The following is a 65,080-nucleotide window of genomic DNA, read 5'->3' as shown; positions in this document are numbered from 1 at the left end:
CAGACAAGCTTGGTCCTCATCGTCGTCCGTCGGTATGCATTTTTACCATGTAATTAAACTCTTCTTGCTTTCAAGATCTCACATTTCGTCATTTTCATTCCGAAAGCAACAACAGAACAGACTGTTCTCATTTCAGTTGTAAGTTCCGTCGAGTGACTTGTCGAGGCAAACACATGATTTACGGATTTAATTTTCTTCATCATTAATTCCTTTTTTTCGCCGCCAAGAAATTGCAAGCCTGACTGAAAAATAAAAAAAAGTTTTGGCTGCTCCTTCATTTTCCAATAATCCGTTCAATTCTTCCATCACATAAAGAAACCTGCTTCCACGGCAGAATCGTATGATTAGTAAGAAATCTACCTCCTCATCCTCGGTTGGTTTTCTTTCTCGGGCCAGAGGATCATCATACCTTCTTGTCCTTTTTCATATGTAGACCACCACAAGCAGATAAGTGACAATGGTGGATGACAAAACTAATACGAATGCGATTGACAACGACATCATTCGACAACGAGGTGAATGCAAGTAATGGCAAATTTACTCAATGCTAAAGCAAGACTTACGTGCGTGGCATTTGAATTAAGGTTTTTTTCTGACCGAATACTGCTGACATTTCAAGATATTAAGAAGTAATCGAATAAAGATACATTTTGGCCGGTATCAGAAGAAACGAGACCACAGTCTTCATTTCCGAAACGAAAATTGTCTCTTTAGTCGCATCCCCAGTGCACTTCTCTGTGACAAGTTTTCTAAAATTTTCCTCGCTAAGCCAAGCTATTACGTGGTTATGAAGGGGCTCGACTTGATTATTCCATTCCTCATATTGAGGAAAAAAAGACGACCACGTACTGTGAAATTAAACGATTAGAATCCCTAATAACTCCATCTGAAAAATCTTGAGGGAGGCCCTCGGTCTCTTCTCCCCCTTGATGCTAGGAATCCATTTTGACATCATTCATATCTGCATCCCGACAACGTGTTCTGGCACGGTTTCCCTAAGAAAATGAGAGTCGAATTCGACAACGAGTGCCTTTTGGCCAGAGCCATTCCTTTTCCCAAAGAGGACGTGAACTGATAATTGGGCTCAAGATTCCTCTAATACAGCAATGTTTCATTGCCTTGATCATCAAGGAAGGACTGGTCGATCGGAATGTCAGGTGACTCGAGGAGTTCCGTCTCTCTCTCTCTCTGTCTTTTGGTTGTTGACGCAGGCGCCCATTTCGCTTTCGCTCTATTTTCACCCACTTTAGATGAGTAATTCCTGTTTTACACCTCTCTAGATTGGCCTCCCTCCCTGCCGTCTTCTCTTGTGCTGGCTGCTTTTATTAGGATCTCTCTATCTGTATCTGTGTGTGCTTGCCCATTGCGATTAATTAATCCTGGAAAATTATCAATTTGCACGAATGAGCTTTGAAGAGATGCTTTTAACTTATTACTTTTGCTCTTTCACCTCGACCAGAACACGAAATTAGCTCACTCTCCCCCACCCACCAACTAGCCAAGCAGTCATCCAACCAGCCAACCAGCCAACCAACCAAGCACTAAGTCAGTCAGTCAGTTAGGCACTAACTCAAGACCACTCTGTCGATCTCGACACTTTTCAAACTCAACCTGGAATTATCACTCTCCAAACGGGATTGAGGCCTCAAAAAGAAACTATGGAATGATCGGGCCGTTTTGGAAATCATGGGATAAGAAACCGCGCTCTTCGGTTAGTTTGGTTCTTTGGTTCTCGAGCTCGCCGCCAACTTGAAGGTCAGCCCATGCTGCACTGCCTACTCGTAATAATTGTTAAGGAACTTGACAGGGATCTTCCGAGAGCCTTTGTTCTAATTTCCAATCTAAAACTGGCCATAAGAACAACGAAGACGAACAAAGTCGTGTTGGATCTGAAAATTCCTCCTTTGCGGTCGAATGAGCATCGCTATCACACAAGTTAAGAGAAAAAGACCCAAAAAAGTTGACAGGCTCCACTCGCCTCCTTCTCTTTCTCCTCTTACTACTACTACTCGTACATCTTTTGAGTACATGTTGTTCACCGACGGTGGGTTTGCTGGATGAACTACATACATAGCTATGCTTCAAGACTCATTGGGTCAAAACGAGAATCATTGGTTCACCCATCGTGTGTCTGGAAAATGGTGTTCTCTATGTGTGTGTGTGTGTTTGTGTGTGTGTGTGTGTGTGTGTGTGTGTGTGTTTGTGTGTTTCTTTTTTTTGTCTTTCAGGCCTGCCGCTTAAGGCACTCACCATCCCCATTCGACGAATGAATGCCTATGGCTGTGAGCGTTGATGAGAACAAGCCCATCATGATCTTGTTTTCTAAGAGGGTATGATGCTCCGCGTTAAAGCTCTGCTAATGCCTGGAACTTGACACCCAATCAAAGAGGGGAAAAAAATAATTAGACCCTTCCAGAGCCAATCTGGAGCAGTTCTATCTAGCTATCGGGGTCCTTGGTATGCCTGGTGACGTGTACGAAAAAAAATCCAGTAAAAGACACCTACCTGATCATTGGTTGTTCAAGACGCACTTTGTTTGGTATCAATGACGAGAACAAGGAGAACAATGGCAATAGTAGTTGGGAGTGATGATTACAAGTCCCGGGACAGATCAAGAAGAGGAGTGCCAACCGACTGCATCCTAACCCACGTCTTGCACCACATTGAATGAAACATTCTACCGGTCTTTCGGTCCCATCGTCATCCTCATCTGCGAGCTTTCGACAGAGGAACACACGGACGCAGACAGAGAGCTAGAGGAGAGACACAGAGAGACACAGAGAGGGCTAGAGAGGAATTGGAGGAGAGAAACGGACACAACAACTCTGTTCCCTTGATCCTTTCTCTCTCTCTCTCTCTCTCTCTCCTTTCCCACCCTCGTTCATTCTTTCCGTTCTCGTCCTCTTCCTCGATTTTTTCGCAAATTCCCCTCCTTCCTTGACTGGCCCTCGAACTACCCACGAAGAAGCTCTGCTAGTCTCACTACATACATACGCACACACACTTCTACGTACATACAGTAGTGCTCATAGAACTCGGGCTTCGGCGGCCTCCGGAGTGTTTGTTCCCCTCTGACTATATTCCTCTCGTTAGTGCCATTGCCCGTCGTACGTACCTCGGATGTACTTCTTGAGCAACTCATACCCGAAGTGCGTACCTCGGTCGTCCGTGATCCGATCGTCAGATTCCCGTGCCTTTCTTTCCTCTTTCTTCCGTGGAACGAAGCAGACCAAGGAAGAACAAGAAACACACCTTGAAGAAACCGAGCGGAACCGCGCAAAGCCCCGTCCAAAGGAACTAACAACTCGCATACCCTCTCTTTCTCCCATTGTGCATTTAGAATTGTGCTCAAGCATTAACGGCTTCAATGATGGTGGTGGTGGTGGCGGTGGCGAGGGCAGTGGTTCAAGGGGGGGGAACAAGATGAAGTACTCCTAGGAGTCGTCTTAGTGATTATGTTTCAAAGATCCTGGAACTCGATCAGAGCACAATGCACAATCGGAATGAAGTCCGCATCCTCGCCATCCCACTTCTCACTCTCTCGCTCACTCCCTGTCCCTCATCTTCGATTTGAGATGGCTTAAGCAAGGGCTCGAGTTAGTTCGGCTGTAGCGGAGATGCGACTCACGAGTCGTGTAAGAGGCATCGTCGTTGGCCATGTTTCACTTTACTTCATCCGCGTATTCTCTGGTGGGTCTGTGGAAGTGACACGTTCTCTGTCATGACAACTTAAAGGGGTAATTGCTTCCTGAATGGATAAGGAGGTGACTGGGTGGGTGCTCGACGCAACTTATTCCGCTGTCTGCGGGTTACTCAAGAACGAGCCAGATAAGGTCACTCGATCCATTCTTCCTCCCCCCCTTCCTGTCCTCCTGCTATGGGTCTTGTCTTAGCTCCTGGCTTGGTTTGTTGGTTGGTTGGTTGGTTGGTGCCTTCGTCCTCGAGGTTTTCTCGCTCAAGTATTTCTTGCAAAAGCAAAGAGAACTTGAAAGTTGCAAAGCAAGACAACTTAAGTTCTTCCCCCGACGACCAACAGAGAAACGAACATGAGAGTGAGCGAGGAGTTACTCTCACTCACACAAACACACGCACAAACAAGAAGAGAAAGAGAAGACCATGTTTACCCACCATGTCCCACTTTGACCTCTAACACATACCCACTTTAAAACCTCCAGGTTTCATCCCGACAACTTTGCGAGCCTTCCTTTTCCTTCTTCCCTTCTCATTTAAAACAAGCAGCAACTCCGAATGCGACTTCGAACCAATAACGATCTCTATTTTTGAGCTGTCCAGGCATCCGCGCGAAAGCTTTCATGCCTTTCCGTCCACTATTGGGATTGAGCCGGGAAATGCGTTACATTGGCCCAAAAAAGCCTAAATCGAATCAACAATTTTAGATGGATCTTGTGTTGTAGTCCACCTCCACCTCCCTCTCAACCATCATCATGCCTTCAATGGTGGCCACAGCATTAACAACCTTCTTTTTATGTTCCATTTTCCCTCTTCCCCCTCTCCAAGGTTCATACGGCCTTTAGTCGTCACTAGTTACTACTATGTGAGTAGTCAGTAGTATGTATACACGTACAGTTGTAGTCTTCGTCGTCTTCGCAGTCGTGGGTGCTTCTACATCTAAATCAAATCGTTTGGCATGTCGTCGACGTTCCATACTTCTCACCCGTTTTGCTTCAATGGGAATGGAAAGTAATTGTGTACAAAAGGCTTTAGGAGCATCGACGTTGAACTTTGGGGCTCTCATCTAACTAGGACAAAAGCAAGTCGACAACGAGGAGGAACAGTGGAACAACCAACGAGAGAGAGAGAGAGAGAATAAGACCATCGAGTTAAGAGCAAAATCAGGAGCAGAGGAAAGACGAGGCATGCTACCGTAGACAGCTAGGTAGCCAAGCCCCCCCCCTATGCCAAGTAAGAACTTAATCAGTGGTTAAACTTGCCTCCCAAGGCAAATCAGATCGACACTTTCCCATCAAATACGGGAGGCAAGTAATTCCGATTAGGATGATGAAACCAATAACAAGTAAAACATTTCCATTTGTGTTTTAACTAGCCAAGAGTTGGGGTTCAAATGCTCGAACTCGATTGAGACTTTATGCCCACCATGCTTTTCAATGAGCTACACACAAAAAAAGACCTTTACCCTCACATTTACCCCGAAATCTCAAAGGAGGATTCCTTGAATTTCATCGTCAAGGGTGATAAGATTAATCGACATCTAAAATAGTCGTTCAAAGACACTCGCATGTCCTCGAGTTCAACCGGTAATCAAGCTCATAAACCAGGCCCATTTCAAAACCAGTGCTCAAAGCCAGTCAGTGGACTCTCCCTATCATCAACAATTCAATACCCAGGATCGCCCTACACTTAGCAGCCAATGGACAGAACCTGCAATCTTGGTCAATTTTTTTTCTTCAATTTTTTTTTGTTTGAAATCATGGAAATTGTGAGCCTCGATCTCGTGATCAGAGACTCGATGATGGTGTGTGTGGATAAGCGCACAATTACCGGCCCCGAAAGAAGATTGTTATTGTACCATGAGGTTGCAAAAATAAACGAAGCCACCGTCCGTCCGTCCGTCCGTCCGTTTGCTTGGCTGTTCTTCCCGATGTAACAACAATTGATGAGGCCAGACTAGATGAAGTGGATCCCAAGAACGCCGTCTTGTTCAAGCTCAAACAGTACTACAGTATATTGAGCTTCGAGAGTCAATTCACAGTTTGTTTCTCCTCCCAACAATCCAGGGGCTTGTTCAAGGGGGGAGAGAGACGTTGAAACACCCCCCCGACCCCTGCCATGACCCAGGATGGGTACCTTGTTTAGGACTACCCGAGAATGGGAGACTAAGAACAAATTGGCAGCAGTTTGTCGGCAGCTTGTCAACGCCGGTCATGCCCATGGGCTTTTTTCATTCAAAGAGTGGTTGGTGTGAATTGAAATTGACTTGGAACGCGTGATGGGGCGTTCCCTGGCTGAAGCCACGCTGGGTCGCGAGATTATGCCCAAAAGTGGAAGGAATCAGGCCAGATGATTTACAACGGAGTACACAAGATCCGATGGGCTACGTTTGAGAGCCGTAGAAATGGCGGTTACAAAACATTCATCAATAATAAAGTCGTCTCGATCTATAACTGCCCTAAAGAGAGATCATGTTGCAACGGTTCGCAGTTGATTACTCATGAGAGAGTGAATGTGTGTGTGTGTGTGTGTGTGGGTGAGGAAGAGAGAGAGCTTCTCTATCAACGAAGTTGGAACGACAAGCATAGAACATACAAGCGTATTGTTGAGATGCTCGTCCGTCGGGCTTTTCACCCCAAAATCAGTTGGAATACGATGAAAAGCGATGAAGTGGAGCCATTCCGTTCACTCAGATCGTAATGATGACGAAGAGATTGAAATCCCAACCGAAGCTGTTGATAATGATCCTTGAACTCATGGGGGTCAGTGGATCGAGCAAGCCCTCATGCCCACTACATACAAAACATTCAGGACAAATCTAGGCGCACACTCCATCTCCACGGCCATTTCGGGAGCTAATCAAGCGCGGCTCAAAGATGTTTTTTTTTCAAGCGCGGCTCAAAGATGTTTTTTTTCCACATGTGTGAACTTCTCACTTGCCAATTGGCAATAAATACCGATCTGAAAGACCGTGTACTTGAATTAATGGTTTTCCAACAAACTCCCTCGTCAGCATTCAAAAGCTCGTTTGTCGTTCAGAAATTTGATCGCATTGTTCCGACTGTTTTTTGAGAAGTCAATGGAATTGGGCACCTGCGTGACACTAAGAAAAAAGTGTACAGCCCAAGTACTTGTTTTGAGGCCGAGCGTGTTGCTCCCATCTTGGGTTGTCACCAAGTGACATTTATACCTGGATAGAATTGTTTATTTCAATCATGATGAACAGCCACTTGGAATGGAATGAGCTCAATCCGGTTTCAATTAAACCCACACTGAATGGCCAATGCCGTGCAAGGCACATCAGTTCATAAGGTATTGTGGTGTGTATGAATGTAGTAGGCAGCCACTCACTCACGCACTTACTTACTTACTCACTCACTCATTCACTCATTCACTCTCTCTACGTACTAGATGAGTGGTGAGTGTGTGTGTGTTTGTGTATGCGTGTACAATGTACTCGAATATGAAGATCAGCCGCACATGAAATGCAATTAAATTCTGTCCGGTGAGTCACGTACATTTGCACATGAATGGAATAAATATCCCGGCGCAAAGTACCACCAAAATGTAAATTTCGCAATTGAAAACAACAATCCCCGAACCATCATGGGCCGTATGAAGTACGAGTAGACAAACTATACAAAGATAGAACGGCTAATGAAGGCACGGACAAAGCAAATAGACTTGTCTTCAACAACTTTTCGTCGTCTTCGTGTTGATAAGCAATTCAAAGTCAGGCTTGTCTGTCTGCCCCTGCTGTCTACATATCGCTCTATGTAGTAGGTACGTAAACGTACGTATCCACAATCTTCTACACTGGCTATTGGTGACCAACGAGTGCTCAGGTGGAATTCTCGAATCAATTGCTNACAAACTATACAAAGATAGAACGGCTAATGAAGGCACGGACAAAGCAAATAGACTTGTCTTCAACAACTTTTCGTCGTCTTCGTGTTGATAAGCAAGTCAAAGTCAGGCTTGTCTGTCTGCCCCTGCTGTCTACATATCTTTCTATGTAGTAGGTACGTAAACGTACGTATCCACAATCTTCTACACTGGCTATTGGTGACCAACGAGTGTTCAGGTGGAATTCTCGAATCAATTGCTATTTTAGAGTGCCAGTTCAAATCACTTTTGTCAATACGACGAGCTTGGGCCATGCCGATTGGACAAGTGTATGTATGTTCATGAAATGTACATACAGTAAATGGCTATACATGTACATACAGTACGTAGGTGTGCAGTGCTACGGATATGTAGGCAGTTGTATCAGGAAATTCCAACAATGACTGACTTACCTGACTCGGTGGAATGGAATTTCGCACTTGGACCAGCAGCAATAGCTCACTTCAACAATGAATTATACAATCACTCACAACACGGAACAATGTCAATGACGCCGATGATGCTCGAAACTATAGCATAAGCTGACAGTGAACACCATCAACAACAACAACAACAACAACAACAACAATTTCTACTTGGAGATCGGTTATCCCTGACACTGGGATCCCAGACTGTCCCACTCGTCAATTCAAACTCCACAACTCTCCTGGCTGACAATTCCCTATGAGCCTTGAAATGAAATGCAGGTCGATCACTCGATGCTGGACTCTCCCTCACTGACGATGACGAAAGCGAAGACGGTGATGGTAGTAATGGTGGTGGTGTGAAGCCGGGTGAAAGAGCAGGCGACCGGTAGTCAAGACACGAAGGCCCGTTGCCTCGCTCGAACTTGTAAGTGAGTGAGTGAGTGAGTGTGCGTGTGTCTGGAAAAAGCCAAAGATGGTTGCGATAATAGCAGCAAAGACACTGTCGTCGCAATTCATGAGGCACTCCTCTCGAAGTTTGAAGCGTAATCCCGCGCACGGATAGAGTCCTCTTCACCTGGCGAGCACCGGATCGAGAAAAAGAGAGCCTCCCTTCAAAAGCTCAAGACATTGTCATCATATTCATGTACTTAACGCAGTTCAAGAACAAGAAGAATAAAAGAGAAGGAGAATGGGAAAAAAGAGCCTTCTCTCCACTGACAACAAGCAAGCGTCCTCGTGCATGCTCGATTCTCTTACTCACCAACGTTGGAGTGAAGTGGTTTTGGGGGTACGGAGTTAGCAGGAGGAGCGCTGGATGGAGGAGTACACCTTCAAAATGCCCACTTCTCGATTCTGATGAGTGATTTTTTCTTCTTCTTCTCTTCATTCACCTCATCTTGTTCTTTATCGTTGGTGACCAGCCACACGCAGTCAGGGCACGGGTTCCTCACCCGCGGGATTGCTTCATGGTACACCTCGGGATAATATACTGTGCATAAGCGCAGACAGCTGATCGCGCTGTCCTCGATATCGGCAAATTTCCTTCACCAATTTAGTTAGCGTGGGGACCCCCTAGAATTGAATTGAATAGCGTAACTAGATGCAATCTAAAATGACCCGGTTTGGCTGGCCAATTGGCCAAAGAAGGGGCCGATACCAAACATGAAGGAGTTCTTGCGCTAACCTCGTCGATAGCGGAAAAAAAGAGGGATTTATCGAATCAAACGTTTACATATACTACTCGCACATATTCTCAACAAGCATATACTCACGCACTCACGCACTCACGCACTCACGTACTCACACACACACACTCGTCTTTTCCACCACCAAAATTATCCCTCTCATGTCTGGCGAACCTGAGACGACGAGGAGAAGCGGTTTTGAGCGCAATTGCCGTCGTCTTCGTTGGCTTCGTCCCTTCGTTCGGGAGTCTTTTTTCGGACAATTTCATGATCCCTCGCGTCGGAGTGGCAAGCCAGAGATCCGGAGATGACGCGCTGAACGGCGAATCAACGCGGAGAAACCCGCTTGGTCAACACGGATATGAATAGAGTGATGGGTCTCGTCCTAGTTGGCATGATGATGGTGAAGAACAGGATGTCCGAAACTGGATCGCTCCAAGTCCAATTGTCCGGCTTGGCAGACCAGGCCGAAGCACATTGATGTGACACATCTCACCAAATGAAATTGCCTCTTTCCAGGACATTTCCCTGCAAGTTCATATCCTGAGTGGCAAGCACCCGAAACGTGTTCGAAAAGACATTTCGCCTCGATGCCTGAGAGGAGGGCGGTTTCAATAAATGCCTTAAGGCCATTTTTAGAATGGTGGAAATCTACATGAAATCTTCTTGCAGAGGTACTCCTCAATCGTGTTCGTTCTCCTCCTCCTTCTTGACTTCATATCTAGTTGTTATTCGGCCAAGTCCATTCTGATACACACTCGACCACGGAATTTAACGGACTTCTCATTCTGAGATTGTATAGCTTAATGAGGTAGGTCATGATGCCTTGCCCAAGCTAATTTTGTGCATGCATTCATTTATACACCGAGATCGAAATGCGATGAACAACAAGAGGAATTGTTCTTAGACGAATCATTGATAACCATCTGTCCACACGTCGAGCCGCCCATAGATTTGAACCAAGTCAAACATCACTTGGTTTTCTTCGAATTTGTTGGCAACTGCTAAAGATTTCGAGAGTTTTGGTTCTGATGGACAGAACTCACCTTAAGTAACGCCACTGTTAGGGTTGATTTTCTCGAGTTGGCCAATGTTTATGTTCTTGAGTTGGGCAGGTTAATTTTGCCGACTAGAGTCAGAGTGACCATTTGTCGGAAAATTCAAAATATTTCAGGTTTGCCCCATCGAAAATCGCTTGTCTGTTACGTCAAAAATCATCAGTGATGCCCAAACCCCAATTTATTGGGTTCTTGGTAAATAAGTATTCCCTACTCTTGCATGAGGAAAAGAGTTAATTGAAATTTGTTCTATAGTGGCAATGGCAAAGCTGAGCATACTTTTTCACTCCCAACAGATTGATGAAAGCGAAACTAAGTAATAACTAGGGTTCAGAATTTGGTATTGCTAAAGGTGCGGCAAAATCAAACTTTCAGCTACTTGCTTTGGAAAGACTGTTTAAAAGAAATCAAAGAGAAAGGCGCATGGTCTCCGTAAAAAGCATGATTAAACGAAATTGGATTTAAGAAAACATCCGAGTCGAAAAAATCGGCAAATCAAAATTTAGCTAAGACAGAAGTTATTGTTTGGACGTCTCAATCTCCTGTTGTTCCAAGTTATCACGATTGTCCTGGTTAAAATCAAGTGGAATTGACAGAATTACTCATAAACAAAGCATAATTTTAATAATTTTGATATTGCAAAATTGCCTTATTTGTTTCGTGACTCAAAACAATCAAGAACATTTCTTGAAGGATTCATTACAAAATGAAGTCTTAATGAGTGAACTTGGTCTTTGACGTGCATCATTTTCGTGCTCCTTATTTGCCGGGAATGGAGACTCCGAGAATCTTTTTGCAGTGGGCTCTCTCCACCAGATTCTGGAATATTTGCCCGGAGTATCGATGTTGGTCTTGATGTGACCACGTCAGCGATTGCTTCTCACGTAAGGAGAAAAATTCAGAAACATGATGTTCTCTATTTTCATCTCAAAATGATGGACAGCCAGGGGAGCACTCCCCATCCATCCATCCATCCATCCATCCAACCAGCTCACCAACCCACCAGCCAACCAACCAACCAACCAACCATCCAACCAGTCAAGCAGCCAACCAAACAACTGTATTTGTCGGCAACGAGGACTGGAAAAGAGAAAGAGAAAGACAGAACGAAGTGAAGGGCCCCTTGGCACATCAGCAAAGCCACAAGAGGATCAGTTCATGCAAGAGATTCTGGGCATTTCGTTCGAACTGCCTTGGCCTCAAATCCCAACTGGCATTCAGAGACAACTTGGTATTACGTTGTTGGTACTATGCCCCCTCCCAGACGACGAGTAGTCATGGTGCTGGCCATGGTTGTTGTTGTTGTTGTTGTTGTTGTTTTTGTTATACTTGAGTGGTACAATCACTATCGAGCTTGAACTGGACATGATGGAATTGAATTTTAGACATTTTACGTCGTCCATCGAGGCATCAGTGGAGATGTTGAACATCATGCCCATAATCGGATCACAGGTCATGACACACTCGCCAATGTTAGGTCTCAGGAGGCAAAAAGCACCACGCCACGCGTTAATTGGTTGTTCCACATTGAGATGGCGAAGCTCTCGAATGAGGAAGAAGAAGCAGCAGCAGCAGCACGTTTCCGCCAAAATGTGCCTCATAATTGCGAGAGCATCAAGCCAATCATCGATTTACCCACCATAAAACGCAATGAACTCGCCAATTGGGCCAATAGTTGGGGCGCCTTGATTGCCAATTCATAATGGGTTATTGTCTTCTCTCCTCAACGTGTCTTCAGCCAGCTCCACGTGTGTGTGTGTGTGGATGTATGGATGTATACATACGCACATACACATATGTAGGTACATAAGAGCATACGCACCGCTTTTATTGGCAAAGACCCAGTAATAATGGTTCCTGCATGAATTGTCAATTACTTGTTAGAGAGAGAGAGCATGATTGATTTTATGGCCCTTCATTTCTGGAGTTTCCACAAGGATCCCGTGTTTCATGTGTACTACACGTAAGCCAGCAAGTAAGAACCATAATTTTGTCGGTAGAAATCTCCGTAAAGGGGGTTCATCTTCCAATGGCCATGATGGCACAACCGAGATAATTGTCGTTCCTCCCTCTCTAGGCCTCAATTAAAAGTTCGTATGCCATGGTTTTCAAGCATGACCGCTGCTGTCGCAATTTACTTTGAGTACATGCAATATTCACATTAATCCAGTCAATTAAATTTTTCGGGAATCAATTCATGATTCAATTCTCGTTCACGCCAATGTGCCTGTGTAATTAAATCGCAATCACGCCAACGACAGGGGTAATGGTACATTCACCAATCCGAGCTTATTATGCCAACTTCGACATTCGTCGTTCGCCGTATCTCGTCCATCTCCTGCCAGTCTACTCAAGAAAGAGCATTTCGATTGCTGGTCAAGTACAGTTTCTTTTCCAATTTCTTAAAGAGCCAATCACGGGAAAAAAAAACAGGAATTTGAGCTGCATCGGGATGGGCCAGGTACTAGTACATACCAACGTAGTATGTACGTACCTCGTACGTACGTAACTACATACACCCTTGGCCGAGCTAGAGCCTGAGAAGTGGAGAATGAAGACGCGAACATCAGACTTCGCAGTCCAATGTTCCTCTTCGTAGTACCCGTAGTAGTGGTAGTAATCGTATTATGAGTGGAAGTCCTTGACCTACTAGATGACCAAGACAACGTGAACACGACGACAGACGAGTAAGCAAATGTTCTAAGAATGCCTCAAAAGCACGAGAGGGTAATTCCTTCAGCTGGTTTGCCTCTTCAGAAGCTAGACCAATTGTTAACCAATACATTTGGAAGAGCGACCCCGTGACATGTGACTTGGCATTGGTGCCCATTTGCCCAATGCCCTATGTTCGATGGACGAACGAGGGTGGACGAGAGAGGACGAGCGGTTTCCTTCACATTGAGAAGAAAAGTTTCTGTTTTTCTTTATCTTAGTATCGTGGAATTTTTCAGGGCATGCCTTCTCGTGGTCGTATTGGGTGAGTGGGACCCGACTTAATTATCGGGATTCTGGCTGGCATTGAATCTAAAAATAACACAGGTCTTGAAGATGCTTGAATGGCCTGAAAAAACATGTGGGCCAGCCTACCAATAAAAAAAATGACTCGATTTGAATTTGATTCGAGATTGGACGCAAACGAACCTCGATCATAATGCCAATCGATAATTGAGGTTGGTATGCAGCGTCAAATTTGTGGACGGACACGTGCATTTAGTAATTTGATTGAACCATGAGAAATCACAAATAGATAATCTATCATTATGCGTTTTTGAAGGATTACTGGAATTTTATTAACATTAGCTTTGATGCTGATTTCTTTCCTTGACCTTTCCACATCGGTTGAGATGTATCATGGTGTGGCCAGTGCCAAATAAGACCACGGTTGATTCTAGAAATGAAATATGAAAAATAAAAAATACCCACATACAATACAATATATCCCCCAAAAAATTATGCCAATTCAACGAGTTACGCATGTCAGGAGGCTTTTTTTCCAACGGTTTGTTGACCTTTTTCCGAGGACTGCTGGAATTGTGAATAGGATAAAGGACAAATAAGATGAAGACGAGTCAACAGATAACGACAACGACCGCAACAGCAGCAACATTGTCGCACAAGAATGAAACTTTTCAAACTTGCACATTTCCTGTGGAGAAAGAGAAGGAGAAAAAAAGCCAAGTATGGAGCAACAGAGCAAAATTTTGGTTTGTTATCGTTGCAAAAGTTTTTCTTGCTCTGTTTGTTATGCATATTGAAGAAGCCCGAAAAGCGGGAGAACAAACTCACTTCCACGAGTGAGCCAGCTCGTTTGTACTTCGACATCTTTAGCGAGTCTGGCTGGTTTTGGAACAAAAATTTGAATATTTTATGTGACTGGAAAATACGCACGCATTGTTTACCAATTCTATTCTTTTAGCCACAAAATCTGCCCCGGACAATCACCAGAGCGAAAAAGGAGCCCCACGTGGTCCAAAGTTGGACTCGAAGCCCGATTGTTGAACTTCTTTCACATTGATTCTCGATTTTCTATTTTTTTTTCGTTTGGCCGGGTCCAATGTACGTAATCTCGTTTCGGGCGTTGTTGTATGCTTCAATTTGACAAAGCATTGTATATCCACTCAACATCCCTGTCTAGGCTTAGAATGTCATTAGGCATGAACACCAACACCATTCGTCATCTCGTACACTATATTGAACGACGACATTTGAGAGACAAGGCGATCTCATTTCTTCAGTTTGCCTTTACCCTAAGAATCCCCCAGCCGCAATCTACGTATTATGCTGCAGAGACGAAGAAGAACGGGCGACAAATGAACTTTGCGGGCTCTAACATGCCAAGACGACTGACTGGTGCTCTAATTTCGGAACCAAACGGAAAAAAACGTCTTGTTCAAAAGGCATCTCGAATTTCAAAAGCAGATGATGAGACAGACGACGAACAACGGCATCGACGACGACGACATGTTGTCTATTTGTCCATGCCTAATCACGTGTTAATCCTGGTGCCCATAGGGGGGTTGTGCGTGTGTGTGTGCGTGTGTCACTTTGGTCCGTCCATCCTCAAGGAGTAGGAGTGGACAGAAGGAGTTCCTTTACAGTATCAGGCATTATGAAAACTTTGTTGTCTGAGGAGTGTTGAATGGCCATCATCATTTCGCCCCACTCGCTTTGTGGGCCCCATCATCGGTTTGAATTTATCCTTTGCCAATTCAATAGTGACCATCATGAAAGGATCTCACTCTCTTTCTCATATCCATTTCAATGCACATCCTCCAAACAGAAGCTGGCTGGCTGGCTGGCTGGCTGGCTGTCCGTCCGTTCAGTCATCCACCCGTCATATCCACCCGCTTCTGCTTTTGCTTTTGGTGTCCGTTTGCAGTGAGCCCAAGAGAAGCAAGTTTAGCAAACAGAGCTTTTAATCTATCTATCCATCCTGTCTCACTTCGGGAAGATAAATTCGGATCAGAGGGTGGGCTCGACGCTGCTGGATTGGGCGTTGTTGTGATGCCACTGTGCCACAGAGGGAACAATTCAAATCGAGCTCGCAGTTTGGTCCAAAACTTTGGACGACCAGTCTATTTGCTTTGCTTTGTGCCAGTACCATGATTGCTCTCGGGATCGAATTCCTCCTCAAGCTGTCGATGATTGTCCTCATTTCCAAGACCAGCTACATATATTTAGTATGACCCGTATCATAATGGAGCCATGAAGACTCAGTTTTAGTTACAAAAATGGACCGTTCAAGGTGGTTGCAGATTCCAAGTACTGCCTTGGAAAACTGTTAGAATTCATGAAACACCAAGTCCAAGGCCAAGTCGAACGAGTGTGTGGTCCAGCCTCGAATTTGTTTTAAATAGACTTGAAATGGTTTCAAAGAGAAGTGGGATCCATCTCCACACAATGGACCTCGAGATTGACAGAATACTGATGCTGATTTCTCCCGAAATCGTCCCAGCTTCCAACAGCACACATGAGCCAGCTCCGACTCTAATTTGGGGCCGAAATTTGCCATTGAAGTTGAATGAATCTCTTCACTGATTAGTATTGGGGCTGGTTGGTTGGATGCACGGTCCTGCTGTCTTGGAGCGAGAATTGATCGCATTCTTCGCCAGACCTTAATTATCGTTCGTTCATCATAGTAAATGTAATTCTAAATCAAATTTTAAGACCCTCGGTGCATTTATCCACTGCTCCACAGCTTTACGCAGACTCTGCTCCCGACCCCTACGAGACCACGAGACGAGGAGATGTGGATGTCTGTGTGGATGGAGGGAGACGAAATGTGGAATGGATGGATCCAGTGAGTGCCAAACGAGTTTTCTTAAAGAGCATGCGAGCAAGTCCCTCTTCGCGAGTTAATCATTACTCTAAAGAGTTTTTGCACAATTTCAAAAATGGTTTTTCGGGACGGGTAGTAAAATTTTTAGGTCTTTGTTCACCGCTTTGGCAAATCTGACTTTTCTTACTGCCTTCGAATCCTGGCATTTTCTTTCGTCTTCTTCTCCGACGACCAAACACATGATCAGAAGTGTGAGACGACCCCGATCCATTCCGAGAGTGCCAAGGAATCTGGAGAGCACACAAGAAATCATTCAGGACATTCAGGATCATGAGAACTTCATAACTCCCTGTCCTCGTCAAAGCACAATTCATACAATTCATAAAGCCACTCTTCCCACTGTCACTGTTTGTTTCTCTCTCTCTCTCTCTTGTTCTCCCTGTGAGCAAGTCTGAATATTCTTGATATTGCCCTGCACCACAGTGGGGGCTTTTATTGGAAAGAAGGTGTACATATAAGTAAAACATTCCTTTAAAAAGTGCACAACTTTGCCGAGTTTGGCCTGAATGGCGGTGATGGTGGTAGTGGTAGTAGTAGTGGACCCGTTGATGGCAAAGTCTTGTCGTCCCCATGCCTCTCCCGTCCCATGAAGATGAAGGGAAGACGGAGAGCGAAAAAAGAACGACGACCAAGATGATCGAGCTGCGTACTTGACTAAAAGGCGACGACCAACTCCCCTGGCCCCCAGGGATATTAAAACTCAAGTCAAACATGTTCATTGTACTCCTCACCCAGAACACATGCCTCAGACTTGCTTAAGTAGACGAAAAGAGAACGAAAAAAAAGTGCTCAAGAAAATTAGGGATTCGAACACTGAGTGAAAAAGCCGGAATCACGGTCCGTCATGCTGCACGAGGGAGCCATTGGTGTGTGTGGTTTTTTGGTTGGGGGGAGGGGGAAGATTTGTTGAACTGCTTTGGAAGGGGTTGACTGGGCATTTTCTCGTCAGTGTCGGAAAGTGCAAAATTGTAATTATTCTCAGACACTCTCTTTATGGTTCACCTCCACTTTATTCGAAATCAACCCGGGGACCGCCTCCCAAATATGCTTCAAATCTCTCACAAAGAAGTGCACCAGTCCGTCAGGGTCCAAGACCAAGAGTCATATAATATGGTACGGGTTGCTGGAGAAGAAAGAGCCGGGAACCATGATTGGGAATAAACCATCCAAACCCCCATTTCAACCCCATTTCAATCTGAAAGTGCTCTTCTCACCGAAATATACGGTACGTACGTACGCACTATTCCACCACAACTCGACCGCTGGTCGTCGTTTATACCGATGTGAGTGAGTGAGTGAGTGAGTAAGTGCGTGTGTGTGTGTGCATACCTGAAACATGAAAAGAAGCACTTAAAATGACTGGATTACTTGAATAAAAATCTAATGCTGTCTGGGGCTATAAATTCCTTTCCCTTCCTACTCCCTACTCCCCCTAATATCAACCATCCACTGGATCCCCACGTACTCACTTACAGTGCGTACTCATTGTGTACGTAGTACAACTCAGTTGCTCCATGTTCATTTTGATCTCAGAAGACCTTGATGGCCAAGTGAAAAGTCTTGATCCTCCCCCAACGATCTTGCTGCCCAAGTGCAATAAAGTAGATCGAAGTAATTCCAGTTGTCAAAGAGAAGCCCAATCTAGTCCAGCCGATAAGTGCCAACAAGTAAGTGTGGTGGGGGGTTCCATTCTAATATCCATCTTTTCATCCTACGTTAATTGCCTCTCGGTATTGCGAAAGAAAACTATTTGCCCATTGCATAATGATCTTGAATCTTTCGAAAACTTTTGTCCTAAACATTGAACTAAGACTTCACTCGAGATATACGTATATACGTAGCATGGCAACGTGTTATGTTTGTGGTTCCCTCAGGATTATACCGAAATATTGGGATTAAAAAAAAAGCTTTTGGATCCAAAAATGTCGGTTTACAATGGTGCATTCTTGCCAGGGCCTACTTTGGTTGGTGGAAAACCGTCACCAATGAGGACATTTCAAAGTTAGTTGGACTCCTTAACAGAGTGCTATATCAAGGTCCTTCTATGGATAAGACCCGTTGTCAAATTCACTGACTCTTGTGGCAATAATAATCTTTCCCAATGATCCCATGGAAACACTCTTTGTGAAAACTCTTGTTTAGTAGTCCGTGTGTTGGCAAATGTTCAAGCTCATTCGTTCTCGAAATTGGAATCTTTTTTGAATAACGTTCTCCGATGAGCTTATTGTACACATTGCTGCCTACTTAAGTAGGTAGTTACCCCCAAGTATCTTAGTACTCCTCGAACTGTACCGAATGTGAGCCCTTGGCGGCTGTGTGAGCTTTTCGATATGTTTGATTGCAAGTTTCGGCTTGAAAAGCAGCCTTCCAGCCAAATGGCGGCGTCTTTGAAAGAATCAGAAGCTTGGGGATCAAATCTGTATTGGCTCCATGAAAGTCCGTCCAAGCAGCCCAATGCTGGACGATTTAAATTCAAATTGCCTGGCATCACGAATCCGCAATTTCCGAAAAGAATACGATTGTCATGGCATGTACTGTATTCCGTTTGATGGTCATAGCTCTCTCGTAAGGGCGAGAGAAAATAGGTGGCCAATAACGATCGACCCTAGTCCGTATTGGTGCTCAGGTATGTATATATATGTATGTATCTGCTAATTATCGTGGAACTCTCTCAAGTCGAATGAATGCATATACATGCACATCTTGAAAACCAGCAGGAATTTTGATGACGTTCATTCAACACATTCATGGCGTTGGTCTGGCCCGACCCGACCTCATGCTCTTAACGAGTCCAATGATGTTCATTCTTTTTCCGACGAAAACTTAATGAAGCATCATCGTGGTCTTCGTTGCTGTCTCCGTGGTATGATCTGTGCACCGAGCCCTTAGTCGCCTGCTTTGGGTTCCTCCATCAAATGACGAGGACGATGATGATCAGCATCATCCTAGTCTGATCTCCGTTTTCGTTGGTCTTACCGTCCTCGCCCGTGGGCGAGGAGACACAATTGAGCATCTTCTTCAGTTGTTGTCAAGTAGTGTTATGCACATCCAACGAACATGCCCATTTGCCCACGTTGCAGTCAAACATTGCGAGGGTATTAAGGACGGGCGGGATGGCCCCAACACATGCCTACTATTAAGAAGGAGTACCTACATATACCTACCTACAGTACATATATACCCTCAACATGTGTATGTATGCATGCAGGCCCAGGGTCGGGTCGGGAGGAGTGGGGGCAATGGCCCTCGTGTCACCTTATCGCATTCCTATTCCCGAGGCCCCGGGGGCCCTTCAGGCCGACCAGGTTTGACGGGGAGACCATCGCTGGCCTCGAGAGCTCTCGGATCCTTTCAGGTCTCTCCGTAGGTCTCTCTGGCTGATTCCCGTGAGTCAGGCTCTTGTAGAACGTGGTATGCCCCGTGTTCGGTATTTTGGTATTTACTGTACCTACGAGTACGCACGTACGTACATGCATGCTCTATGAATGTTTCGCGCCCTCTCACCGTTAACGAAGGTGAGCGTGGAGAACCATCGAGGCCAGGGTGGACGGACGGATGAGCTGACGGTCGGTCGGACAAGCGAAGACCCAGACCATAAAACCACCACCACCACCACCACCACCGCCGCCGCCTTGTTGCACACATTTACTATTTTTGAGGGAAATGAGCAACGAGAATATTGAGTAGGCGCGATCTTCGAGATGGAATCCAGTCCAAATGGTCATGTACGAATGAGTATGCTTGTTGTCGAATCATGTCCGTGCATGCAGCCATCTAAGCGGTGTACTACTATAATCTTGGGCTCCATCCACAATCCACTTGGACTACTACAATACACGTACATGAACCATTCTCTCTTTTTTTTCTTTCTCTCTCGTTTTCCATGAACTATTTGCGTGTGATGCCATCATTTCGCCCTCAAAACTAGCTTCACTAGCCAGGGTAGCAAGCAAGCAACCAACCAACCAACCAACCAGCCAACGACCTAAGAAGCATCCAACCAACCATCATGCCCACTACCAATTGGGTAGACGACCAGTTGTCTTCAAGACGAGGAAAAAAATGCTGTTTTCTTCCCAATTCGAAAAAATATTGCATGCATTTCATCACCAGTTCCACTTAGGCCGCCTCTCAGGCCTGGAAAAAGGACCGTCTTCATTCGAGAAACAAACCTCTAGCTCTTTCAATGACATTGAACACTTCCAGACTGGCGATTTGTGCTCTTCACAAAAGCTTAAGGGCAATAAGAGCAAAAGCGAAGGACTACGCGTACCAATACTAGTACTAATAGTAGTACTACCACTACTACTACTACTACTACTACTACGTACTTCTAGTTTGCACGTGGGCCTCGACTTAATTTATGTTTTTGCAAAACTCGCTTCTCCGCAAGCGACCTCAGGTGGGAAAATAATTGAAGTCCAAAATATCTGTGGCCCACACTTTTTCCCACTAAATAACTGGCATACACACTTGAAAATGAGACAATGATACTCTCTGTAGCATTTGGCCGGCTGACTGCAGTAAGTATGAACGTACGTATTCAGTGCTCTAGCGTATTCGCCCTCCCACGTGATTGTACTTGAAACCATTTGGATAAACACCCAGACTCACCAAACTGGGCACCTTCTCACCCTCTCAAAAAATATTGTATTCCCTGATTATTCTAACAATTGAAAAGTGTATGTGTAAAATGTTCATACAATAAGGTACAGCAAAGCTGTGGCATGACGGAGAAACTTCTAAATGAGGCTCCAAGTTTCTAATGGAGCATTAGATGTTATCCCAACTGGTTTTCATTGTAAAGGTTACGTGGGAAGTCAACCATCATGATCATCGGTTTTTTTACTTACGTAGTTGTTCCGCGCTCAAGGTGTAATGCATCAAATCCTAGTTTGTTCTCCCAAACCAAATCTGATGCTGGTTGGGCTATTCTTGAATGAAGAGCAAAGCAGATTGATTTCGACATATCGATGTGAACTTTTTCAAGGAATCTGGACGTGTAGGAACTTTTTGTTTTGCAGCAGTAGTGGAATGTGAGTACCTCGTGAGAAAGCGATGGTCGGGGATCGTCTGGCACCCTGGTTCGAGAACAAATCAGATAATTAACGTTACCATAACTTGCATCGCGCTAAAAGCAATCCAAGCGTTTGAATGTTTCCAGTTGCAAAAAAAGATCAAGTCATTACTACCAAACTTAATGGAACCAACATGCTCGTCTCTGCTCTAACAAATTATTTCGCTATACATACGCAGTAATGGTTGGTTTTGACGTTCGAAAACAGATTTCCATTGGGTAGTTCTTGAGTTATTGTGTGTTGGCAATAAAGGCATGGTTTGGCCCCATTCTAAAGCCCACAAGCTCTGAAAATGATGAAGAGATGGAACCAAATCTCACATCAACCAATTCAAAATGCGACCATTAAATCGTAGGATGCATGTGAATTCATGTAATAATGGGTGAAAGTGGGGGAATCAAAACACCAAGAATAGTTCATGAGCTGGCATTAGAAGTCGTAAAAGGTGGAGTACAATCCGTATGTAGTTCACAGTTCACGCCTGAAATGAACAGAATGGGCAGAAAAGAATAGTAAACGATCGAACCCCGGCTCGAGTAGTGTTTCATGATTCTCTCTTGAAACGCATTCAATGGATGAAGGCGTCATTTCACGTTCCACGCGAATCAATAAGAAGGTCTCAAAAATGAATCATGTCATGTTTTCCTTCAATCATGAATCATTCCAAATATGAAGCCATCCCTAGTCATGTACGAGTACAAGAGTACTAAAGCGTGTGAGCTCTGTATGTACGTACGTAATGTGTAGTACCACGTATGTGTTTGTGTGGCGAAGGGCGCATGCTCAATACATAATTACCATTTGGCCGAGAACTTGTTTCTTTTTTTTTCTGTCGAATTTGTTGTTCCAATGAGCGAAATGAATACCTTTTTTGATGGCAGACCTTTGAGAGTATTATCGTCAGTCGGACGTTGGGTCGTTGGAATGGTCGTCGGTTGGCATGCTGATTGGTTGGTTGGGAGAGTGAAGAGGGGGCCGATAGCCGTGATGCTGTTATTTGGGTGTGTACATAGTTGTTGGGGTATGAGTGCCAATTCTCAGTTTGATTGGTATGTGTTGAAGACAGTTTGATAAAGGTAATGGCGGCCATCTTGGAGTGGCATTACGGCATTGTCGTCGTCCTTTATTATGACACATAAATTCTCGTTCGGAATGTAATTGCTTTTCTTCAAGAGCAAAATGAAAGTATCAATGCCATCCTGGAATGTTTGGCCAAAGGTAAATCTTGCGATTTCCCTCAACCTAGCTAGAAAAGATCTCTTCGCCTTCTCCGGGTATTGGGATCACCCAGATGGTGATGCTGATGGTTATGTACCAACTGCTAACTCCCACTCACCCCCAAAAAGAAAGAAGATAGATACAACACAACGAGACTGCCATACTCTGAGAAGGCTTTTCTATGGATCATAAAAATCAATCAACAGCTTAGGGATTCTCCGAGACTGGGAAAAAGGCAAGAAAATCTTGACTTCCTCCTCCTCCTCCTCCTTCTCCTTCTTCTTCTTTTGCTTTTCCTTCTCATCTAACTCCAAGTCTCTGCTTCACTTCCATTCTTCTTCGTCTTGGTCTTCATCTTATTTCTCCTCGTCCAAGTGCTGCCTCTTCCACTACTATCACTGGGATATACTACTGCACGATACTCTCCCGTATTTAGGACAGTTGTTTTGGGGCCCTGAGAACTCAGAAGGGTCCTTCTTTTTCGCTCTCTTTCTCCCTTCAAAAATTGTGTGTAAAGCCAAGCACCCACCACTCACTAGAATTCTATCAGATCAGCTTATGAGGAAAAAGCAATGCTTGGGTGAAAAGAGCAAAAAAAATGGCTCTTAACCTTGTGAGAAGGAGCGATTGATCCAATGCAGAGAACTGAACCATCGGATATTCAAATGGCCCTGGCCTGACTCGTCTTTCAATCATGAGAGAGAGAGAGAGAGAAAGAGAGAGAGAGAGAGAGAGAGAGAGACGGGACTGGCTCTGAAGGCCCTGACGACCCTTCGTCAAAGTACGAGACAGAATTATTCCCTGATTCATTATTGAAGCACTCATCCATCCCATAAAAAGATCGAGAGAGAAAGAGATGAGCGAGAGATCGGCTGGCAATCCAACACATGCAGATCCTCGCCCGCCCACTTCCCGGAGAAAATTAGTGATATTGGAAACGCTCAAACGTCTCAATCATCCAAGAAATGCTGCCTCCATCTAACACCATCCCGACAATCTCAGAATGCTTGGATAACCTCATTGACGACTCCTATCAAACCCGCCGTCGATCTCTGTCTGAGACACAAAAACCCTGTCGGTGAGATAAATAAATAATCTCATAATAGCTGGATGAAAGTCCGAATTAACGACCGTGGAACAAGAGCATTGCAACTGAGTGCCCCTTACTTGGGCACTTTTGTCATCCAGGTTCCACTTTCGATCACAGATGGCAAGTATCCCAAAAACATCAACTCGATCATTAATACACCACAAAGTTTACCTACCTTAAGATTTTTGTCCTCCCAATGTGATCCCTCAATTCCACATTAGCAAGTTGACACCAGTGAAAATGTCGGGAATTCAACATCTTTCAGGCTGTTCTGTGATCTAAAAGGCCGCTCTTCCAGTAGCTTAGGTTAAGGATAGGCGACACATTAGCAACCCAAGTGAAAAAGGAAGAAAGGCTGGCCGAGAAATCCCTTCAGTTTTTTTTTTGGCTTTTTGTCTCACTTTTTCTGCTTCTTTGGCACTGGCTTTCAATCAGAGGACTGACTGGTTGAGATGGAAGGGGAGGAGTTCCAAGCATTGACTCATTTCCAGCATCGATTGTTTCATTGGGTCTGTCATCCCAAATAGGGTATGTCCTCATTTAACAAGTTTTCATATACGAGTAGCAAGGTTTGGAACAAACTTGACGGCCAATGAAGAAAGGTACTAGATGGTTGCTCCTTCAAAGCTTCAAAGGATTGGGGTTATTTGAGAAATTCTCCCGAATTACGACGCCTTGGTCGTTGTGTTGTTTTCCCACCATGGAACGTCTTTTTGTCCCAATTGGATGCTGAATGTGGGTGAAGGAAATCCTACCTTATCTCGGTACATTTAGTCTTGAAGGCTCTGACGAGAATGTTGGCTCGAGTTGAAGGGCAAAGGCCAACCAGGAACGTAAGTGCAGAGTGGGTACAATTTCTTTACTTCAAAGAGAAGAGCAAGAAAAAGATTTTTCCAGTCATAACTTTGCACGAAAGACCCAGATGGAACAACAACAACAACAGCAACAACAACTTGCAAGAGCAAGAACTGAGCCATCATAACCTTTGGCTCTCTTTCTCCCCGAGCAAACATCTGTAGAAATCTAGGTCAGAGATCTTGAGAGGAACCCTAACCGGGCCTTTTTTCCATTGCTTTCCCATTTTATTGGTCGTCAAGAGTGACCACATTAACAATGCCACGTGGTCTTTCTAATCAAGTGGCCCTTACCATAATCTTCGATTGGAACTTGTCATGGGACAACGCACGATTTCCAGGTCTGCTCATCTATGCCTGAGTATGTAGTATTGCGAAAATGGTCTTGTTTGCTCGTTGGCAGTGCTTTCAAGTTTTTGAACAAGAACAACACAGAGCCCTTAGTGAAATGGTTTCCACGGTGGTTTTACAACGTATGTACTGTTGTGTGCCACGAACGAATGGGTGGGTGAATGAGTGAGTGAGTGAGTGGCTGCTGGCTTCCCTGAGTCGCTCTCGTTTTGAGAGTAATACTTTCATGTTCTCCAGGGAAACTTTTGCAGCATGCATGGTGTACGCAATTTATACCTTACTGGATGGAGTATTCGTCTTGGGTTTTGAGTGAGGAATAACTCCTTCTTCTTCTTCTTCTTTTTCTCCAAACGTTGGATATGAACGAGGGGGAAAAAGTTGGGCGCGCAAATCGCATCTCAAAAACTTGTGCCACTTTATTCCTGTGCCAAAAGGGGAAAAGATTGCAATTGCCAAATGCTCCGTGCAACCTTCGACGTAAAAATAGGTCCTCAGGCGAAGAAAGATGCGAAATTGCGAATCCGTTCAGTGAGCATTTCTTGATTTATTATTAAGGAGTTTTGGTTCGGGGTCGTTTTTGAGAGGTTCAGACTTATTTAAGAAAGATTTGGTAGGGCAAATTATTGGAAATGGTGTCATTGGCCTCAAAGGCATATCTGATAGTATACAAATATGACAACATTTAGGTCTAGTCTCACCCTTGTTAGAAAATGATATCACAATTCAATAATTCATGATAGTCATGCAAGTAAACTTTGGAATAGAATCAGCAAGACACTTTCATACGGAATTATCAACCGTCAAGCTCCTCTTTACGTTAAATGGTGAGGAACAAACGACTTCTTGAGGCATACAGAAAAAAGAACCTACCCTCATAAAAGAGGTTTTGTGATTTCTGCAAGATTTCTTTCGCCGGAATGAAGATCTCGATGAGTTAAAGGGAGATTGTATATTATTGTTCATTGTAAAGGCGGCGCAAAAATAGAGTGCGTAAAATAAAGAATAGGCTGAAGGGGGAAAAATTGTAAAATAAGCGTCAAGCGGCTTGGTCACGTATGAAAATGAAGGAAAATACAAAAAGGTAGGAAGAGCATGGCGTAGACATAAAAAATATAGGGGCGCAACAAAATTAAACATCCGAAACAAATATGAGGAAAGAAAACGGAAGTTACCATTAGACCGAACCAATTCTTTCATCTCGAACCATATGATTAAAGGAGGAGATGGCTTTCTTGAGACGAGCAAACATGGGAAGGGAGTTCCACGGATCCACGGTTCCACGGTTCCACGGTTCTCACGAAAAACGAAGATGATCGAAAAGAAAGCTTCCCAAATGGTTTGTGGACCCCTTGGTCCATAACACGCCTGGGTATCTTCTGATGCGTCACAAACTAGGCGAATTGGATGCTCGGTGGAATTGGGATTCCTGACTAAGATGTCGCCGTTCAATACTTTGAAGAAGGTCACCTGGTTGCTATCAGATTTCTTATGCTCCAATGAAGGTAGATTCCACACGTCCAACCTATCTGGATAATCCAGATTTATGGAATTCATTGCCAGTCTCGTCATCCCTCCCTGGACGGACTCCAGTAGTTCGGAAGAATACTTCAGGGCAGGAGAACAAGCAGATGAGGCATATTCAATAATAGGTCAAACCACAGACTTCTAGAAACATGGACTGTGAACAACCTTCCCGCCAAATCAACCTGATATTGATCATATCAACCCTGAGCCACTTTTTGAATTGAAGTAATAAGATAAGAAACGTAGATATCTTCAATTAAAGATAGGTCGTTTTTATATCATTTGCTTGTAAGTGGCTCGTCCCAATGTAATGTTGTCAAAAGCTTACGTAGCTGACGAAGGGCAGGCAAAAAATTCGACTTTCATATACCGTTTACTACAAAACTTTGGACATTTATCCCTAAACATTGTTTTGAGCCCAAATTTGGCCAAATTAATCAATTCAACAGGATCTTGTGATCGTAGAAGTTGCTTATTTGGAATATAGGGGACAGTTTGGAAGATACGACATTTTTTGCATCAGTTCGTAGTCCATATCTCTATAAGTCCGTTGTCAAACATACGTGATGAACAGTGGTTTTAGGATGCTGTGGAGGCGGGTGGAGAAGAAACGCTTGATCATTCACATCACCGAATTAGCACTTCTGGCCACCTTGGCACAATGGGTCGAAAACACCAGAAACATCAAAGTGGATCCACAGGTCCTTTACCAGTTCCACGTCGGATATTGGGCAACCACCCACGACATAGATAGACAGAAGCAGATATTTTCGTGGCTTATCTGCTTGATCGTTTGACCGCTTTGCCCTATACTTCAACCAATCTGAGTTGATGATTTCAGTCGACGAAAAATTTGATTGGTTCATGGAAGGGGTCAAGAAGATAAAAGGCGAAGTGGATAAGCCACGAAAATATCAGCTAGAGTCTTTTTGCTCTTGCCAAAGGGCAGGACTTTGCTTTTTGCGGCATTGAAGGCCATTCGATTTGAAAGAGCCCACTCATGAATTTGAACAAGTGCACACTGCAATTTGATTTCGACATGAACAGAAGAGATGGTACAAAGTATTTTGGAGTCGTTGGTAAATTTGAGAGAACGCAATGGCTTCTTGACAACCAGATCGTTTATGTAAACGGAGAAGAGAAGGGACCAAGCACCTTTCTTTGAGGAATTCCAGACGACACGCTTCGCCGATCTGAGGAAACCCCATCAAAAGTAACTCTTTGGGGACGCTCTAACAACCGGTTATTGATCCACCTCTAAGTCATCCCTCCAAATCCCGTCTTCGCAAGCTTAACATGGAACACTTCGTGATTGACTTTGTCAAAGGCTTTGGAAAGATTTGCATAGTCGTATGGACCTCCTTCCCATGTTCCATTGCCCGTGATTCGAATTCGTTTAACTGGTGGTTGAACTGCGAATGTCAGTTATATTCAACTTTGAGTTTTATCTATGTTTGTTAAGACTGAAAATAAGATAAAAACAAATTGATAGTATAAACTGTCTAATAATTTGCTTTGTGATTGTCTTTCTTAATTTTAGATCCTCTGATTTGCGATATCAAATCTGTTGCGTATTTTTTGGAATGTGCAACTTTGTTGTGCTTACTCGTAATATAAAGTAATCTGGTTTTGGATTTGTAGCCTCAATTCAGCTCTTATTAGCCTTGCTTGGCATATTTTACTAATTTTCCAAAGTTTTCACACTCTTTGACCCAGACAAGAATAGTTTTAAAAGAATACTTTTTGGTTGAAGAAGTAAAATGGTCTGTTCTTCTAGGTTTAAGCTTAGGTCTCTTTCAAGCTTTTGGGGATTCAATCAACCTGTTTCAGCTCCAAAATAAGTACTTGTGGCGGTCCACCTTTGGTCAAAACCATTTGGTTACCATTTGAAGTGGAGGGCCCTGGTGATTTCAACTAACTGCAAAGAAGACCTAAAAGGTTTGCAAAGCAAGTCCACAAGCAGGACTTGTTTGGCAGTAGGCTTTCAAAACAAATTCAAAAAGTTATTTGTTTTTGTCTAAGTCTGACTTGAAAGATGCTACCGGATCAATAATGCTTATGGGAGCTTTACACTAGGATGAAAAACCGAGATTGAATACAGTTTGAGGGTTGAAGTTGGAGTAGTACTGGGGCGAGTCCGGCAAAAACCCTCAAGTCCAGCAATACATCATGGGCTCCAGTCTTTCACTGTGCTCAAGTCGAACAAAAAGACTCATATTGCAAAAAATTCGCCCCAGCACTAGTCCTACTTCTATCCTCGAACCGGATTCAATCTTAGTTTTCCAACCTAGTGTAAATCCGCCCTAAGTATTCCTCACGAATAGTAGAAGGAAGCCCAATAAAAAACGAAAGAGCCCGAGAAGAAGAGAAGTGGACTTCATTGTTCGGACTAGCCTGGATTCTCGAGGGCTGGACTGTGATATAGAGTATATTTAAACTTCAGGGGCCAAGGGAATGGTCATTGGGAAGATATTAGGGTGGGTGTTGTTAGGATGTTTGATCGCAGCTGTTTTTCTTTTCGTCAAGCAAGCAGTTAAATTGGTTTAAACTTTGGCATTCTTTAGCTTCGCTTGACAATGAATTCCACAATGGAATGGATCTAACCGTAAAGAAATACTTCCGTAGATCCAGCCTAACTTTGGGGATGGACATATTTTTCATGGTTTGTTCTCTTGTTGTTGTGTTGTGCGTTACGAATTTGTACTAGTCGGCAGGTTTCAAATGGTCCATATTCGTCATGATCTTGAAAACTTGGATAGCGTCTCATCTTTTTCTTTTTACTTGTAGAGTTGTTAGGCCGAGCTCTTTCCGACGATCCGCATAAGAGCCCGACAATCCTCCCACCATTTTGATTACTCGCCTCTGAATGTTCTCGGGAGCTTCGATATCTTTAGCCAGCCATGGATTCTATACTTGCACGGCGAATCCAAGTGTGACCTCACAAAGTTTTTATAACGATCGACGACAACCTGCCTTGACCTCACAGAGAAAGACCTTTTTATTTGGCCAAGGACCCTGTTAGCCTTCTTGGCTATATTATATAGTGCTTTGATGGATTTAAATCGTCTGAAATTACACTCAAAACGCACATTAAGCTTCTACGGTCGATACAATTAACCCTAAAACCTGGGTTGCGACAAAGCTCATGGATACTTTTAAAAACGTACATCTACACGAGATATATTTGGACAAATGATTTATTGTTTATTGTAGCTGCCACTCGAAAACACAGTGTGTAAGAAAGAGTATAGGCATAAAAAAAAACACGAATAATTTGACAGATAGAGAGAATTCAAGAAAAAAAAGCCACCAAGGGACATTATCTCTGGCATAGCAGATGGGCACAAGTACAGTTTGAGGTACGTAAAGCTCTAGGCACAGGTAAATGACATTTCATACACAGATAGAGGAAAGGGCATTGAACAGTAAAATTAGTCCGATCCTCTTCCCCTGGGGCCTACCAATTTCTTGAAGGACGAGACACTTTGAGCCACACGAGTACTCAGGGGAAGCTAATTCCATTGATCCACGGTCCGCACGAAGAAGGAATTCGACCGGGAAGAAGATTTTGCCAAAGGTTTACGAACCTCTCGCTCCGCAACACATCTGGTGATCCTTTCCGACACGTCACTGACCATCCGGATTACGTCCTCCGTCGAATAGACATTCCTGACAGCGATGTTTCCATTGAATATTTCGCAAAAATTGACCAAATCGCTATCAATCCTCCTCTGTTCTAGTGAATCCTCCTGTTCTAGTGAAGGCAGATCCCACAAGCGCAAGCGTTCTGGATATTTCAAACCAATGGCCTCTACCGAAAGCCTCGTCATTCTTCGTTGGATGGACTATTAAACCTCACGAGAATATTTCAGGGCTGGAGACCAATCAGAGGACACTTATTCAAGAGTTGGTCCAACGTAGATGGTGTACAAAGGACAAACAATTCCTGAAATGTTAGCCATCTGAAATCGAGGACGAAAATTCATTCAGTCTTGTTGATTTTTCTCAAAATTGTGACCAAGACTACAGACTGTGGCCAAGACCACGAGCAAAGTTTTAACTAATTTGAATTAATTCAATTTCATTGACATGCATTAACGCATTGCACCCTCAGTTGTATTGTATTTGGGGTGTTAGGGTCGGAGGGTTTAACCTCGCCCGGCCAGCAAACTAGCCATCACATCGTCAATCTATTTCCGATAGGCAGTGACATGGTCCGTATCAGATTGGTTCTCCGTCTGTGGATGTGGTTAGCGTCTAAAAGTTTCCCTGAGAAAGGTCGAGGAGGATAATCGACCTAGGGTCCTCTCTCAAGCTAGGAAGCTGCACTAACCAATACTCCACGCACTTACGATTATTTTTGCGGACTTCCTTACCACTAGTGCGAATGGTATCCCCAGCAATTCAAAATAGAAAAAAGTATTAATCTTACATGATTTTACATTTGTATAATATTTGATCCACCAACGAATTAGAGTTGGCGGATTTGGCTAGTCCTTGAATGTAGGGTTGATCTGGAATGGTACTTAAAAAATTGTCCAAATCTGACTTGAAAGATGCTACCGGATCAATAGGGGCCTTCGTATTCCCTACAAATATCAGAGGGAAGCAAATTAAACAATGAAGGAGCCCAGAAATAATAGTAATGAAAACGTGTAGTATCAGATACTTTTCGTACCTTCTCTGAATATTGTACAATCCCAACGTTTCTAACCTCTCCCAATACGAGAGCTCTCTCATATCTTTTATGCTCCTGGTAAAACATCTTTGGACTTGTTCAACCTTTTGTAAACCTGCTGAACCCGTTGAAGCCCAAATGTTAGAGGCATATTCAAGACTTAGCTGAACAATCGACTTGTACAGAGTGAGCGTGATACTATCTCTGGACTTAAACGTGCGATATATCCAACCACACATTTGAAAAACTTTACCCATCTTCTACTGGATATGCTCATGAACTACCATTATGTTGGAGGACTAAACCATAGATTTCTAGACGCTGGATGTCGGACGACAGACCTCTCGGTTGGCTAAACAGTACAATAAACCGGTTTGTAATCAATTCCCAGGAGACCATCCATTGTACTGTTTTACCAGCCGAGTGGTCGGTCGTCCGACATCCAGTGTCTAGAAATCTATGACTAAACCTACGTAAATCCTTCACGGACAAGACTTGCTGAATGCCTTTACCGTCATCATCTACTGTCAAAGAGTCTAATGACGTCGACCCAAAGGCAATTGAGCAGAATTTCATTCCATTCAGTGCCATATTACTCTTAGCATCCCAAGAGTAGATTTGGTCTAGGACTTTTATCTGACAACCGGAATTCTGACCATTCCTAATAACGGAAGCTAATTTTGTATCATCAGCATAGGAAGTGATACTAACATTACTAGTACTAAGCTTCTGAAGTGTGAAAATGTGAAGATGATGAAAAGGAGAAGATCTAAAATGGAGATCTGAGGAACACCCGAATTGACTTCATATATGTCGCTAAGGGTAGCTCTAGCGAAGGGATCCTTTGACCTTAACCAATGGGGCACCCCTCATGGTTTCGTGAGTGCATATTTTAAGATGCGATTTGTACCCAGTTGCACTACTGCTATTATCAGGTAGTTTCGTGAACGCGCATTTTGAAATGCGACTGGGTAAAATTTAGTACTGTCGCATTTCAAAATTTGCGTTCATGAAAAGACGTGGGGGTACCCCATTGCTTCCTTCCATAAATGAAGCTTCTCAACCAATTGAGAACCTTGTCTTGGATCCCAATCTCATAGAGCCTTTTAACAAAAAGGCAATGATCTACCTTGGCAACGTCAAGATAGACTACATTGATTGACTCATGACTCTTTAGTCCCTCAATAACCTTCTATATATGTTCAATCATTTGGGTAGCCATACTAAAATGTGCTCGGAACCCATGCTGACTAGGAGGAAGGACTTCATAAATATCAAGAAATTCAACAAGTTTAGACTTCATGATCTTCTCAAACACCTTCGCAATATTCAAAGTGAGAGAAATTGGCCCATAGTTACTGGGGAGCGACTTATCTCCCCCTTTGAAAATTGGAACAACATGAGCTAGCTTCAGAGAAGAGGGGAACTTGCCCTGATCCAAGATGCAACGCATCAAGTACGAGAAAACAGGAGCAAGAACCAGTGAGCATTTCATCAGAAACTGAGATGTCACACTATCAGAGCCAGGAGAGCTGGAGGGTCTAAAGTTCCTGATGGCCTCTAAAGCATCTTGATCTGTGACTACAAGATCATTTGATAGCTCAACTTGACTAGCCTGGCCAATCTCAAGAAACTCATCAAAAGGGCAATGAGTTGTTGCTCCTAAATTCTGTGAAATTGAAAAGAGTACTGATCTCGAAGCATGTTAGCCAGAAACTTTACATTGTCTTTGGCTTCGCCTTCGACCTCAATGGGCCCTACAGGGTGTTTCATCCTTCTCTTAGAGTTTGCATACGAGAAAAAAGCCCTCGGATTGAACCTGACCTCCTGAACCACTTTACTCTCCTTTTTCAAAGAATTGAATTAACATCCTTAATTAGAAAACAGGCATTAAATCTTGAAGATTTTACTTATTGGGAAGGTAATGTATTTAGTCCACTTTTTCAGATGTCTAATACTTCCGAAATGTGTGTCCAAATATATTTTGTGTAAATGCACCATGCACCATGCAATGGCATAAAAGCAAAGTTCTTGCATCCAACCAAAAGTGCATGTGAACCTATTTAAGCTTAATAAAACCTCGACTTCTCTATTCGTTTACTCGACTCAAAGCGTTCAAGATTAGATGTTGTGCAAGCATTTACAGTTTTACGAGTGACGTATGCCACCCTAGTAAGCCTTAGGACATTTTTCTTATAATGTGTTGTTAGGAGTTGCATTCAACATAACTCACCATGGTTATTTTCAACGTTCGTCTTAATGATCTGAGAAACCTGCCTCATTTGACTTAAATTTATGAATGAGCTTGATTACTTCTGCCAGTTTATGGGTGGGCATTTGTTTTTTAAATTCACTCTCCAGGTCAACCGGAAGTTTATCTTTGAACTGCCATGAACGACTCTCAGAGTTCAACTAGTCAACACAGTTGATCGATATCGTTGCCACCTCCCACGTAAGAGCTTTAAAATCTGTCTGTGGTTACTTTCACGCTATGCGGTCAACCTTCATTCCATTGCATTTTGACATTTTTAAGTCTAAATAGCAAGGTGCTGTATAGATAGTGTCTGTATTGAACCATTGAACCAGGTTATGGGCCTCACTGCTGGAGAACTTCGCACTTTCCTTTATGTTTCTCATTATTGAAGATACAGAACGTCTATCTTCATTATCGTAAAATATCCGCCAGTTTGAGTCCACCTGGAGGTTTTGTCGAGCCTACCAAAGGCCTAAAGAAGGACAGTTTAAGTAATTTTGGCGCTCCTACTTAAGGCTAGTTAGGCGGACCAATTCCGCTGAAGGGCCATCCTAGGGAAACCTGCGGGGGTTCGATTTTCTTAGACTCACGCAACCTTTTTAGCTAAGTTCGAGACTGCCCTCGTCCGTCCTTGTTACTGTCAGTGATCCATATCCAAATCTCTAGCCGAGCTCACGTCACGTCCACAGTCCACGTCAGCTGTTGGCGGATCGTCCTGGTCATCTTTCACGCAGAGTCTCCATAACTTACGTTTTGCGCCGATTGATCGTTGAAGTCGTGTTCTAGTCTGCTTTCTTTTGACTACTGGCACCAATGGGCTAGGATAAGAATCTTCATTGCGGCTTCCAGTCATGCGGATAAAAATCGTTAGCATGAAACAAATCTGCTACACAATAAATGAAAACCTTCAAAACAGAGAAAATGAGGCAGACAGACACTCTCAGGGTATATTTACGAAGGTGCAAATTATCCAGGAACAATATGAAGGTCATATCATGTCGTGATGTTTTTTTGTTGAGAATATTGGCACTTGCCAATCTTCACGTGGTTGCTGGCATGGGAAAAATGAAAAGCCAAACCCGGTAGGCCAAAAGCTTATCAAAGCACAATGGTCTTTATAACTCTATCTAGTCTAGACATCAAAGACCCATCCTCTTTATGCCCATTTATTATTGGCGGGTTGAGTGATCCCTACAATAAACAATCAATGATAAAACCGCCATTTACCAAAAATTCGCGCTTTCGGGCCAACACTTGCGCCTTTTTTTCCATGAGTCTGGAGAGACTGTTCTCAAGCCCAATCCGTCGCTACATGAAAGGACCAAGTTAGAAGTGTGAACCGTCGCCGCGCCCGTCTTAAAGGCCATCCACCTCCTTGGCTTCCTCCTTCTCCTCATCGTCGCCATCGTCGTCCTCGTCGTCCTCGTCGTCGCCCGTCCTTCCTTCCTTTCTGGTAGGTCTCCCTCTCTCTCTTGGTATTGGCCTCTCTTTTCGTCCTGCCTTTGACGTGTCGTGTAGGTGTGTGTAGGTGTGTGTAGAGTATTTGTGTAGAGAGAAGGAGGGTGACGACTCCATTCGCCATTGTCCCTCACTCTTGGGCCTTGTTCCTCCGCCTCCTCAGCTTGATCCGCCTCAGGTTTGTTCTGACTCTCCGCTGTCCTGGCCCGCCCTCGCTCGTTCGTTTGATTTACGGGACGTCCTACGCCCGCCGCTCTCGTTCGGCCTCTACGGCCGGGCCCGCCTCCATTGTTCGGGGCTGATCCGCCTGAGAGTGAGGGAGTGAATGGCAGCAGGCCTTTACTTCGGCGGCCTTCACGATTTCGCCTTGGACGGCCTCTTAAGTTGTGCTGCTCCAGAAGAAGCCAAGACGAACTTAAGAACAGATCGACCGAGAAAGAGAGAGAGAAAGGGAGAAAGAGAGAGAAGGAGAGAGTGAGTGTTTAACTAAGTCTTCTGTCCCGCCTTAGCTGTTCCATGGCCAAGACTTGAATCAAATAGTCCATCAGTCCGTCAGCTCGTCTACCTTATAACCACAGCCCCTGATCATCACTAGCATCCTCCTCTTCATCATTATTATTATTATTCCTAGTTCATTTGAGAATTCCGAGTGTCATCGTCAGCTCGAAGGTGTGAACCATTGATCGTTCGGGGCCACCGACCCGCCTGTGAGGGTTGACCGATTGTTGTCTGGCGCGGGTGGTTGACTTCCTTGGGTTGGGTGAGTTGGGCATCGGGCAGAATGGCGAAGCGGGATCAAATACTGACCATTGATCCGCCCAATGAGTTGGCCTTTCACGGTAAGTGAGCCTTGAAATGAACTCCCGAGTCGACATGAGCGGTGTTGCTGGACGGCGAGATGTTGACTCTTTTCAGGTCCGTTCACATCGGCCGTGTCTTCGGTGATGAAGTTGGGCAATCCCTCCGAACACAAGATCTGTTTCAAAATCAAGACCACGGCGCCCAAGCGTTATTGCGTCAAACCCAATTCCGGCGTCATCGATCCCAAGGAGACGGTTCAGATCTTTGTGAGCTTGCAACCTTTCGAGTTTGACCCGGCTGACAAGAACCGGCACAAGTTTATGGTCCAGGCCATGATTGCTCCGGATGGCGAGATCAACCAGGATACTTTGGTAAGAATCGGGCGGCTGACCGAGCATCCGGGGTTCGACCGGCTCTTATATGATCAACTTTCTCATTAAATAGTGGAAAGAAACGGATCCGAATTTGTTGATGGACTCCAAGTTGAAGTGCTTATTTGTTATGCCTCCTTCGGATGAAGCCAATCACCATCAAGGCGAGGATAAAAACGAGTTCCAAGCCGCCGTTTCAGCTAAATCCTCGATCCCACCGTCGCCTAAGGTGAGTTATCCCGAGCTCGTACTTTGAAGCTTGTCGTCGTTCTTTGTTTAAAACAAAAACCTATTCAATGACATTGACCCACACGGAAGTTTGGCGATGCTCGAAGCCGTTTGTCCCCTTATCGTCAATGGGTGAGTCGGGTAGCGATTGAGACGACACTTAGCTGGCCAATCTCTTAATCTTAGCACTCACTATCCCTAGTTGATCCATTGATAATCGTACCCGTCGTTATGGAGTTAGCTTTACATTAACTCTGGCATGTGCGAGATATGATTTGTATGATCCCTTGTCATTTCAGGCCGGTGGGAACGACCATCATATGATGAAATCCATTGAAGAAGTCAAGAAACTTCAAGAAGAAGTGAGCACGCTGAGACAGGAAAATATTCAGCTCAAGGTATGAGTGATATCCAATAGGACGAATGAAACTCGAGTGGGTCTTGGACACTTGAAAGAGATCATGTCTGGGTAGGAACGGTCACATGTTCAAAGAGGCACATAATGTGTGGAAGAAAATCCAGCTGGGCATGAACCAGCGACTACTTTTCTGACTCATTAGGGCTCTTTTTGGTGGGTGTCATATAAGGATTTACTCCTGAAATGCACTTCTCAAAGGCGTGAGTGAGTTGATTTGCTTTCGGTGATAAGACGAATCGATAGGATGAGCTTTCTCGATCATGTTTGGCAAGCTTAGTTATGAGGAAGCCATAGCAATGCATTCAATGCCATGGTGTGAGGTTGGCCAAGGAAGTTTTGTTTTGTATCTTATCGGCGACCAAACAGGGTCGCTTGACCTCTTACTAGATGAAGTCTCGATCCTCAATTGATTGAGAAACCGAAATACTCGAATGATCATGGGAGATAAGGTGGAATCAAAGTCCATTTCTCTCAATCCACAAAACAATCGAACTTGGGGGCTTGACTGAGTTGCTTTTTCACAAATGAATTGCTTACTCCGTTGATGAACAATATTTTAGATAATAATAACACCTAGGATGCCCAAATCATGCCTTGAATTGATCATTACATCATAGAGCGGAATTTGGAACAAGTGTGGAAGGGCACGAGCCTCGTTCTTGGCAAAGTGCAACGACATAGAAACTGTCAAGTTTAGAGCTTATTTCAAACGCAATGCCACGTCAAGCTGTGTCTCTTGATTACAAAGTCGAATCAGCTCAAATGCAATGGCATTTCATTTAATCGGCTAATCTGTCGGCTTGAAAGCCTAAAAAGACTATTCTTGCATTTTTATTACTCGGGCTTCTAGGGTCATTTGGCAAAGAAGAGTTGCCGTGTGACTCAAGTTTTTCATTTTCAAGAAGCGGTAGGCTGTGATTAAAGACCAATAGAAGCCAAATTTTGTCAATATTTTGGTCATTGCTGCATCTTTTTGAGCCTGTTATGTTTTTGGTGAGCTCAACCATTTCAGGGTTACGCATCCGATTCGTTTGCCTTGAAGCACTCTGCTGAGTTGGTTTGTGACAAATGTGGAAAAAGTAAAAAAAAAAAAAGATGCAATGCTTATTTGATAAGCCTGGAAATTTTAGGCGAATAATCTAAAACAACGATTTTCACCCTTATTCCGGTTTTGGGCATACCCGCCTAAATTGCCCTGTGCGACCAAGTTATAACCGTTATTTTGGTTCTAAAAATCAAAGTAGTTTATTCACAGGATATGCATGATCACGAACCACTGGCATATGGACGTGGATGCTAAAGCTGAGAACTGAAGGAATCGAGTAAACGCAGAGCGTACAGCTTCAAATGCAACTTCAAATACGGAAAGGTCTTTTTTGATCGATTTTGTTTTCTCGCATTTTTCGCATTGTTTTCAACTTTAAAAGAAATATTTCGGCTAAAAGGCAAATTTTTTTTGGGTCTATTGATCACCAAAATTATGTGCCTTTTGTGCCCTTTTAAGCACTGCACTTTGAGATTGTATAACTTTTGATCCCGTAGTTCGATGGAGGTGAAATTTAAAATACGTAACGAATGAAAAACGTAAACCAGTTTCACTTGAAGAAAAAGGCAATGCAGTTATTCGAATCGAAATTGCTTATATTTAACCTTAGCGTCCCCACCCATATTCTAGTGGTCCAGTGGTTCCAGTGCCCTGTTACGGTATGCCTAATAGATTATCCATTTTCTCTATTTGGTTTCCTCAGAAAGGTATGCTTTTTCCAAAAAAATGCTTCATTGGACAACACTGGCATACGCAAACAGCTTGGGCCGGCTCAGTTTATACAGTTATAACCAAGGGATAATGACTTTCCAAAAGCAAGCTCTGGATCTCAAAATTTGAGAAATAGCGGAATATCCAACAATCGCATGTGTGAAGCCTTTGTTGTATCATGTAGCGTTAACCTGGAAATTGAAAAATCAATAGTTAGCTCTCCGAAAATAAATGAGAGATCGTCATTAAGCCTCCCCTTTTATCTGCATGTGTTTAAAGTCTGGCTTATTGCGACATTTTTGTTTTTTTTTTTGCAAAGGGCCATTGCATCTTACAGGAACGTTATTGTGCAAGAATAAGCTGAGGGTTTTACAACAATAGAGTAAGAAATGGAATGTTCTTAGACAACAAAGCTGTTATGAACGGATTTTTTTTCTTCTCGTTTCTACTTTGATTTTCCCATTTACAGGAAGATGCACTTCGCCTGAAGCGATTGGCCACCCGCAACCCTGATTCCGATCTTCCATCCGGAGGTTTCGGTTCTTCATCGACTGCTTCTTCCTCGGGCTTCTCCTCAACTCAAGTCACGGCTACCAATCCCAATGCCAATGCCTTGTCCACGGCCTACTTGTATTTGGCGATCCTGGTGTTGATCTTGGGTGTGATACTCGGCAAGTGGATTCTCTAGATGAAAACAAATGTCAACCAACCCCCTTGGGATCCCTGCTACCCCCGCCGGCAGAGCCTCAACAAGTACTTTTCCGTTCTCCTCCCTCAAATTCTATCATAGCGGAACATCACCACCAACAAGAACAACAACAGCAAGACGAGGAACAGGAGGATGAAGAAACAGTTAAAAAGAGAAGATATGGACGCATCCAATTTTCAATGAAAGATCGATCGATTGAACGTACGAGCGAACGGGTCTTGTTGCGTGAGTGTAAGTTTAAGAGAAAAATATCCCCCCCCCAAAAAAAAAATATCCGAAAGGTGACGAAGAGGAAGAAAAGAAAAGCGCTAGTAATATGTTGATTCATGAGAAGTTCTCTCGTCCTGGTTTCTCTCACCAAAATATTGTTTGATATAATTTGCCCGTGCTGCCAAAACCTCGCCGATATCGTTGACTCTGATTTGTTATCCCATCACATTCTCCCTCCTCTCTGGATCGACATGGTTATCCTTTGAAACACTGGCTTTTTGTAAGTTTTTATTTTTGTTCCAAATTCCAGATCCTTCTGCCTCAAAATCTTCTCGTTTATTTGGTTCTCTATCCATTTTCCCCCCCCCGAACCGTTCTTGTAACCTTTGAATTTAATTCACGACTCCCACCCCGGCCTTTTTCGTCCACACAAGTCCGAATATATTGTTCAGAAGTCCAGATTATAAACGGCAAACAGGTCGCTATCTACGACGATCTGGTCGATTCCTAGGAACTGAAATAAACAAAACTACTTTCCAATCACTGCAACTCGACACGTTTCCGGATCATGCAGATTTTATTCCACATTCTCGCGAAGAAAAAACACATCAAAAGTGGACAGTTGAATAGGAAATTTTCGTGACAAAGAACACCGTTGATCGTATTGGAAATGGTGCGCGGGTACTTTACTTGGGAGGTCTGTGTTGAAAACATTCATTAATTTAAAGGATCTTGCTCGTTTATTTCATTATTCCACGTTTAAGAGGTAACCCTGCCATGTTCCCGATTAGCGACGACGGCGACGTTCACGATTGTCCTCCTGAAACGAGAATGGCATACATAAACTGGGATCACACTCAAATCTCACCTCCCTTGATCAATTGAGTAAATTCGAGCCCTCTTCGTGGCCTATTGAAGGTGCATACAAATCCAAAGAGATTGAAGATAATCTCGTCAACTCATTACCTTTTCACCCTGCTGCATTAAGTCGGACAAAAAAAAAATAGGTTTTATTTTTCTACAACAGCCCTGAGCATCACCCTATGGTCGAAGCTACAATTCCGTTACCTTTTGCATCAGAATGATCAGGATCTTTCTGAAGATCTGAATGAAGTCGATGAAGAGGTCCAACGAGTGGGCAATGAAGTCCTTGTCACCACGACGACGCTTCTCGATGATCATTTGAGTGTCATAAACGATGAACCCGCAGAACAGCAATAGACCACCCCACAGGTAGACCTGAACAGAACCATTTGAATCAAAACTATTGCCAAACTAAACCCAAACCGCCCCGGGGGCCGGGGGTTATCTACCTGGAAAATGAGCTGAGACTGAAAGAACAGGTTCGCGAGACCCAACCAGAACATCATGGACATGGCCGACATGAGGGTGCCACCCAGGGCCAAGTATTGGCCATTAGGCGCGAAAAGAGCCGCACCGGAAAAGCAGGCAAAGATAACCGAGGAGAGCAGGAAAGCATTGGGCACAATGGCCGGATTCAGACGAACGGCCATATCCAACATGGGACCCATTCCCAAACCTAAGTGAGACATCAAATCGGGACATTCAGAGAGTGGTTAACTAAATAAACGCGCTACTCAATCAATTTACCGGAGAGAAAGGCAAAGCCCAGCAACATGGCCATGCGTTGGTTTCGGTTCTTGCCATTGTCCGGAGTGAAATGAAGGCCCATTGCCAGGCCCAAGCCCACGAGTGAGAAGAGGATGCCTCCACCACGCAACAAGTTGGTGAACATGTGGATGTAGGCTCCGCCAGCCGCGCTCAAGATGGACAAGGCCAACGAGGCGTACACGGACTTCAAGTGAGTGCGCACGGGCGCTTCACTGGAATGGGAATGGAATCATTCAAAATTCATGTGTGCGGTCGAATGGATATGATCTATTTGATCCTCGGTCTTTTCGAAAGGCAACGTGAGCTCTTTTTTCGAAGAAGAAAAACGCTGAAGCATTTTCTGTACCTGTGGTACTTAAAGCATTTGATTGACATATATATAATAAGTTGGATAAGGCGAGCGAAACAAGTCCTCATCAAATTAGCTTATTCGATTCTTGAGCGGCTTGTCAGTTGGTCAAAGTAATGAATAAATATTTGCGTTTGGGCTGGACACAAAGCCAACTCGGGATTAAGCGGAAGCTATTCAAGATGATATGTTTTTTTCCCCCTGCTTATCATTGTCTATAGGACTTATATTCTCAAAGAAACAAGCCACGATGTCTCATCACTAGAGATCGGATTTGAAAGTGATTTGCACGTTGAGCAGAAATTAAAGAGGGCGGTTACAAATGAGTAATTGTTTCTCCCTCGTGTGGGTGGTCTGAACTAGACTATCGAAAGATGAAAACCTGTTACGAAAAACCCTCTCGAATTGTTGCTCTACGTGCAAATCAATTTCAAGTCCGCCCTCTACTCATCACCAAATAGAAGGAATTTATTTAGACCAGTGTCAAGTCCCAAAATGTTCAGGAAGGTAGAGTAAAAAGTGAAAACTGACGGAAGAGAATTTGGTCTCTCCTGCGATTTTTCCTTTGATGTTTTTCCTATTTCAAAACTATGCAACAATTTAAGGTAAAGAAAGAGTTAAAAAAAAGTGAAGTAAAGAAGTGAGCAACTCATAAAGATGCGAAGGATTTTGCTGGATTATTTTTCAATCTTTGCTTTAGGCCATACTTTCTATCAGATCTTTATCACACTAGGAGGAACATTTTTAGTGCTAATTTAATTTTGGGTTACGTAACGGCCATTTGATACCGAAATTTCGTTAACCTTTGGTAACAATATTTCGCTCAAATTCTACTACAAGTTTTCATTCGTTCTTTTACCGAAATCAACCGACAATCTAGCTCTTTCCGGGAAAAATGGCCAATTCAAGTACTATTTTCCAAAAATAACGCCCCTGTTCATGATCTGAAATCACTTGATCTAACTGGCATTGTCATCCTTCCAATTTCCTGTCTAGAACCACTCAATTCCTATACCAATTATTCATCCCCCCCAAAAAAACAAATCCAATTTTTCAACTCTAGTGGCTTTCTTCTCAAATAAATTTCAACGTCAGTCTCCTGGAAAGAAAAGAACTTGACTGGACTCGGAACTACAAGAACCTTCTGGAAGTCTCACATTTTCGAGTTGAACGTGTTCATCATGGACTCCAAAGTGGCCGCCATTTTGCGAACAAGGATTTTCCGACTTCACTTAACACACTTTCCAGTCACTGGACGAAATGAAGAATGCGATTTTCGACGCGACGAACTGAAAACGTCACTCAATTGAGAGCAAGATTAAAGAGCAGATTCGTGATTCTCAACTCTCTCGACTCAATGGCCCAAGCGACCAAAACGGGTCGTTCGCTCAAAACGGCCACACTGCAAATGTTTGGTCCAGTCAAAGAAAGGGAAGACTGAACTCGATTGTATTGATGTTAATTCAAAGACTAGATTTGCTGAGAGGGGTGGTTGGAATAAATGGGAATGGTTGACTAGGAAATTTGGGGTTTAAGAATCAAGAAGAAAACTGAGGAATGACGTTAATTGCCACCCTGGAAGTGTGTATTCATCATTTATTACCTGACTGGCCCAGCCAATTCAGCCTATGTCGTTCATTCAGGCTGGCTTTAGCTCAAGATAAGAGGAACACGTCATGCTTGGTTATCTACATAATGTTCATAGTGATCGATAAAAAGATGATGAAATCACATTTTAAAGAACACCTTCTAGAATATCTTGAGAGCGTCAGTACTGCAACATATCTTGAGAAACAGGATTGTTGATGAGACTGATTGTTCTTCCTGGGCCTAGAATTTGGCCATGCCTAATGGTCTAGGAGGAACATGAAAAAGAACGCTTGTGATGGTGCACTATAGATGGCGCTCTGGGATATTTTCGTCGTTCGGGTTCCAGTACTAACCGCAAGAGGGCTAAGTTGGGAACGAAAAGGGTGATTCCGCTTGAAAACATTCAAACACTTGAAAAACGAGAAGTGATACTTCAATTGGTCTCTGAAATCACGCCTTAAGCAACACCTTTTGAACCATGTCGAGGGGCTATTAAACCACGACAGAGAGGCCCTTACATATATTTTAATATATCCTCCTCGTTCTCCCTGTGCTGTCGTTTCTCCGCGCCATAATACGGTCTTTTTTCACAGTAAAGCATAATACACCCATAACAATGACTCGCCTCCTAAATGTATGGCAGTATTTGCGGCCCACCGACCAAACATAAAAACGCCCTAACGACTTAACAAAGGCATAAAGCCAAATAAAACCTTCCAACCTCTTCTTTAACTATACTGCTACCACTACCACCTCGTTCATAGCTTCCCCCGTCAAAAACCATTTCCATGACTTCGTAACACTCTTTCTCTCTGTCTTCATCTTCTTCTCTCATGCTCCATTTCGTCCATTTCAGATTCGTTTTCCTGCGCATGCGGATTCCCAAGGCAAATCCGTCAATGAAGGATATGAGTAAAAGACACGTTACAATAACAAAGATCAGTCAGAAGTTCAATGTCCTTCCTCCTCCACAATCCAGTTCTCAGAAAACAAGACGGATGAGGGTGGCGCTTTTGGTGGCAGCATGCAGCCAGTTCTGCATGACGAGTGCTCCCGCATAGCTGGCAGTTGGCAATAAATTCAAGGTTATTGCTATGCCACCACCACCACCACCACCACCGCCACCAATACCATCATCATCAACAACAGCATCATCATCCATGCATCCTTCATCAGGTAAATAACCCCTACGCCTAAGGACCTTCCAAAGAGTGTGTGTACTGTGTGGAGTGTGGGGTGCCTTGCGAACTGGATTGGTGCAAAATGCGCGTATAAGGAGCCATCTACAAGCAGGGTAGGCATTTCACTGTTGGACACTTTTGTCCTTCCCTGTTCAAAAGTGTAAAAAAGTGTTCAAAAGAGTCCCAAAAAAACAGCAAATTTGAAGCTACAAATCCCTGCGCAAAAACACTTTCAACTTGAAATTTCATTCTAAAACGTCAATCACTGGTGATGTTAGAAGTAAAAAAGTCTTACAGATATTTAACGCCCACTTCTAACACATCAGGAACGAAAGGTTTTACAGAAAATTTGTTACTTCTACGACCTCAATAGACATGCAGCAAGGAACAAAGTCCTTGATAACATTAGCTAAACAAAAGGCATTTGGCAACTGGGAATAGTATGAATTGCATATGTGTTTGACAAACAGTGTACTAATATCCCTTTTAAAAATAGTATTTTGCGAAAGCAAGCCGTTTTTTGATTCTATTCAAAACGCAATGCACAACGTTTTGATGATTCTTGCTCATGGATTCAACAAACAAAATCATGGATGTATTTTTGAGAATAATGTAGATTAAAGCACCATACTCTTTGAGATAACCTTTCAAAATCTAGAACCTAAATGCTTAGAACACCAGCTCAAGCCCAATCAAAGTGTGTAAATGGTAAACTTCCAATAATTCTAAATTGGTTTTGAGATATACAATGCTTAGAGCTTGAGGTAAGTTTCAATTGTGCCTTGAAGACTTTTCAAGCTTTTTTGGATGTCAGACAATCAAAGGCAACAATGTGTTGGTAATAAAACAGAAATGATCACCACAAAAAAAGAATAATGAGTCTTTGACAAGAACTTAGAAGCACCCTGGACAAATAAAGTATTAATCAAAATCATATTGAGTGTTACTTACACTTTCATTTCAAACTTAAAAGAGTATAGAGAACAACTGTTAAGCTGTGGCAACTTTTATGACTTAATGCTTTTCTAATTTGACCACCATATATTTTAAGGATACCTTGGCTTTCATCTATCAGCATATAACCTACATTCTTGTTCAAAGAAGCTCAGTTTTTTTTGGAAACTAAATGGTTCAATTAGTTGGTCGAATCGAATGCAGTGATTATGTGATACAAAGCTTCAAACTCATTAATTGCTCACTTCACTTTGGTACACTTGAGTGTCCAAAACTCGGCCCAATTCCCGAAATTGCCCACCCTACCAGGAGGACCAACCCAGGACTCCGCAAAAAGAGCGTACGTAATCCAGCGGGTCTGCAGATCTATCCATCCGTACAAAAAATGAGAAGGGTCCCGTTTCTGCGGGCAAAATCTTTGGTGAATGACGAAAACCTCAATGCCTGACGTGACGTCATGTTTTGGCGGGAAAAGTTTTGGCGCCAAAACGGTCCAAGGTTACGCAATCTATCTGGCATGCCATCATGCCATGCAGGCGTAGTACATAACGAGAGGAGCTTTGGAAGTGAGTGAGTGTATGGATGGATATGGGGTATGTAGTGTATGTACACGTAGTTACCGCAGAGAAGTAGGACACTTCGCTCATTTCGATTCAAGACAGAGAGACAGGGAGAGGGGGACATGAGCGGGGTGAAAAGTGCCTGGGATTTATGGCTATGACATGGAGCCACGGGCTAGATAGAAGCTTGAATTGATTTCAGACTAAAAACGACGAACCTATCACCAAGGAGGCTCTGGCAAACTTGAGCCGAAAACGCTAGTTCGTCGTGTACAATCCGAGAGAACATACGAACTGGAGAAGAGGGCACCACAAAAAAAGCCAGTCCTGGGCATTTTTTGGTCCAAAAATCTTAAGTGGATTTGTCATGGACTATTAACACAATAGATTAGGAATCAACATTGACATATCCACTCTCTTGATGGACTGGCTTGCCCCGGCGGACTTGGTCACTTGGTCACTTATGGGGTGGAAGACAAGGGTATCCGTTCAAGGCATAATAACTGGAGAGTGCAGTTTCGAAATGGGTCACAGGAAATGGCTACTCAAAGTCTTCCAGGCGATAAGATCAGTCAAGAAGAATTCTGGAAGATGGCTTGCTTAGTCGAGAAGTTTGGTTATCATGTTGAACTCGCCTTTTGATCTACTCCTCTGAGAAGCTATTAGGTGGCAAACACGTGTTTCAATTCACAGGGAGTAAAGCTCCTGAATGCCATCAGGAGCTCAACAAAGTGTGTCCCTCATGCTCACGGTTTTTTTTTTGTCTCGGATAACATGAAAATTTCGTTGAGTGAGGGAAGTTGCGCATAAGAAGCAATGAAAGCAAATGTCAATTACGCATCTGCCAGCCCCGAATTCAGTCACTCAAATCTTCGTACGCAAGCAACACAGGCAGGTGATTATAATGAGACTGACATAGGGAGTCGTTGATGAAGACACCAGGTTGGACATTGGACTTAATGGGGGCTTAATAGTTCGCAAGAACCCCGCGATCATTTGCGTAACACTCGCGATAATCATGGCTCCGAAGTTCCGAACACGTCACGTTTATGTGTGCTTTGTGCTTGTGTACGTAGGGTGCCTCAGTGTGACTTCATATGGTTGAGTATGTAAGTTCGAAAAGATGTGTCACAACAGGAACTCATAACTCAATGTCATCATACATCTTTTCACAGTCAAGTTCGAATGGGTTGAAATCGAGCCTCCATCAAGAGGTCAAGCTCAAGCTCAGTTCGTGGTGGCGGAGACCGACCGAGTATTAGACCGTGATCACCCTGATGATGAGAAATCCAATGATCCTCGTCGAAGCAACAGATGGGAAATGGGAGCCGAAGGGTGTGCAACGAAATGTGACAACCTGTGTCTCCTTTGGGGACTAAGCAGTCAGTGGGCACGGCTGATTGCTTACTCATTTTGGCAAATTGGACGCACTGGCCATAAATAAAAATGATCTGATTGTCCATATCCGCTTTACACATGTGAGTCCCAACCGCAAGGGTGCGAAGCTCAACAAGACCAAAGACACATCTTCGGTTTTTAGCTTTTATGGGATTCCGACGTTGTAAACGCCTCCATCTATTTGAATGTAACCATCAATTTTATTGCTTTAATTTCCTCCAAGGGTGATTGCCAAACACTCCTTTTGGGAGTTTTCGCAGAGAAAGAACTCTCTATGTTCTAAAGTCGGACCGTCCACGACCAATGCAAAGCTTCTTTATTGGGTGGGAATATGTGTCAACAGCCGGACTTCATTCGAGTACGTACATCGGATATACTTTTCCGATAAATAGACGCAAAGCGCGAAGATAAATGGAATTTATTGCCAAAACTAACACTACTCTAGTCATGTCGTATGTTGATGAAAGTACCGGTACTATACTCTAAAAGGCAAAGCACTCTGGCATTGCCAAAAACATCTCATCAATAATCATAGAGTGTAAAGTTTTTGTCTCTCCTTATACAACAACTCGGTCTTTGACGCCCCCGTCTTTGTCTCTGTCGATGGGATTGTCGTTTTTGTCGTCGTCCACGTCACTCTCGTCACTCTCGGATCTGTCTTTATTTAATCGTTCCAAAGGGTGGGCCTCAAATAAACGCCCATAGAGAGCATGTTGCTCGCAATCTTCGCTGCAAACAAACTCCTTAGGGATCCTCTTGGTTCTAGCCACGATGTGAAGCCAAGTCTTCAGTCTTTGAGCGGTCTTCTCGTTCACTTGAGGATCGTTGAGAAACTGATAATTGGGACGAGGCGGCAAGAAATTGACTTCTCGAGGGACTTGTCGGAGCTCTGGAATGGAAAATTCAAATCTTTGCTGCAGCTCATTGAGCTAGTTTAGAAATGCAGAGATAGTCGGGTACCTTCACTTTTGGTTCGATTAGGATCATGGGATGAAATGGCAGTGCTTTGGGAAAAGTTGTCATGACAAACCATGCATCTCTTGCCTTTAGGGATCAAGGTCCGGCCAAATGGGAAGAAGAACTTGCCGCCTACCAAGATGGGCTCCTTCATTTGAATCAAGGGAAATTCGCAATCCGGTAGGAAATGGCCATAACTGAGGCAAGTAGGTTGTACATAAAATCGAAAGATCACTTTGAAAGTCAGGAATCAACACGCTTTATCCTAACTCACTCGTTCTCTTGGAGAATGGCAAACAGTTTGATTCGATCCAAGACCTCGCCAAAATTGACGATGAAGGCCTGGAACCAAGCGTTCTGGCAAAACTTGTTTGCCTCCTCAGCTTGCTGATCCACCACGTTGTGGACCATGAGCGTTCCAAAGAGCATGGACGACAAATGGACCCAATCCACAGAGTTATGGTAGATCTGGGCCTCTTCCACGGTCAAGTTCATGCGGTCGATCACGATCAGACTATTATTGGATCCTTGCGGATCCCAATGCTTGGCGGACAAGCGCAAAAAGTGGCTCAACTCCCGAAGCACGAACTTGAAAGGCTCCGTGGGTGAGATGTTGGCCACCAATTGGTTTCGCAACGATCTTCCATCAGTGATGGTCAGAAATCGAGGATCCGTGGCTGAGAGGGCCAAAGCGATCGAGTTCTCATCCTATAACCCGTCATTAAATCACTTTTTATCAATGAAGATTTTGGATGATGGCCGGTTCAACTTACTTGTAATAGGCCACATTCTCGCTTGTGGACCCGCCAATCTTGCCTCTGACAGCTCCGACTACAATAGATGGCCTGTCGACACGACGAGCACCGTTGAAGATCCTTTTGGGTTTTGGTCAATTCCTCATCATAACGAATCCCGTCATCGCCGCAGATAAGACAACACGAATAAGGATGATACGGCACAGATAGGGCCATTGTCACAAAAGCGGTCACACTCAATTTGGATTTGGTCCTACGTACTCTCAAGAAGCCTTACCAATGACATCCTCTGCACTAGTAAATCATGACAGAGGTAAACAATACTGTAAGTGTATACTCTATCGGACACTCATTTTTTTCTTGTATCCCATTTTGATGCCTAATGTCAATCATTGTTCTGAGTTTGAATTATTACACAAATTGTTTTTTTTCGTTTTACAGATGATTTCCTTTACTGTTATTTTTTACCAGTAGTTTAAGATGCTGGCAATAATGTATGGCTTCGTATTCGATCCGTTTCGCTTTCCGAGCAATTTTGAACTTTTTAAGTCGATTCAGGACCTGAATTTTCTACTTTTCCCAATAACTTGAGGTAAACAACGAATGAATGGCGACCATTCTGATAATATTTTGACAAAGCACCATCACATGAAACGAAGCCCCCGAAGCTTTAAAATTCAATGATCGGCTTCTTTAGGCCACAGATCGATCGTCGTTCCAGGTGAGGTATTTGCGAGAATCCAGGAATGCTTCCCTCCATCTTCCCTCGGAAAGTTTTATTGTTATCCAATGTGCGGCACCATCTACCTTAGTAGGTTTAGTATTGGATGAGATTCTTTTGGGATTGAAAAGATGTTATCATGGAAGTAGATCGAGAGCCATTTTTGCCTGAAATAGCGGTCAGAGCCAAAGATGATCCTCCTCGTCTTCTAGTAGACTGCCACTGAATAACATACTTACGGGAACATTTGTAGCGTGAGTGGTGGGCTCCTTGATGTAGGAGGGTTCATACGTACAGTAGCACAACATGCATCCACTGACACGTGCCTTTGGCATCAGTTCTTTCTGATCAAGCAAGTTTTGGAGTGGAAACCCTCATTGAGAAAACCTGCTCAATCGTGTTTGAGCTTTCTGATTTGAAGCATTCGAATCGAAGTCTTGATACAAATGCATTAGAAGGCGATTCAATAGATCGGGTAACGAGAGGCTGAGCACACAGATGTTTGACATGAATAGAAGTTACCTACCTACGCCTTACTAGGATTTGAGTTGAGCGATTCAAGCGCGGATGCAAAAATACATTCATGGCCTATCCATGAACGATCTAACTAATCATAATTTGGTCGAATGCAATATAGGAGAGATATGTCTGCAGAGATATCAAAATTAATATCCAGAGCCTCGACAGGAAAATTGGAGCCTGCACATGAATGAGTTTTTTTTTGTTAAGACATTTCGAAAATAAGAGCCATAATTGCTCATCTATTTAATCCAACATACATACAAACAAGATTATTCAACATGACTTCAACCGCACCATTGTTGTAAAGTACAAACTAAAGCTACGATCTGAGTTTACCACCTTGAGTAAACATATTTGTGGGATTCTGCAGGTTCTAGTTTGCATCGTAAAATCTGCCTGTATGTTTGTCAACCGATTCTATCTCCAATTGGAATCACCATCTGGTCTCTTCGGGTCTTAATAAGATCTCTAGCGCTTACAATTCTCGGATTCCTTGTTGACATCCGACTCCCGTCGGCCAATTAATGACGGATCTCCGATCTTTGATCATCCTGGTTGGCGTTCTTTTCGCTGAACCTAATTTAAATTGGAGGCGAAACGATGGAAAATGAACGCGAGATAAGCATCTTAATTTGTTTGAAGAATTTCCACCCCAATCGTTATTGTCTCGGTCTCGCGGGGCTTGATAATATTGGAATGGTTGGCTTGCTTCCAAGATAATTGGTTGACGAAACAGCATCAATTTTCGCACTCGAACTAGCCATCACCACCAAGTCAAGACCAAAAATATTCCCCCCCCCCTCTTCTTCTCAGCCATTTCTGACTTGAACATTTCAACCGAAAACAGACGGGTTCCTCTGGTTCGCTTGATCTGTAAAGGAATCGAGGGACAAAGCAGAAACCCAGCTTCAGGCTCTACTCGTTCTGTCTTTGGTGGCCGAAATCGTGATTGGCCTGTTGGAAAATTGTTTTGCAAATGAGGATCTCCTGATCCTGAGTTAAGAGACCAATTTTCGGACTGTAATTGTCCTAGTTGCCCACCCTGAATCGTGCCAGTTAGACCAGTGCGAAACTCTTGTTCTCAACGTACCTAAGGATTTTCTTATTGACCGTCTTGCCTTGGTTCGGGTGTCCTATGACTCAATTATGGGATCAAATGCTTTTATATTATATAACTTCTTTATAGCTGACTCTGTAATGCCTTAAAACTAGCATTAGTAACATCCATCACCCTGGACTTCGGACGAGGGATGTAGGGAACGAAGAGAGATGTCCTCCGTGTTTCACTTATTTTTCCCCGCCCCCTCATCTTCTTCTCCTTTGGAGTTGCTCAGATTAAAGAGCGAATTTTACCCCTAATGGATCTTGAACAACTCAATGAGAGCTCATCAGTGGCTCATTAAAGCTCAAACGTGGCCTGTGTTATGCAAATGCGTGTTCTCCAAAGTCCAGTCTATAAATTCTGAAGCGTTGCATGTTAATTAGGCCAATTCTTCTTTCCCTCGAGTACAGTTTGCTGGAACTGACTTATCCATCACGTTTGGTAATGTGCCGATAAAGATTTACATTGTCCTATAGAGTACAGACCCGTGGCTCCCTTCAAATACTAGGACTGCTTCTACTTGCATGGACGTGGAAGCTGGTTTACCAATAATCCTTCTTCGACAACTACTGATACTCCTACTGCTGCTACCATCACCAGTACAACGACAGTCACAATAGCAGCCTCACATGCATGAACCGGACTTAGGGCTTGAGGGGAGCCTTCTTGCCTTGACAAATCTCCGGCAATAATATCTCTTCTCTACCTAGTATAGTAATAAGGACCTTAACAAATACATCGACTAGCGTCGCTTAGCGACGATCTGAGTCCGTCCGTTAAGGAAAGACATATGTTGATGTTTATGTGTCCTAAACTTCGACTAATGAGTCTTGAAGCAAGCCAGGCAGTCAATGTACGGTACACTCACTCACTCACAGGGAAAACATCCCAGTCCCAGTGGTAGAATGGTGGACAGAATCCTGCAGATTCTACACACATCCACATATTCTTACAAGTACATACACAAGCCCCAGTGGTCTAAATGTCGACGGTCCTTTCAACTCTAGTATATTATGGAAATGTCAAGCCATAGAACATTAAATTGCCCCTACTTCACGCACTCACAGAACGACCAACCAAGCCGTGGTCGGTTTCTCAGCAAAAAAACAGGAGCCTGGTAACAAAGAAAATCCCGAAATTCGCTCTTTGCCCCCCCCTCTTCTCCTTCTCTCTCTCTCATTCGCCTTCCGTCTTGTTCTCGTTCCGTCAGTAAATGCCATTCACTCTCTCGAGAAGGTTCGTTGATAGCTAAGGTATTACTCACTCACTCACTCACTCACTCACTCACACGCTCTAATACCAAGAGGTAGGCGAAAAATGTGCCCAGCTTTGGTGCTTTGTAGTCTGTGATGCCTGATCTTGGCCTGGATTTTTTTTTCTCTCTCTCTCTCCATTTCTCTCTCCCCCTCCCCAATTCTGTCATATATCCTTGGTTCGCGTTTCCTTTGTCCATTCGTCCATTGGCAGAAGTAGCTAGGATTCGAAGGAAAAGGTAAAATCAGTCGAGCTTTGATTCTTCGCCAAAAGAGACCCAGAAGCAAAAGCAAAGGGGGGTGAGTGGGGGTAGGTAGACTACTATAATCAATACGCCCCCCCCCTCTCCCTTTATCACCCTCCCTCCCTCCTTCCTTCTCTATCGTCCTCCCCCGTCTACCTTGGAATTCACACATTCAAGAAAAATCAAGCCACTCGGGGTATAAAGAATGGAAGCAGATTGCCAGGGTCTCTAATATGTATCCAATGAGTGCGTGGTACACTACATACTATACCCACACTACATGGAGTAGTGGGTAGGTAAGTACTAAGGTAGTTGTCGCTACCGAGCGAGATCCAAGACAGGAATGGCATTTTGGAAAGGGAGATCGGATTGATAAGGGACTGGTGAAAACTACCAATCAGATCATTTACCGCACACATACACACACACACACACACTTACTCACACACTCATTTCCAGTGGACTCAAGACCACATTTCCGAGTTTCATATTCCAGAAGCTATTCTAATCATTTGCGAGGGAAGAGCAGCCTCGAGAAACGTCATTAGTTCAATCTACTCGTGTCGTCGTTGTTGTTGTTGTTGTTGTTCAAATTAAGTTGAAATCGCCTTGTGGTTCGTACGACATAATAATATTATCACATTCTCGATAGTGGCATTGGACGAGTTTGAGAATCTACTAGAGGAGGACATTTTGACCAAGAATTTTATGCTTGAACACCTCCGCCTCTTCGGTTTAGCGCGGTTCCCTTCAATCAAGTCTTGTTTGTCTTCTACCGTCAATAGGCGGATATTTTTCTGCCAATTACCAGCATTGATTGATTGACCACCCGGATTCGGTTAGCCAAGGCCTTCTTGGCACTCACATATTCTCAAATGCATGGATCGGCGTGATTCACATTGAGACGGCCCATTCATGACAGCTAGGCTCAACTTTTTTCTTCCAATTCGGTGGTCATTCGAAGGAGTGATAACAAAAAAAATCCAGTTCTAACTCTAATCTTTTCCCATGTCATATTGTTTTCAATCGAATACCAATGAGATAACTCGCGACCAAGAGCGATTTCGAGACTCTCTTGACTCTCCAAAAGTTCAGAGTCATCATGACTAAACAATGAACAATGACCTCTCTCCCTCTCTTTAATAGATGTGTAGTTCGTTTGCAAGAATGATAGCTCCTCAATACCAATCTTATAATGCATGCTATAATATATTACATATGTGTGCCAGAGTGTCTGAGATTGGTTCCTCTACTACGTCGATTGCACAGCGAATTACAGCCCACTATTAGTTAGCCCCATCCCCCACGAACGAACAACTGTCTCAAAGACAATGAGTAAGCCACATTATGGGTCATGGATGGATAGAGAGTCGACGAGGGTCCAACCAGTGTTCAGTAGGAGCACCAAGGAAAAGTGAAAAGACCTCCCAAAATGCACTCGATGGGCTCTGAAAAGAAAAAAAAATCCACCCAAGGCAGCCAGCCAGCCACACGAGGAAAAAGAAAGACCCATCTCACAACGAACCGTGACTTGAAAAGTTGTCAAGGAGCGATCTGAATCTTATGATGCCAAAATTGTTTTCGGATGCCAGCTGACTTGGGAGCCTCAAGATGTTCACCGATCTCCACCTCGTTCTAGATCATTACCAACACCGTTTTTCTGAGTGGGAACTGCTTTTTTCGTCTTATTCGTCCTCAACTTCCACCCAACCAACCAACCAACCACCTTTGTGTTAAGGTAGGACTTGGTCGTCCATCCAAGTAAGGTCTCACCGCGATATCTGGGCCAGGAGTTTTAAACATGACAAGGAAATTGGACATTCACAATGCCCATCTTGAGAAAATGGCCATCTATGATGAGTGGTGCTGGTGGTGATGGTAGGAGTAGTAGGTCCGTGGATGAACCCAGTGGACCAACCGCAGGGTGGCATCTCTTGACACCACTCCTCAGTTCGACTCAGATAAGATGGAGACACGCCAAGGAAACACGGTCATAACAACCCGACATGTTTCACAGATAGCCCAATGCTTGAAGACAGTTAAAAGAAAGAGAAAGAGAACGAGAGAGAGAGAGAGAGAGAGAGAGAGAGAGATCACTTTTTCTCCTACTCCATAATTAGATAGCGCCCAACATACGAAAGTTGAGTGGAACCCGTCAGAATTCCACAATAAAAGTATCAAGAAAGGAATCAGTGAGGCCCTTTAACCGACGTGCCCGTGATGATTAATGAGACTCAGCCAGGCCGTTGTGCGCAATCGAACAAGTAGGCCTACGTACGTACCAATCCATGTTCGTTCATTCCCTTAGCACATACCACATACGTACTCACACTCACCCCACAAAACAGATCGACCATTTCTTGCTCCAATTTGAGGCATAGAAAAGGTCCCTTCACAATTCTTTCTCCCCCTCTCTTTTATCCTCTTTCTTCTTTGGGTAGGTCGTCGTGGTCTTTTTGGTCGTCTTGATCGTTGTTGTCGGTGATTCGGATCTCGCTATTGGCCTCTTCCAAAAGCATCATTGTCACCCATGACAAGCGATTTTTCGTGCGAACAAAGACTTAATTTTCCAAATTCTGGTTCAACCCCCGCAGCCACTAGCATCGCCAGGGCTTCCTCACGGGGGAATATGGGGGAGGTCCAAACTTGTTGAGGCTGGTTTGTTCACTTGTTGTATGATCGAAAGTGAGCTAGAGCGAGAGAAGAGATCTCACAGTGATCAAGTAGTACTGTCAGTCAGTAAGTAGAATGGGTCTCCCTTCCTCGACGGGATCCACGGGGGGGGAGGGNNNGGGGGAGATAGGCCAAAAGGCGACGAGGGGGCATCCGTGATTATGGGCCTAGGGCACATGGCTTGACATGTAATAGGACAACAAAGAAACCTGTAACTAGTAGCTGGAGCAATCACGGTATACACACTCGGGAAAGAACCTATGAGCTTTACAGGTAGATAACCCAGGAGAAAGAAAGAGGGGGGAAAGAGAGAGGTTGAAATCAGCGGTAAATGGTCTCGAAGAATGCACGGTAGGGCCTCAATTATGTCAATCTTGCCAAATTCCTCCCTGCTAGATTGATAGCTCCCTGAGCTCAAAGACTTTGCGCCAGGGGGGGGAGGGAGGCGGGGGGGGGATCTTGTTTAGCTCTAATGTGAGCATGAAACAACCCACTAATACCACATGTTCTTACGACAAGTGCAATTGACCCAAAACGGCTTTAATAGCTCTTCTGGATTGGATGCCCATGGGTTTGTTCGAAAGGGGGATATTAGCGAGCAAAACGAGACGGAGATTTCCACAGACACTGGTGGAATTTGGTCAGTTGCGGCGTTGAATGAACCTTGCTCAGGTCAAGGTGTGGGGAGGAAAGAGATGGATTTGAACTCGATCCCCATTTAGGGCGTATTGAATAAAGAATATTAACATAACCGCCAAGAAATGGGGCGACTCATTTGGAATTCTCGGCAATGTTGAGCGGGCAGCATATGGCCTCGGCTTTTTGCGCGTCCCTGCAAAAGTAAGAGATTTTGAAGGGTTCACCCGGCCCGAGGGTTTGTTATAGCCGAGGAGGTTTTTTTTGCTAATATTCATCTATGAAAGAATGTGCAAAAAACCCCAGGAGCCGACAATTAGACTTGCCAATTTCTACCAACTCGCCTTTGTGGCGAAAACGAACAAAAAAATGGCCTATTCTTCCGACAACCCCTTTGAAACAACGAGCCCGAACTCTCCTTCAACTCCAAAAGAAAAACTCACGGCATCAAGGCATCATGGCTACACAAGCAAGATAGACCTTTTGATTTGTAGTTCACATCGAGCCAAAGACACCTTTTGATCGAATACTTGTTCATTTTCATGTTTGTGTGTACGAAAGAAAGTGTTCCTTCGGAAGCGTCCGTCTGTGAATATCCAATTTTCATTTGACAATAAAAATGATTACCCATTCTTAGTCCACAGACATCCCTGATATTTGATGGACTGGGCCTAAGGGCATAGTTCGTAGGCTTGATGGCTAGTGAACGAGAGAATTCATCATGCACACACTCACACACATACTCATCTATCAGATAGTGCGTTTATGTACTCATGCATCACGATCATAATAATAGGGAGTTCTTAGTTTTAAGGAAAAAGGTCACTACTCCATGGGTTTCCTGTTTAAAATGCATTCGACATCTATGAGAGCCAGCCACCCTTCTTTGGAAAGAGGTAATCGTCAATTGTCGGCCCTGAAGTGCCAAATGGAAACCCAAAATTAGCCGTGGGACCGTCGATTACGAAGTCGAACCCCCTCTTTCCATGTCTTTTTTTGGTTCGGTCGTTCACCAATCGTGGCCATGGAAATGAAGTCAATGGTGGAAACGCGAGGATGCGAGTCAGTCAAATAATACTCCAACGAATTACCTTCATTCCATAGGGTTTAAATTTTTATTTACTTTCACGCGTCATAAAATCATGGTGTCTAGACGATCCGTAATTTGTAACAATTACAGTGCAAGACAGTTTATGGTGAGAAAAAAAACCTTGTCTCCTACAAAAAAAATTAGCGCCATAAAACTTCAATCAAAATCCACATAAGAGCACTGACAACGACGACGGGACCATTGACATCCATCCAGCCAACTGGTATTTATAACGTAAGTCTGTCAGCAGACCGTGTTTCAATATTGATGTTGTGAGTCCCTTGACCAATTACAAGTCCAATTAGTGATATATTACATGGCTAAACTTCCACCAATTCTTCAAAAAGAAGAGTACGTTCGGTCGAAATCGGCCAACAGCTCATTCAAGTTTTCCCGTTATGTACGTATAGTAAAGTAGAGATAACATGTACTTAAAACATGCCCTTTGAATCATTGAAAGGCTTTAGTGTACTAAGATTGATTCGAGTTCGGGTTTCTGTCCTTGTCCTTGAGAAGTCACTCACAAATGATTTCTTTTCAACACATAAGGTAAACCAAATGAAAAAAGTACACTTCTTTCCATTGCTCCTGATGTGACGTTGAGTTATTAACCTTCCGAAAGAGAGTTCTATAAATGAATTAAAAGACAATGAATGAATGAAAGTAGAAAGCATTCACCTGGAGGAATTGAACTTTTGACCTCCCACTTAGTTAGCGCTTTCTGATTTGTTTATGCAAATTTGTTTGATTTAAGAAATGCGGGAGGATTAACTGAAAGGCGAACATACAATAGTACTACATATTGTTTATTTCATTTGGTTTCATAAGCTAGTTAGTACTTTGATACGCAAATTCTTTATCTCTCTGATTTGGCTAAATTGGGGAATGTACGCTAGAGGTCGAATTATGATGTGATGCCTCGTCCTTCCGATTAATCCCGTCTTTGTCAACAATACCAGACTTTCAAGATCGATCCCTTTTCAAGCAACAGATGTGCCTCAAGGTTTTCGTACCAGATCTAATGAACCGATCCCGGCTAGTTTCAATTTAAATGATAGGTGCTTCAATTGACCACCTGCCATTCCAAGCCCTAACATCATCCGTAATGATGATCATGTCGATCCATGTGACTTATCAGTCGTAACAAGTACAAGCCGGAAATCGGCGCATGATGTTAAAAAAGCTTAATAGAGATATGATCGAGGCCTACTATTTAATATTCCACCCCCCGAAGCCCGCTCATTCTTCGACAAATAGATGGCTTGGGAAGAGGTGTTGCACCAGATAGGATTTGGCAAATGGCAAATTGTGGTGATTACGTTCTTCAGTGTGGCCATGTTTGGTCAGGGCATCATGTCAATGAGCCAGACCTTCGTGCTGTACACGCCAGATTTCCGATGTCGGGTACCGAGTTGCGATCCGGAGGGAGATGCCACTTTCGATGGACAAGACTTCACCGACTTCGCCATTCCATTCTGGAACAAGGATGACTTGAGCGTGGACCAAGTCCAGCAGAAAAGGTGCGAAAGATTTCCCAGGGTGGCGGATAATGGCACCACGTGCTTGGAGGACGATTTCTATCATGATGTCGCTCAAACAGGTGGGTGGGTCGGATGGGTATTATTGTCAGCAGAGATTTTGTCCACTTAAGAGGATTCCTCGCCCTCAGAGATTTGTCAAGCGCACGTGTTCGATCAGGAGCAGTTTTGGAACTCGTTCATCATGGAATACGACTTGGCGCCATGTGCGTCACTGGACAACCAATGGCCCTTCGATCCCATCATTTCCAAGGCCAGCTTCCTCGGAATGAGCTACATGTTCGGCCAATTGATTGGATCACTTTTGGGCGGCCTCGCCGGTGATTACCTGGGTCGATTGGTGTGCTTCGAGATTGGTCTGATCCTGACCGTGATCTTTAACGCGTGTGTGCCCTTAGCTAATGGGTTTTGGGTTTACTTCGTCCTCCGCCTGCTGAGCTCAGTGGCCACCAAAGCCTGCTACATTTGTAGCTACACTTTGCTGGTGGAGATATCGGGATCACAAATCGGCCTGGTTGGGATCTTGATCATGGTCAGTACAGAAGGCAGAATGTTAAGATTTCAATGTCATCATTCATGTAGTGTATATATATATATACTTCTTGGCCGGCCCCGCAGCTCCCTGGGCCCATTGGACAAATATTTCTGTCCGCCTTAGCCTATGCCGTTCAAGATTGGAAGGCCATCCATTATTGGAACTCTGCCTTTTTCGTCCTCGCCATTCCAGCCTATTTTTGGGTCCCAGAATCTCCCCGGTGGCTATTGAGCAAGGGTCGCGTGGAACGGACGAAAAAGACTTTTCTCAGGGGCGCCAGAATGAACGGAAAGATCTTAAAAGAAGAGGACCTCTACACCCTGGCACACACGGCGGACAAAGTGGAGAACCTGGGCTGTCTCTCACTGTTTGGCACGTAAGAACTTGGCAATATACTATATTACAAACTTGGTGTTGACTTTTACCCAATGAACGAACGAATGTCGTTCGAGTTCTTCAGTTATCTTTCATTTAGTCCACGTTTTATCCCCACCAACGAAAGAACACTAAATGAATGGGGCCAACTATTTCGACTTTTTGCATAACAAATTCTCATTTTGCAATCTTGTTGGAGTAACTAAAGTACCTTAATATGAGAAAATGCAAGTGATATAAGCCACGATTCGAAACGTGATTGCCGCCAATTTTATCACCCTTCTTCGGCAGATTCACCTTGGTCAAGCACACACTGATCATCTATTGGACGTGGATCGTGTGTTCCATGGTTTTCTATGGCCTCTCCCTGAATGCTGTTAACTTGGCAGGGAATATCTATCTCAATTTTGGCCTGAGCGCCTTCATGGAGATCCCATCGTACATCGCGAGTGTCCTCTTCGTGGATAGATTGGGACGAAAGACTCTCCTGTCAATTTCGCTCCTCCTGGCTGGAATCTCGTGTACTTGTGCTGGCTTTATCGATGTTCCATGGCTCATCACAACTCTAACCCTCTTGGGTGAGCAAACTTTGGAACACTGAACCAAGGGAAAGGGAGGGGAAGACAGGGGAGGAAGAGAGAGCCAGCCAGCCAGCTAGCCAGCTGACTGGTTGGTTAATGTGGAGCCAGGGACTAATCTGTTTCAATTTTAGGAAAGTTTGGAAGCTCGGCGGCATTTGCAATCGTCTACTTGTACACGGCTGAGCTATATCCGACAGCAATGAGGAATTCCGCCATTGGAACCAGTTCCATGATGGCCCGATTTGGATCTCTTTGTGCCCCGATCCTAGCTAATCTCACCCCGTTATCGTTGCCAATGAGCATAATGGGCCTGGCCGCTATTGTTGGAGGCTTGTTGGTCTTTCTCCTTCCCGAAACTCTGGGCCAGAACATGCCCGAGAGTCTTTGTGACGTGGAAAGGCTCCAGCATGGAGCCAAGCCGTGGTACCAATGGATTTCAAGAGGGGATCTCGAGAAAATGAATCAAGCCAAGACTGAAAGCGCTTGAAAACAACGATTTGCTCAAAAATAACCGAGATTCCCTTGTCAGGCTAGTGTTTGTGCCTACACCACAATAGTACAAAACAGAGTCAGTAACGATGGATATGACGATCAAAAAACAAGACCCCTTTCCTCGACCAAGCGAAGGCGTCTTCATTTCTTCCACCTTTCGCCCTTCACCCTGTCAGTTATTTCGAGCTTGAGTGCACACTTATTCTTCTGGTTCTTCTTCGGGTAATTGCGAGTTAATTGTGTGTCATTGTCAGGAATTATCACTTCTCCCAGAGACACTCCGAATCAATTAACCCTAGTCATTTGGATTGTTTTTTTACGAGCAAAAAATGGAAACAATAATTGCACTCGTGGCCGATTTGCTGTCGTTGTTCACTACCGGAGGGAGCACCACTACACCACACATACATACTAGTGGAAATATTCCCGGCGTCCAATGTATATTTCTTTCCATGTGTGCATGTGTGCCTAGTACATGATGAAGACACAGTCAGAGAGTCAAAGAGAGAAGAGGGAGGTAGTAAACTAGCGTAAGAGCACGAGACTGATCCGTATTTCCCAGACATGTACAATTATTTATTGATTATCACTATGCGAGCTCTGTCTGAGCACGCAACTTTTTGCTCTCACTTCCTAACCAAAATTGTAAGATTGTAAAAATGGCCGTGGACGAGGCAAACAGACAAGTCAATCCTCACTGAGTCCGGTTTATTTCCCTGGCGACAAGTGCCACAAACAACACTGCGGTCTCGAATGATCACAAGTCAATGAATGTGTTCCCTTCGAGTTTTATGTCTTTCCTCCTCTTTCGTCTTTACCCAGACACTGACTTGTAAATGACAGAAAGACAGAGAGAACGCCATTAGCATTGGGTGCATGAAGTCACTCGAATTTGATTTTATCCACCCTTTGATCTCCCCCCCCCCTCCCAATTTCACAATCAATCTGGTATCGCGTCATCTCAAGCATCTTGGTCATTCCCTAGGAGCCGTCTAGTTTTTGCAAAACGATCCAAGGCAATCATTTGCGGTGGGTGGGAGCCTGATTGAAGTGACAAGTCAAAGCCTCAAAACTACCTCTGCCCAATGATTATCCCAAAGAACATCCCGATCAACGAACGGCCTTTGACTCTGTCTCTAAATCCGAACTCCTGACCTTCCCTCTTCTGGGCCGAGGGTGATTCAACTGCACGAGCTTGTTTCTCTTTAATTAAGGAATTTCCCTTCGTCCCGTCTACGTGTACAATTTTGTACTCCCTGCATATACCTACATTGCACATACACACGAGCTTAGGACCTATGTCTGTGTGTAGCCAAGTCAAGTGGCGGTTTCCAGTCTCCCCGCTGACGTGGAGATCGGCTTTCAAGCGAGGTCTGGATCTCATTGACCACCTACACGTGTGGATCATGCATAACTCTGCATGACAGCATTGGATGTTATTGCAACGCCGACCGACCGACCGACCGACCGACTCGTTCGTTATATTACATGCCTGCCCTCCTCTGTAGTAGTACACCAAGTTAGCCGTGATATGGCTCTTTGTAGAGCTTCCACTTCTCGAGAAGTGGAGAATTCTTGTCGGACACATGCTGATGATATCCATTCCCATCCGGACCCGAGTTTTCGTCCACTCGTTAGCCTTGCTCGACGGACGGAGAGGGAACGATGCACTTTCGAATTTCGGGGAAAAATCTCCTCCAATTTAGAGTAATTGAGTGTAAATTAAAACCCTCGGGTAGGTGGGTGGAGGGAGGGAGGGAGGAGAATTTGCGCCCACCTAAGGCGAATGAAAAGGTTCAAGGATAGTCTCTGCTCAGGAATACGTAAGCTGGGACAGACTACCTAATGTGTGTCCAGACAAGGAATGTGGAATTGCAAGCCTTTTCCTCGGGTTTCCTTCCCAGTAGAAACAGTCACCAAACACGGTTAAACATACGTAGTACACGACGTACTCATTCGCTCTCTCCATTCCGTTTTCTCGTGCTAGCTCATAAAAACCTAAAACCTGGCAGAGAGTGGAAATCGTTCTCTCGGTCTCTCTCGGTCTCTTTTTTCTTGTCGCCCTTTTTTTAGACTATTTACCTGGAACACACAGAACACAGATTCGGTTCAATGGTACAATAATTCGAGGGGAGAGAACGATTCGCGTTTGTCGGTTTCATGTCAAGATGACTCATTCGGCAATATCTCTTTTCATTTTATTGACGCTTTTAGTAGCTTCAATTTCCTGCTCAACGAGAGACGAGAATGAAAGAAAAGCAATCACTACGTACTCTATGCTATGGTAAGTACAGAGACCGAGGGAGGGGAGGGGGGCGGGCGTCTTCTCGGCTTAAAACCCCGGCTCCAAGTGTAAAATTCCTCCCTTCGTTCGCTCTTAAAAGCCCAAAGTGTGCAAATTGTGCAAATTGTGCAAAAATGGTCTCTCACTCCTTGAGTAGATTCCATCCAACCCCCCTTATTAGTAGTGTTAGTAGGTTTGGGTGCCGAAACGGGGGTCACTTTGCCAATTTTCTGCTCGAAACCCTCGGCACTCCATTTGCCAATTTTATGGCTGTTCGGGGTCATGTAAATCACTCCAAAGAAACTCCTTCAGGATTGAGTGGTGCAAATTTGAGACAGCCACTTCATTAGCACCACTCCATACAAAAGAAACGAGCAACGCATGATGTTCGAGTCAAGAGAATCGGAGAATCAGAGAATCAGAGAGCTCACTGCTGGGAAATGCATTCCACATCGGGGAACGAAATCCGCCTGAACGAAATCTAAACGACACACTCAGCCACCGAATGTTGGGCCAAGCAAGCATTCAAATCGCCAAAGCAGTCTTCAAATAAATCCTGGAAATTTGTTGGGGATGGGGAAGTCGGACGTTCTTGCTTTCAAGTGGTCTCATAATGTACCATCCATGATAAGCTTCTACGAATTCCTTCGCCCTCAACAGAAAGGACATCATTGGTAGTTCCAGGCAAGCTGGGCGGCTCAACCCAAAAAAATCACGATCACTCAAGGAAATGGAGAGGAAAATAAAAGAATCCACATTTTGAGCCCTCACCAGCGAGGCTTGACAACCATTGAAACCGATTCTTTCAAGCACTGAACCCTCGAGAAGATGTACCCCCCTCAAGAAATCTGTTTCCACCACCAAACATTCAAGAACTACCAGAACCACTTTTACGAAAGTGAGGGGAGTAGATCTAGAGTAAAAAAAAGTCGGTGAAGATTTCGAGCCCATAGAAAGCGAATCTATTAATACTATTCGACTGAGCAGGCAATATACCAAAAACTGCATAGGGATAGCGATAAAAAAAAAGAACCAAAAACATGGTCGAGCTTGGAAAGTGAACATGGCTGATGAATGCACCCAACTGCAGAGCTTTCTTGACACCATTGCCTCACTATTGTACAAAAATGAGTGGCTTGGTGTAAGAGTATCCGTCTAGACCCAAGGATGAAGGAGAGCAGCAGTTCATACAAGGACAGAAAATATTTACGACTTTTCTAAAGGGGCTCAACAATGGTCCCCACCCAAAAAAAAAAAGCGAAAACGATCGAAAAAGAGAAGGCGAGCAGAAGAAAAGGAGGAGGTGAATTGGTTGCCCAACTGTTCAAATTGGGTGCATGCAACACGCCAAGCGAGCAATTCACGAGTTAAGCCACCAAGCACCAAGTGGATGGAGGGTATTATTAGGGGGGGATTAGCCGATCTTTTAGTGAGCCTACCATAATATTTATTTAGTCCGTCTGCAGCATTGTGTGTGTGTGTGACCCATGAGAAAGAAGGTCATCACCACGTACGTATGTGCAACTACTCTCAAACCAAACGGCTCAAGTAATGTACTTACTATATTGTACTGTGCGTTTATTGGTATTTGAGGATATTCATTGAATGAACTCCTCCTCCCCCATCTCGTTCTCATTCTCGTTCTTGAAGGCGGATTGGATGAAACCCGTACGATGGTGGGTCGAGGTAATCAAGACGTTTAGTCAAGTGGATCTGATCTATTTTGGGGTGATTTTGATCTAAAGATAATGATAAAATCACTCCTCCAAGTGGAGCCTCGGGGCCCTTATGTGTGAGTGTATGCGTGCATACGTACGATCAAGATGACGAGGATAGGGCAATTTCATCCTGAGCGTCCATAAAAAGTTGACACCCCGTCGTTTTACGGGGTCAAGAATCATAATCAAAAAAGCCTCTCTAGCTCCCATCTCCAGACTCACGCCTCCATCTAAAAGCACCATCGATCAGCTCGTCTTGGATTGGCTTTGATCGGTGTCGTTAAAGGTTTACGAGGGACTCTGGGTCCACATTTGGGTTGGATTCGGGTTGGTTGTTTGGGCGAGCTGAGCACATGGGGAGGAATCATTATTTCCCATAGACCAATGAGTTCGCACTCTCGATATCAATTTGTGTTTGCTAAACGTGACCTGTTCATCTAGGTTTACGGCGGGTATATGTATATGTTTCAATTCACTAAACCAGTTTAATGCAAAAAAAACCTTTCTCATTTATGTAGTGCAAAACCAATGCCATACGAACGCATTTTATCATGAATTACTCGACATGAACCAGGTTCATGTTCATCCTCTGACATCCAAACAAAAGGTCAGATCTTACAAGTAGTGCATTGCAATACTGTTTATTTGGCATAAAACCGACACAGAATTTTCAAACCTTGAATGTCAAACCAATTGCGATTTGTTAGGTAAGAGTTTCCCCTCGCGCAAAATAAAGCCTCACTGTCTGAACAATCCCCGACTCTAAATTTAGACCGCAATGAGCGCCTTTGTGCTTGTTTCCGCGTTCTCGTAAAGCTGAAAAACAATGCTTGGATATCGTATGATTATATCTCGCC

The 65,080-nt window shown here is 43.9% G+C and overlaps 4 protein-coding genes and 1 long non-coding RNA gene across 9 annotated transcripts in view; 2 read left to right on the top strand and 3 right to left on the bottom strand.

Moving 5' to 3' along the window:
• LOC131885315 (uncharacterized) overlaps positions 1-10,337 on the bottom strand; it is a 31,247-nt gene extending 20,910 nt beyond the window's left edge. The window contains exons 1-3 of one of the 2 annotated variants that reach the window (XR_009373820.1): positions 10,234-10,337; positions 8,764-9,074; positions 7,989-8,459 (exon numbers count right to left, since the gene is read on the bottom strand). This is a non-coding gene — a long non-coding RNA (uncharacterized LOC131885315). Of the gene's footprint in view, positions 1-7,988; positions 8,460-8,763; positions 9,075-9,361; positions 10,140-10,233 lie in introns of those variants that run through there. The other variant, XR_009373821.1, reaches the window with a different exon arrangement.
• Positions 10,338-34,427: 24,090 nt separating this feature from the next.
• Positions 34,428-39,642, top strand: LOC131885313 (vesicle-associated membrane protein-associated protein B-like). Of its 3 annotated transcripts, none has more exons than XM_059233336.1 (6): positions 34,428-34,584; positions 35,221-35,428; positions 35,505-35,761; positions 35,835-35,990; positions 36,289-36,387; positions 38,633-39,642. In XM_059233336.1, exons 2-6 carry the CDS (start codon positions 35,371-35,373, stop codon positions 38,849-38,851), a joined length of 789 nt encoding a protein of 262 aa, XP_059089319.1. In that variant the 5' UTR covers positions 34,428-34,584; positions 35,221-35,370; the 3' UTR covers positions 38,852-39,642. The 3 variants fall into 3 exon arrangements, with proteins under 3 accessions (XP_059089319.1, XP_059089320.1, XP_059089318.1); XM_059233337.1 differs by lacking the exon at positions 34,428-34,584 and adding an exon at positions 34,630-34,767; XM_059233335.1 differs by lacking the exon at positions 34,428-34,584 and adding an exon at positions 34,774-35,063.
• Positions 39,641-42,417, bottom strand: LOC131885314 (probable Bax inhibitor 1). Of its 2 annotated transcripts, XM_059233339.1 has the most exons (6): positions 42,221-42,417; positions 40,694-40,926; positions 40,396-40,622; positions 40,151-40,321; positions 40,049-40,060; positions 39,641-39,902 (listed from the first exon to the last, which is right to left on the bottom strand). In XM_059233339.1, the coding sequence occupies exons 1-6, from the start codon at positions 42,265-42,267 to the stop codon at positions 39,870-39,872; spliced, it is 723 nt and encodes a 240-aa protein (XP_059089322.1). In that variant the 5' UTR covers positions 42,268-42,417; the 3' UTR covers positions 39,641-39,869. The 2 variants fall into 2 exon arrangements, with proteins under 2 accessions (XP_059089322.1, XP_059089323.1); XM_059233340.1 differs by lacking the exon at positions 40,049-40,060 and having other exon boundaries at positions 42,221-42,412.
• A 4,729-nt stretch (positions 42,418-47,146) lies between these two features.
• On the bottom strand, positions 47,147-48,691 carry LOC131885312 (uncharacterized). Its single transcript, XM_059233334.1, has 4 exons — positions 48,477-48,691; positions 47,978-48,411; positions 47,707-47,900; positions 47,147-47,635 (listed from the first exon to the last, which is right to left on the bottom strand). The coding sequence occupies exons 1-4, from the start codon at positions 48,672-48,674 to the stop codon at positions 47,304-47,306; spliced, it is 1,158 nt and encodes a 385-aa protein (XP_059089317.1). The 5' UTR covers positions 48,675-48,691; the 3' UTR covers positions 47,147-47,303.
• A 9,209-nt stretch (positions 48,692-57,900) lies between these two features.
• LOC131885308 (organic cation transporter protein-like) lies at positions 57,901-60,579 on the top strand. The gene is made up of 5 exons (XM_059233327.1): positions 57,901-58,300; positions 58,370-58,770; positions 58,857-59,149; positions 59,440-59,726; positions 59,861-60,579. Exons 1-5 carry the CDS (start codon positions 57,958-57,960, stop codon positions 60,214-60,216), a joined length of 1,680 nt encoding a protein of 559 aa, XP_059089310.1. The 5' UTR covers positions 57,901-57,957; the 3' UTR covers positions 60,217-60,579.
• Positions 60,580-65,080: the final 4,501 nt, after the last annotated feature.

This window comes from Tigriopus californicus, chromosome 8 (genome assembly GCF_007210705.1).
Source record: "Tigriopus californicus strain San Diego chromosome 8, Tcal_SD_v2.1, whole genome shotgun sequence".
Classification (NCBI taxonomy): Eukaryota; Metazoa; Arthropoda; class Copepoda; order Harpacticoida; family Harpacticidae; genus Tigriopus; species Tigriopus californicus.
The sequence above is the reverse complement of the archived record's forward strand: the minus strand, read 5'-3'. Positions and strand labels throughout refer to the sequence as shown.

Bases quoted from the DNA above. Each gene is read 5' to 3' on its own strand.
- LOC131885312 (XM_059233334.1), bottom strand. From the start codon at position 48,674: ATGGCCCTATCTGTGCCGTATCATCCTTATTCGTGTTGTCTTATCTGC. The intron at 48,412-48,476 runs GTAAGTTGAACC...GACGGGTTATAG, and splicing joins GAGAATGTGGCCTATTACAA to GATGAGAACTCGATCGCTTT. The intron at 47,636-47,706 runs GTACCCGACTAT...TTTCCATTCCAG, and splicing joins TAATCGAACCAAAAGTGAAG to AGCTCCGACAAGTCCCTCGA.
- LOC131885308 (XM_059233327.1), top strand. From the start codon at position 57,958: ATGGCTTGGGAAGAGGTGTTGCACCAGATAGGATTTGGCAAATGGCAA. The intron at 58,771-58,856 runs GTCAGTACAGAA...CCGGCCCCGCAG, and splicing joins TGGTTGGGATCTTGATCATG to CTCCCTGGGCCCATTGGACA. The intron at 59,727-59,860 runs GTGAGCAAACTT...TTTCAATTTTAG, and splicing joins CACAACTCTAACCCTCTTGG to GAAAGTTTGGAAGCTCGGCG.
- LOC131885314 (XM_059233339.1), bottom strand. From the start codon at position 42,267: ATGGCGGCCACTTTGGAGTCCATGATGAACACGTTCAACTCGAAAAT. The intron at 40,927-42,220 runs GTGAGACTTCCA...TTCCCATTCCAG, and splicing joins AACACGTTCAACTCGAAAAT to TGAAGCGCCCGTGCGCACTC. The intron at 40,322-40,395 runs GTAGATAACCCC...GGTTCTGTTCAG, and splicing joins AGTCTCAGCTCATTTTCCAG to GTCTACCTGTGGGGTGGTCT.
- LOC131885313 (XM_059233336.1), top strand. From the start codon at position 35,371: ATGGCGAAGCGGGATCAAATACTGACCATTGATCCGCCCAATGAGTTG. The intron at 35,429-35,504 runs GTAAGTGAGCCT...GACTCTTTTCAG, and splicing joins CAATGAGTTGGCCTTTCACG to GTCCGTTCACATCGGCCGTG. The intron at 35,991-36,288 runs GTGAGTTATCCC...TTGTCATTTCAG, and splicing joins CGATCCCACCGTCGCCTAAG to GCCGGTGGGAACGACCATCA.